General features: G+C 40.7%; 2 protein-coding genes across 2 annotated transcripts; one reads left to right on the top strand and one right to left on the bottom strand.

Annotated features, from left to right (window-relative positions):
* Positions 1–3,349: 3,349 nt before the first annotated feature.
* On the bottom strand, positions 3,350–22,675 carry sim2 (SIM bHLH transcription factor 2). The gene is made up of 11 exons (XM_034226581.1): positions 22,177–22,675; positions 16,267–16,349; positions 12,889–12,978; positions 12,571–12,679; positions 11,311–11,396; positions 9,245–9,444; positions 8,879–8,985; positions 5,930–6,077; positions 5,193–5,382; positions 4,822–5,110; positions 3,350–4,148 (listed from the first exon to the last, which is right to left on the bottom strand). Exons 1-11 carry the CDS (start codon positions 22,415–22,417, stop codon positions 3,583–3,585), a joined length of 2,109 nt encoding a protein of 702 aa, XP_034082472.1. The 5' UTR covers positions 22,418–22,675; the 3' UTR covers positions 3,350–3,582.
* Positions 22,676–29,606: 6,931 nt separating this feature from the next.
* On the top strand, positions 29,607–57,162 carry riox2 (ribosomal oxygenase 2). Its single transcript, XM_034226738.1, has 10 exons — positions 29,607–29,698; positions 32,155–32,598; positions 32,890–33,009; positions 33,314–33,442; positions 34,766–34,869; positions 35,655–35,757; positions 43,957–44,122; positions 48,131–48,219; positions 48,308–48,418; positions 56,670–57,162. Exons 2-10 carry the CDS (start codon positions 32,161–32,163, stop codon positions 56,820–56,822), a joined length of 1,413 nt encoding a protein of 470 aa, XP_034082629.1. The 5' UTR covers positions 29,607–29,698; positions 32,155–32,160; the 3' UTR covers positions 56,823–57,162.
* The last annotated feature ends 14,927 nt before the right edge of the window (positions 57,163–72,089 follow it).

Genomic DNA, 72,089 nt, shown 5'->3' on the forward strand with positions numbered 1-72,089 from the left:
TTGTGTGTCCGTCAAGGAAATCTCGGCCGGCAGCCATCATGGTCTGAAATGACCAATGGACATCGAGAAATCACTAAGGGCCTACCACCAAGTAACAAAAACATAAACCACGTGTCTCCCATCAGTTTACATCTGTGAAGAGAGAGAGAGAGACAGATAAAATGGCTAAAAAAAACTTTACAGTTGCCGACTTCGCTAGAGATTTTTTTCGCTAGCAGCAGTGAAGATAGAGCCTCAGAACCTGAATTCTTCGACTCTTCTGAAGAAGAAGAATACAAAGACAACAACAAGGATCCATTTGGACATGGGTAAGTGTAAATATTACAGTAATAGTGTACTGGCAATGTGTGGGGAATACCACGAAAATGAACAATAGGTTTATTGATATATTTTTTATCGATAGTCATGAACTTTTTATTGGAACAAAATAGACTCACCATTAGCAAACATTTACTCTGTGTTAACGTTATTTTGGTGTGTAAAAGTGAGATTACATGTGTAGATGATTACATTAATCATGTATTCGTCCCACAACGGAGACATTTACAGTGACATGTTTTTGCCATCGATTATTTTATCATACTGTTCTGTACAGATGAGACTTTGTCATAGATTTATTTATATGTGTGCCTGTTATTATTTTACCGTCCTGTACAGATGAGACTTTGTAATCAGATGTAGCCTATGTATATGTGTTTCTGTGATTTTATACTGAATGTAAAGTAACTGGAAATACCTGTGTGTGTGTGTGTGTGTGTGTGTGTGTGTGTGTGTGTGTGTGTGTGTGTGTGTGTGTGTGTGTGTGAGAGAGAGCTCGAGAGAGACTCCTTCTGCAACCTCCCAAACTTTATTTGTATGTGTGCATTGTTATTTTTGCTTGAGCAACATTTTACTTGAACTTTATTTCAATGAAATTAGTTGTAATTATTGTCCTACACAGGCGGCGTTTATCCAGCAGCCACAACATCCATCTGTCAAGATCTACTGTGGCCCAGGTCAAGATCTACTGTGGCTCAAGGGCCTTCACCAGAGCCATCACCACCAAGGACCAGCAGACCAGCATCACTACAGCTGCCTCCACCTCCATCTGCGGCTGCCACCATGTCAAGATACACCTCAGCACAAAGGCTCCACCACAGCCATCACCTTCAACCCAGCCAGAAAGGAGGTCTTGTATAGCACTTGGACACCCCACCTACACAGCAGCCCATGCACCATCACCCCCATCTTCACAGCAGCCAGACCCACTGTCAGACAAAGACCTTGACACTGTCTTGACATTTATAATGAATAGTTGGTTGAAAGTTCTGATGTTCAATATTGTAAATAGTGAGATTTTCCAGTTTCTTATATTTATATAAATAGTTGGTTGAAAAAAAAGGTTGAATGCTCAATTTGTATTTGTACACATCACATGAACCTTGGTATGTAATATGAAGTTATTATTCAGTCCTGATGTGGGCTAGTGGTGGTCTAATGGATAATGAGGTGGGGTGAAGATCGGAAGGTTGTGAGTTCAAATCCACTAGTGTGCCCTTGAGTAAGGCACTTAGCCCTTAGTTACTCCAGGGAGAATGTCCCTGTAATTGGTAATTGTAAGTCGCTTTGGATAAAAGCGTCAGCGAAATGTAATGTAATGTATCTCAGTCCCTGCTGTGGTGAAAGTAGAGTGATAAACACCTATTTTATTCAACATTTGAATTGAATGTTTTTCATTTTAGACATGAATAACACATTTATATACAGTGTAATTCAAATATTTCACTGCTTTTGTGATCCTAAGACTTTGGTAACCAAATCTAAAACACCAAAACAATTCGATCACATGAGTAAATTTGTGTTTTCACAAGAGTTTTGAAGATTTTCCAAATATCGGATTACACATATTAAGCTTTTGAGCTACTTATCTCATCAAACAGTGCTCTAAGGTGAGCAATATGCATATATAGCAAGACCAGAGATTGTCCTGAACATTTTGATATGTAACACATGGGGTGCCATGTTAGAAGAAATACATTTAAAAGGTGATTTAAGAAAACATCTAAAAATCGAGAAAATACCCTTAGACTCCAGAGGGTTAAGAATGGTAAAACTGCGCCCCCTGGGTTGTCATTCCTAAATTATGAATGACAGCTTGTGGAAAGTTTGCTAGACTACTGGTTGCATGGCAACTAGGCATCTTGCGAGTTGCGGTAATTGGTTAGTACAATAAAGAAAGGATTTGTTTTGGAATTATTTTGTGTTCCGTTTTTTCTTGGGCGGCCCTCAATCCAATATTGGGTACCTAAATTGGCCCTCACTCATCAAAACTTTGAGAACCCCTGGTCTAATGTATGCAAATGTGTTAACAGTATTTAGTAGAAGCACATTAGGCAGCAGACAGCCTGTGGATTCATCAGCTTTCTTTAATCCATCTGCACGTTTTTTTTCTTAGCAAAACTGTTCTGTTGTTATTCAATAGTTGTTCAATGAAACCAATATTAAGGAGCTTATTTGTTTTATTTGAATTGTTTTTTAACAAGTTATTGTGCATTGGCCAACCCGAAGTAATGGTAAACCATTTTGTATTGTTGACAGATATCAATGTGTAATGCCTTCAGGCTCACATTATACTACATAAACTAGGCTGCCCATATATTGCACTGTGTTTAGAGTGTGCTTATGCTTGATAGGTAATTTAAGTTATGCAATAAATATTTAATGTTGAATAAATAGTGCCTTCATTATTTTACTGTTCAATAAAAGCTGTAATGGAGGCTTGTTGCTGCTCTGCTGTGGCTGCACATTATCATATGCACCACAAATGCAAGTCCTTTTCTGTTTGCTCAAAGAAGATGACTTGAATTTGTTAAGAACATATCAAGGTTTTGAGAGCTTTTACATTTATTGATTTATGCTTAGCATCAATTTGAAATGTCTTTTTTTAATTCAAATTGATTTATTAACAGTGCTGATAATCAAAGTCTGTGAAAGGTCTTCTTCTTCACGCTGACTCATTACTAATACTTTCTAGATGTTCACCAGTGACCATTTCCATATATGAAAATGTATTCAATTATTTATTAAATAATTTTTTCCTTTTAAGAACAAAATGTTTACAATGTTTGGGCCGTAGGTTTGGGTTGAGTTGACTAATAATCAAATAAAAAATCTTGAAACAAACTGTATTGCATATATATTCTATACTGAGAACACTGAAACATTGACTTTAATTAAATGTATTATGTCAACAGATTTCACATAACTGTATTAGGTAGTTGAAAGCAATAATATGAAGTTGAACCTAATGTTTTTTTATTTAAACTTAATATTATTGCTTTCAACTGACCTAATACAGTTATGAGAAATCTGTTGACATAATACATTTAATTAAAGTCAATGTTTCAGTTTTTTCAGTCTATAGAAAATGTTCAAGTTGATCTTATATATGACAGACAACATTGAAGAAAAAGAGCTGTAATATCCTGTGGTGTGTCAAACTATCCTGCAGGAGTGCAACATGGCTTCTGAAAGGTGACGGACCCTGGCTGCAGTCTGTGAACAGTCAGAGTTATGGCTCCCCGTCCTGAGATCTGTCCTGGGTCACCTCTCGTTGGTGATGATCACCGATGTGCCGATGTAATGTGGGATCTCTCTGTGGCTCTCCGGAGACGAGCCGGCGCTGTGAGGGTCCGTCAGGTGGCTCAGCGTGGTTACAGAGCCGTGTTTACCCAGCACTTTATGGAAGTTCATAGACATGTATGGAGCCTGGGCCCCACCCCCCAACGTCCTCCTGTCCTCCTCTGCAGACCTGTGCTGATGAGGAGCAGCCCCGTCAGCAGGGTGGGGGTATCCTGCAGCTGGGGGGCCGTAAGGGGCCTCCATCATACACAGCCTCCTCCTCTGCTCCAGCCCCACGCCGCTGAGCAGGGGACAGGAGGGGCCCCGCTCACCTGAAGCCCCCTCATGGTGGAGCGCCTGGTTTGAAGCTTTACTGTCTCTGGTGCCATGAAGACGGGGGTGGGAACAAATGTCAGACACCTCTCTGTGGACCAGTGTGTAATGTTCGTAGGGCTCTTCCTTCAGCCTGCTGCTGGAATGTGAGGTGTTGGAACAATCCGGATAGATGTCATCAGAGAACCTGCGCTCAGCTGCCAGCCCCCCGGGGCCTGGGGAGGGAAACACAACTCAGCAGTAGAAACTACACCTGAACTCCTGCAGCAACAGGAGCGGACAGTGTTCAGGAACATACTTTTAATTAAAAAAACAGCAGTGGGTTTATGAGTTAGAAGAGAGAAACCTTTTTTGCCAATCAGGTTTGATAAAAACCTACTGTAGGGTTAAATGAGGAATCATGTATAATACCTATTTAATCTTCTATCTTCGTTTTAATAAAGCCTTTGATACCATAGATATACCTATTTTTCTTTTGTGACTGTTTTGTAGTCCATTGGCTTCATGTATTTATAAAGTCATTGTAATATGACCTTCTCATATCCATGTTTAAAAATAGTGATATAGAAAGGATTTCTATCTCTAGTTGAACACTCATTGTTGCCCTATCTGATGATACCTTACTGTATTTGAAAAGAGATGCAACTCAAGTAAATATTACAATAAGAAATATTGATGATCTGACATAGATGTAGATGTCAGCAGAATGGTCCAAACCAATAAAGAAGGAGCTCATTTAACCAGATGTTGTGATCAATGGTCATGAGCTGAGATGAGAGAGTCCAGGTTAAATATCATTTATAAAGGAAACACGTCTATGAATCTATGATTTTCTTTAAATTAAGTTTAATTGTTGTAACGATGACAACCATTGGATAAACAGTGTACCTGTGTATTTGTTAGATGAGGGGGGGCTGCTGATGTTCCACCCCACAGAGCCTCTGACGTGCTGAGTCAGCTGAGAGGGGGGGGCGGAGCGAGGCAACGGGCTCTGAGGGCTGTAGGGGTAGTGCAGGGTCAGGTTGTAGGGGGGGCCGCAGGGCACCTGGCCGGCCTCAGGGCTCAAGCTGGAGCTCTTCTCCCTGCAGGGGGTCAGGGGATACTGGGATCTCTCCTTCCACACCCCCCTCTGTAAGGAGCAGGTGGAGCGGTCTGGCTGGAAGAGGCTAGCAGCCTCCTGATACCCACAAATACAGTTACACACTGAAGATCTGAATTACATTTCTCTTTTAAGATGGGGCTCAAATCATTTCCCTTACCTTTTGTTTACTCAGCAGGCCGGCAGGAAGTCCCGCCTCAGGATAGGGAGCTGCTCTTACTTTGGGCTTCATCTTGACTGCTTTGGTTCGGAGGTGTTTGCGGGGGTCCTGAGTGGAGGACATACTGACACAGGGCTTACTGGCTCGACTCTGGTCTTCAGATAACAGCAGCTCCTTGCCTTCAACTTCACTGTGTGGAAACAGGCAGTCTTTCAATGGTGGAATATAACTAAATACATTTATCAAAGAACTAAGTAAGATGTTGAGATACTTTTCATGTTATGATACCTTATGCTTTTACTTAACTACATTTTGGAGGATTTTTTTTAACTTACTCTACTACATAACAAACAAATGTATGTATGGAAACAGAAAATAAAATAACAAAAACATCATTATGTATTATTATAGTTTCATTTACCCAGCAGTATATCAAGTAATTTAAATAATCCCCACCAGTACCATATGCAACATTGACATTAATGCAATTAAAAAACATTATAAAAAATGATTTAAAATCTGATATTACTGAAACATTTGTACTTTTACTTTTTGTACTTGAAGTATATTTTGACGCCAATACTTTTGTACTTTAACTACGATTTGAATGCAGGACCTTTACTTGTAACAAAGGATAATTCACACTTGAGTATTACTTCTTACACCTCTGATGTCTTTGTTCTGTTTTAACTGGAGGTTTAATATGGAGAAATAGGAGGTGGAGGACATCTACTCACGTGAGGACGTAGTTCACACTGACGATGCAGTGAGGCCTGGAGGAGCGGCTGTTGTGCACAATGGTGGCGTAGCTCTGCACCCACACCCAGCCTCCATGCTTCGATAACATGCGGTAGTACTTGGTGGTGACCTGACCCTTAACCAGCACTACAGGAAACACAGAGATCAGAATTAAACAGAGACATTGTCAAATCTGACATCAGGGCATTAGAATCATACAGGAAGAGCCTCTTTATAAACTAGCATTGCACAACGCTCATTCAAAAAAAGAATAGAGAAAAAGTTAAACAGAGTGTAACTTTAGACCCCTGTGGACAATAGAAACAAGCTGTGACATAACATTGACATATTATTTGTTTAGTTTACATGGGGAACTCTAGAGATGCACGATTTCAATTTAAAACAAAAATCTGACCTGCAAAATCTGAGTTTTTAGTTATATATATATCCAGTGGCGAGCAGTGACTGTTATACCTAGGCCCTCTGACCCCCACCCCTTCCCTCGACCAAAAAAAAAAAAAGCGTTATTACGTCACAGCGTATACTTATATACGTATACTATCAAAACAACGGCCCGGGTTGCAAAACGCATCAATGAAAGCGACACCCTACCACACAAAACAACACCTGTAAATAACCCAATTTGTGTTCTTTGAAATTGAAAAGGATATTGCATTGTGTTTGTTACTTTCGTTGCAGTTGTATGTCTTAAGTGTAATGCATGCTTTTATTTTAAAGGCGAGTTTAAGCTGTTGACAGGAAGTTATTGTTGCTATGGAAACAAGAAAAGCTTCACAGCGGGCGGAACTTGTCATAAAGTCTGCGATAATAAAACCCACCCATTTAGAGGGAAGATATGATTGGTCAATTGTACTGTCATTTGACATTACTCTCTCGTTCAGTTCGGGCCCTCTGTGAATTTACAGCAGGACTTCCAATCAGCTCCTGTCTTCACAGGAACTCGCAGAGACGGCTAAAGGAGCTTCTTTCATTTAACCCTTCACATTCAAACAGAAACTGAATAGGCAGATTCGAAGGATTTATTTCTTTGGAAATGTTATTTTAAATGCAACTAAATCAAGTTATTCTGGTAAAACTAATGAAAAATATAAGTAAACATTTTTAAATTTTTTTTTAATGTTTTTAAATATTATTTTGTAGAATATCTTAGGCCCTCAGAGAGGGCCTAGAGGGCCCTGACGGCTCACCACTGCCAAGTTCTACAAACACATAATTGCAAACTTGCAAATTTTTTAGTAGAGCCAAAACCCGGCCTTCAAACTGGTCACTAAAGACCTGGAAGATTATGCCCGCTTACTGTTTTTACAGCTTTTAACACACTGCACCCTAACCACATCTCTCTGTTTTGATCAAAGCAGCCCTGAAGCTCCAGGAACTCGTCAGTCTTTTTTCTACTCCTTCCAATCTAAGTGATCCAAGACATCTACACCTACATCATCTCCCAGTCACTGATAGAGCCGGGGACTCTATCAGTGACTGGTCCAAAGAGGGAGAAGGGTCGCCGACCATTCCATTGGGTCCTGAATCATCGCGGCTGAAAGTAAATGTGATTCTTTGTCTCAACAATACCTTCTATAATCGTGTAACTGATGTCTTTACAAATGCACTGACGACCACACTTGGATATGGAGACTTCGATCACATCTAGTAAAGTATCAGCCCTGTCTGCAGGCCTGAAGTTTACCACATCCTTTTACCCAACTTCACTTTATCAATCATTACTGATATCACTGTCAATAACACGTTCCCTTTTCTACTGATCTCTTCTGCTCTCAAGGGGCTGTATTGTCTTTCCATGCTTGACATCGGAAATGCATATCATCTCAGATAGATGCACTGAAAAAACAGAAACGTTGACTTTAAGTGTATTCAGACCCGGCGCCAGAACAAATCTACAGAGAGGGCATATGATTTTCATGGGAGGGCACACAAAACCGTCATGTGCCGCGGCCAATGGCGGCGCCAGAGATTTTCTTTTGGGGGTGCTGTGGGGTAGCTTGACGTTTCATATTCCCATTAATGTACCAGCGCTACAGTGGAATGTTCTACTGCAACACTCCCCACACGCACACAGTACAGCCGCGACTGTTACAATGAAGGCTCGATAATCAGCTCACGGCATATAGGTGTAAGCAGGGGTAAGGTGATATTTCTTTTAAGTGAGGGGGACCTCACCTCCTCTAGGGGGATCCGGGGCATGCTCCCCCGGGAAGATTTTTTTTTTAATGATTGAAGTCAAACGCATCAATCTGGTGCACTTTGAGAGCAACATTAAGAGATCTATGGATACATCTCAACATCCATATGAAACACAACTGTAAGCAGATTTCTTTTTCTTTATGGATATTTTACAAATCACTCCCCTTTTAAACTGTATTCTTGTTTTACTGTCATATAGTATTTCATACCTGTTTTTCATGTATTACTCTTATATTTTGGCCTGGCCCTGCCTGGCTCTCCCACGGCACCGGGTCTGAGTGTTTTATGTCAACAAATTTCACACAAATAATATTAAGTTTAAATTACAAATATTAGGTTAAACTTAATATTAGTACATTTAATTAAAGTACATTTTTCAGTTTTTTTTATGTGTAATGTGGGATTGTTATGAAAAGTAAGACTGCATTTAACACACCCAGTGGACATTATATGTATCTGGTTAAGCACTTTGGCATTATAAGAACACATCCGCCTTTTTCCATTTTTGAATGATATCTTAGGAGACCTGATTGATTAAGGCTATTACTCGACGACTTGCTCTCCTGAGCCACAGCCACCTATGGAACTGTATCTTTTTCCTGTCAGTGATATGGTTTGCTTGCTGTTTTTCTGAGCCATTACATTATTTATTCATTCATTGTTGATTTGTAACTGAACTTGGACTTACCCTCCCACCAAATTCTGACTAAGGATGTTTGAGGACTCACATAAATGGTGAGCGTAGCGCAGATGGAAGACGTCACAGGCGTGGATGTGGTGGTAGAGGGTCTTCTCTATCAGGTCCTGAGGCTCATATCCTGTCAGCTCTGCCACCCTGGCTCCAGCACAGAGGAGAGAGGACACAATCACAGTCAGTTCAACTTAACAATCCAGCAGTCCAAATATTTTAAAACAGATCATTTTATATGCTTAGAACATGTTATATTATGCATGTGTTGTAGGAGGGATTTGTTGTTACCATAGATTCTGATTATATGTGATGGTTCTCATGATCAATACAGAGACCAGCAGGATATCACCATATCATGGCTTTCATCTTTCTCTACAACTGCTCAGCAAAGCTTCTCTCCTACCTTGTGTCCAAGAAAATGAGTTTCAGGTCCAGACTGGCCCGGAACATGAACATGTTGCTGTGGAGTTTGATCTCTGTGATACCACTGGGGGGCAGGGAGTGGCCGACGGCCACCAGACCCACAGTCTGATAGCTGGATTCATACAGGGCCATGTCCATCATGTACTGACGCACTTTCAGGTAGCCACTGCAGTGGATGACCTGGGAACCACAGCAGGACATCAGGGTCATTCAATGGTTCAGAGGGACAGAGAGAGTGCAACTTCTGCTGCCAGTTGACCAAGGAGTTTGAAACTAAAACAATATAATCTAACAATGTTCAGAATTTAAGTGAACAAACTCAACATATTATTTATTTATTCAAGCATTTGTTACTCAAATTCCAAAATGCAACTCATATGTATGGAGGCATTATTGCAGCCACTAACTGTTTACCCAGCTGGCCCTTTCTGCTCCATGTGTTGTGTTCATGTAAAGGCACACACCTCCTTTAGAGGGTGTGCTACCACCCAATTGGTAGTGAATGCATTGATCTGTTTCGGATGCTTGAGATGATAATAGCGTTTTGGAAAGTGTCAGCAAAGAATTCATATTTTTTTAGATGGAACATGATAGACATGTTCTGCAGGTTGTCATGTGACTGATTAAAGCAGAGCTTCCAAAATACCAATTATACATTTAAATACAGCCACATATTTGTACATTTTTTATTAAAATGTTTGTTTCTGATGTGAGCCAGGGCAACTCCGCTACAGCCACATTTTTACAATATAGTGTTAACATAACCCTGTTAAGAGATAAGATAAGTTTAAAAGCGTAACAAAACACCAGCATATATAAATCAATGAGCAAACACATCCTTCATGCATCCACTTCTCTACCAGTTTGACATAAATATGGAATTGAAACAAGCCAACTTTAAAAACTATTTTCTTCAGTGCTGTACCTGTCTGTTTATGTGCTGTTTTCACGAGAATGAAACGGGTTGTATCTCTCGCATATAGCCCGTTCGTTCACACGAGGCCGTAACGGAACCACGGATACGGACCCCGCAAACGATCCCAAGGTGGATAGATCTGCAAACGGAACGCTCTGGGGGCCAAACGGCTCAGTGTGTACGCTCTACACGATCATTTCCTGATAACGATGAAGCCATAGCCCCACCTCTCCCCACCTCTGCTGCTCACTGCTGTAGCATGGTCAGTAGCTACTGCTACTGCTACTGACCATGCTACAGCAGTGAACAACCGTTTGCGTTCTCATTTAGTCTCTGCCTACTCTTTCACCTGTTGTACGGTAAATCACACAGATGTGTTTGTAAGGATTACGAGAGGCCAGAGGTGGGAGAAGTAGTAATCTTGTACTTAATTAAAAGTAGAAGTACCAGAGTGTAGGACTAATCTATTACAAGTAAAAGTCCCTCATTTAAAAGTATTAACATCAACATATACTTAAAGTACCAAAAGTAAAAGTAGTCATTGTGCAGATTGGTCCATTTCAGAATAATATATGTTTTATAATGATTGATCATGAAAGTGTTCTCCAAGCTGGTAAAGGTGCAGCTAGTTTGAATGACTTTGTATACTGCAGGGTAGCTGGTGAATTTACTCCAAGTGGAACTAAAGTCTGATTTAACACTTGATTATATTTCACATCATTCTCCAAATCTGTGAAGTAAAAGGTATTAAATACATGTAGCGGAGTAAAAGTACACAATTTACCTCTGAACTGTAGTGGAGTAGAAGTACAACGTAGCTTAAAATGATAATACTCAAGTAAAGTACCTAAGTATCTAAAAATGGTACTTAAGAACAGTACTTGAGTAAATGTACTTAGTTACTTCCCACCTCTGCAAGAGGCTCTATTTATTGAGGTGATTGGACAAACATCTGACTATTGAAGAGCTTTTATTGACTGAATAATCCTCAACGTCCAAAGTGTTGGCTCAGTCCAATAGGCTGCTGATGACAAATTAATAGTTTTTGAACCAATTTTAAATGAAATCTCTTGCAGTCCCTCAATTAACCAAGAGCTTATAGTGTGTGTGTATACAGTGGCTGCACCTACCTTGTATCCCCCACAGGTCAGTCCTGCATTCCGTTTAGCAAGAACACACTTCATCCTCAAGAAGAAGGAGCGCTCTAATTCATACTCTGTCACACAAACACACAAAACAGAGGCATTACCAATATGTTGTACACCAACAAGTGTATTGTGTTTTTACAAAACAATATCCCAGGGATTTTTGTCACCAGTTATTTCTTTCTCCTAAAATTATCAAAATCTTCACCTATTTCTTTTGACAGACCAATATCATCAAGTGTGCCCCTTACATAACAGCAGTTAGCTCTACCAGGGCAGTAAGTTGCAACCCCAAGCCTAACCCAAATGAATAACTATAAACACCTCCGGAGACACAATCTGAAAACATTTTGTGATGCTGACACATGGAAATGTATTTATTTTGCAGGCGCATTAGTAACAAAATAACTGGTGATTGAGGTACAATGGAAGCCATAAGCACAAATGTGATGCTTTTGAAAATGACTTCCCTTAATGACAGATGAATAAAGTCTGTATTGCTCCTCCTTAGCAAAATAATAATTTCCTAAAATTCTCCAGCATGGAAAAAACCTGACAGGTATCACTTCAAGGTCTGTCTCTAATATATGCCTGTCTCAAATAATGGTTCTCCATGTTGTTGAGATGCATTTGTGTACCAGGGTTTTAGGTAACAGGGGCGCCCTCATACCAAAATGTTAGTGATGCCAGACGTCAAAAACTGTATAATTACCCCAAAAATATGAAAACCATGTCAGACGGCATAGACAGCTTTGTTTTTTTGGAGCTCCGTCGTCGCGTTGTTGTTTACGTCCGCGGCGCCATCGTGTATACGGGCACGATGGCGTGCTCTCGCCAGAATTGATATATCTTATAAACAAGATCAGCGCCACAGTAAAGCCCTCATACTATATCATTCTTGAAAAAAACCAGATTTACAGTACTGTTGCAGTTCCTGTTCTAAACGGGCTCTGGTACTTCTATTCCAAGAACCACCGCAAAGTGTGATCGGATGAATGGTTGCCAAAAAAAGGACTTAAATATGTCCTGTAAATCCCCAGGCTTTCTGTCTTTATCTGTTGTTAATGTGGTATTGTCAAGAAGGTAACCTGAGATTTGGAAAAAATTGGCGAGAAGTAAGACATTGACCTTGAATAGTTAGGGTTAGGGTTAGGGAGGGTCAGCGAGTCCTGTCAGAGTTTCAGACAGACAGGTTGTACCACATGCATATGAACAAGAGCCTGGAGCCGGAGGATGTTTTAGTACCTGGAGAGAAGTGATGGTGGGGGGGCTGGCAGAGACTCAGCACTGCTGTCATCTCATCATGGTCCGATGGGTGGATGTACTCAAATATACTGTTTCCGGTTAGCTCCACCTGCAACACACACATTTCCAGCAAGTGAGCAACTATATGTCTTTATAACTAACTTTCCAAAATCAAGACATAAGATAGAAAAGTATTGAGTCCATGAACAAATAATAGTCAATTCCATTTCTGTCACGTGATGAATGTGTGTGACCAGTACTTGCTATAAGTTACATTCTCTTGTTCTTATACAATTCAGGTCAGGAGGAGAGTGTTACCTGGGAGAGGCCCAGGTGGACTGATGCTGTCTCAGAGATGTACATGATCTTTCCATCAGAGGCCACAACAAACACGAAGCCATCCAGAGTCTGAGGGAGCGGAAACAAGTCATTACTGTTAAACGCAAACATTTTCTTATATCTTTATTTAAAAACACTAACATCTAGGAGTGTATGAGACGAAATACATTTCTGAAAATGGGTTAATATATCTGGTATAAATAAAGGCTATACAAATCATAGCACAAATACAAAAGGTGGGAACATTGCAAATAATCAGCTGCTCATTTCTTCTCACTTTTCTGCACACTGGAACTGGAACTGCAGTAAACAAGCTTTCTGATAAATTCTGTCAAAATATTCAAGTGTATTAACATAATTTCAAATATGTGCTGTGAACTATTTAATTTATAATTGATTTGGGAAATGTAATTTAATGATTGATAAATTATACATTCATTTATAATTAAGCACTTTGTAACTTTATTTTAAAGGTGCTGACCTTATGTAATTAATTATTATTGTTATTATTATTGTACCAAATGCAGCTTTTAAGGGCACGAAATGTGTGCAAGAATTCATTTGAGGGTACAAAAATGAACGAGTGCTGAACTCTAAACTCTTATTCAGCACTTTCTGTTCACAGGAGCACATTCTGTACCTCAGCCTCTGCATCACTTTAGCAGGCCTATTGTGCTCGACACTTATTATTACACGATAAATATATTTATTAGAAAGTGAAAGTACTGAGTAATATGTAACAGAACCCAACTCAAGTTGAACTCAGTTTAGCTGATGTCTCTTTTAAAGCCTGAACATGCTGCAGATATCTATGGTGATCATTGTACTGTGTGCAGTTTTACTTCGCATTTGTAATATTCTTAGTAACCATCTGCAGTTAAATAACACCTCCAGGCCATGAATACAATGAAAGTAGAAAGGAAGATGTGCTAAGAATCACTAAGAATGGGAATAAACAGCAGATCAGGTGGCTTGAAAGCATGTTATGTGATTTTAAAAGACATTTGGATCTGTTGCTTATGAATTGAAGAGAACAAAATCATATGGAGCACGGAATGCATTCTGAGTACACACACACACACACACACACACACACACACACACACACACACACACACACACACGCTCACACACTCACTCTCACACACACACACGCACACACACACGCACACACACATACACACACACACTCACACACACACACACACACACACACACACACACACACACACACCATGTATACATCACTTCAGGGGACATTACATTGACCTACATGCATTTCCTGGAGACTTATCCTAACCTTAACCATAACCAACACATGCCTAACCCTAACCCAAACCTAACCCTTACCCTTAAGGCCCTGTCACACTGTCCCGAAATTGACACCCGATGGACACACGATAAAGGAAATGTTCAAATTCGGCTGTGATCGTAGCAACATCGGGCCATTCGTGAGGGCATCTTAAGCCATCGTATCGGCAGCAACTTCATGAGCGGCAACTTCGTAAGGCACTCGTGAGGACATCTTGTCAAATTGTGTCATCTTCGTGTTATCATCGGTTCCATCGGGCATTCGCCCTCACTCTGATCGGGGCGAATGCCCGATGGCACCGATGATAACACGATGCCCTCACGATGGCATTACGAAGGGCACAATTGACATACGAATTCAACACGAAAATGAACCTTCGCAAGGTCCTTCGGCAATTTTTTGGCATGCCAAAGATTTTGCCACCGCTCACGAAGTTGCTGCTGGAGCCTGAGAAACTCCACCGGCGGTCATACGATGGCTTAAGATGCCCTCACGAATGGCCCGATGTTGCTACGATCACAGCCGAATTTGAACATTTCCTTTATCGTGTGTCCATCGGGTTGTTTTATTGCACAACAAAATCATGTAAATATATTATGTAAATAACCCAATTTGTGTTCTGTGAAACTAAAAAGGATATAATATATTATTTTGAAGGACAGTTGACAGGAAGTTGTTGTTGTTATGGAAACAACATTACGGAGAAAACGTAATATTTTCTACATATAACGACGGATAAAGTAAAGAACAAAGTCTGAAGATATCAGTACAGTATCATAGTACTGTAACATAATTGTTTTTGGTACTTTCGTTGCAGTTGTATGTCTTAAATGTAATGTAAATGTTGCCTTCGTGTGTGGTTCGGGGCCATCATCGTGCGAAATTCACAATTCCATATTCGTGTGTCCATCGGGTGTCAATTTCGGGACAGTGTGACAGGGGCTTAAACCTTACCCTAACCCTAATCCTAAACCTAACCAAGTCTTCACCCTAAAATTAATGATCCCCCTCACACACACACACACACACACACACACACACACACACACACACACACACACACACACACACACACACACACACACACACACACACACACACACACACACACACACACACACACACACACACACACACATACACACACACACTTATAATGACTTCAGGGCAGTGTTCTCACCATGCACTGACACCATAACAGAACGCACAGCGTACATCGTGACTTTTGACATTACCCGCAAAATAATAGAATGTTGCAAGATATAACCAATCACCAATATTTAAATATGTATGAGATTATCAAACACATCTCTTTTCCAGCAGAAACTTGAGGTTTAATAAAACTTACTTTGTGTCCATTACTGTGTACATTTAAAGGGACATTGAAAACGTATAAAATGAATTCAGTAAAACACATTTTAAAAACAACTTAGAGAAACACTCACTGTCTGTAGCCTACTTTATTATGTATATTACATTACATTTAACTGACGCTTTTATCCAAAGTGACTTATAATAAAAACCAATCAACCACAGCGATGCAATCTCAAAAATGGGGCAAGAATCCTGCTGGTTTGAGCAATAGCAAGCCAGACCATCATATATCCTACTGCATAGGCTTTAGATTTGTGAAACCATACTAAGGGCTACAGACTAAGTTTATTTTTTAAATGTATTTTATTTGCCAAGGTGCAGTAGAAATAAGTTGGTTTTCAGACTGCGATAGAAGACTTTCTTATCACCTGAAAGTTTAAATACAGCATTCATTGTTGTATTTATTTTAGATGAATGAAGAAGCCCACCATCTTGATAATTCTTTTCATTTCAAATGTAATTGCAGCTAATATTTTGGCCAGATTTAAGCATCTTTGCTGCTGTTTGTGACCCCCACTCTAATGCATCACCCAGTTAAGCAACATTGTATTAGCATAGCATACACATGCATACAGCAATAGCATCTGGTATAGCAGCAGTTGCATGCAGCATATCACAGCATCCCTCAGCAGGGTAACTGAAGCGGTGCAGCGTGGTGTTCAGGTACTGACTTGTAAAAGGTGAGAGCCCAGCTCTTTAGCCATGCTGTCCAGAGGACTGCACCTTGAGGTCTGACCCCATCCTTCACCCAGACCTACAGAGAGAGACACAGGAGAGACAGTCAGGGAGACAAACACAGACACATATATCATGCACGAGACAAACACACACTCACTGGGATACACAATCAACATGCAAGTTTGACATTGTGCACATTTAGGGTAAAAGAGAGTAGCTCTGTAAGCACTGTCATTTTTTGCAAGGTCATTGGAAAACAGGAATACATTGAACTTTGACCCTTATTATTCCGACTACTCAATAAGACTTCCACCGTCTCAGTGAAATATTTGAGTAAAACAAGACATAACTTAAGAGCATGTGGTACCAGGTTGCAAATGTTATATTGTAATATTTTACATATATTTAATGACATGTTATTTAGCTGACACTTTTATCCAAAGCGACTGACATTCAGTACTGTAGAATGCCTACGGGAGCATTTGGGGTTAAGTATCTCGCCCAAGCACACATGTTGACTGCAGGGGATCGAACCACTGACCCACTGATTGCTAGACGCTTCAGCTGCACATTAAATGATATCATAATAAAAATCAATCAATCCAAGGTCACAGCAACTCCACACAAAGATGCATGGCAACTGGATGAGGTACAATCCAAGCCACACGATTTAATGCAAAAAGGAAGACATGAGAGCAATATGACAGCAGGCCAGAAGGTAAAGTAATCTGCCTGCTGACTATTCTCAGAAGTCAAATTTAACTCAGGGAAATACTCAAACAGGAACATTCTTGCATATCTAACCTGCTATATTTCCCACAAATGTTGCAATTGTAACTCTATGAGTCATGTTATCTTTGCTCTCCCCAGCTCCATGTAGAGACCATAGGTAGAGACTCAGACCTACAAGCACCTCTCCTGTTCCTGTTGGGATGGCCTCTGCAGAGACTGAAGGCTGCCATCTGCTACGTGAGGTCAAGCTATGTGAATCTCAAACTGGTTCAAGTTCCACAAATGAATTTAAATTCACCTCCAGTGTATTGGACTGAGGACGTAACTATGTGCATGCAGAGATACCACTAGAAGTAATTCCGTTTTTTACCTATTTTGGTTGATTTGACCTCTTTATCAGCCACAACAATATTTACTTGGTCAGGCATGCTTGTCAGGCTTACAGTTAGTTGGCTATGAATAAAACGAATACAAACCAGTGAACCATTCTGCCTCTTTCCAGTCAGTGACACTGCTGTCTGCTGCTGGCGTGAAGAAGGATCAGACGGATAAGGATGAATTCATGGCAACTATATGATTCACAAGTTATGTCTTTTTCCCTGTTCAGACAGTGGGCACGCTCTTTATAACTTAATCTGACAATACGGCTGAGAGAACTACAGCTGTTAATGGTAATATGAAGATATATATATATATATATACAGTATAGAGTATACATAGTACTGTATGTACAGTATACATACAGTACTATGTATACTGTATAATGCATTACTTTGAGCATATAGGAACTGAATATTGGCACTGAATATAAAGATGGTGTTCTGATTTTTGCAAATCATCCAATACATATAATTCCAAGTCATGCAGGCTGTGGCACATTTCCATATTAGCAATCAATCTCACACACAGTTTTACAGTGTTTCCTCAAATGTTTTCTCATGGCCCAGAGGGATAGAGGACTCGACGAGGCCCAATTATTCTATAAGTAAGCAGGAGTACATGTCTCACTCATTGGAAGTATGATGTTGCGTTAAGTTATTATTTAAAGAACAACAATATAAAGTGTGGTTGAAGCTAGGTATGTCCATGATAATCACATTTCTACTTCTACCTGGGGAAGAACTCTTCTGAGGAGAGTTCATGGGCACAGAACTGAGACATGCTTTGTGATACAATGGCCTTTAAAAAAGGCAAATATTGTAGAAAACAGTGCTGTCAGCAGGAAGGGCTGAAGAGTTGATGCTTGACACTGTTCATCTGAACTCTTTTGTCAGTATTGAGACAGATGACGGCCAAGCTATTTCTTGCTCATTCTTTACAATGCATACAGTATCGGTCATCATTTTTTTAGGATCTGTAAAAAGTGTTACGCTTTGCTTCTTAGTGTCAATAACATTGAGTTCTGCAGTCATCAGGTGTCAGACTATTCACAAAGTCACAAATACCTATCAGCTTCCCGTAGCAGGTCCTTTACCCAAACATCAAAGCACTGATAACAGTCAGAGTGCTCCAAACTGGGGGATTGAGTATATTGTACAATCGATGATGCATCACATTCTTCTAGGCAAAGGGTGAATTTAAAAGCTAAATAAACACATATGTGCACACTTTTTAATATTGCCCAACTTTGAGTTGAGGAAAGCAAATAATAATAATATTTTAGAAGCCGACGTGGATATAAAGTGTTTTTACTGAATCATTTCCTGCAGAAGGTTGTTCTGAAAGCCTGACAGAATGTTTCTGCTAAAGGTCAGATTGTTGAACGAACTATTCTCTTCACATCAATCGTAAGATCATACTAGAGCTGCTGGAATACTGACACTGATTTCAGGTTGCAAAGAAAAAGGATATGACACCACCAAAGCTAAACATGCATTCATTTTCTATTTTGGGGAAAATGGCCAATTTATTAATTTACAATTTAGCAACAATTCTAAAGTAATAGCATTGAAAAATAGAATTAGCAAAAGGCTACTTATACTTTGACCTATGAAACTGCTTTAAGTGTGTTCCCGTTTTGTTAAGTTGTGTCAGGTTCAGGTCTGACGTCTGACTGATTCATTTGACTGATGGTTTTTTTTTTTTGTATATTAAACGTAAAACCATAAAACGCAAAATATATTTTATATTTTAAGGTTTTACATATTGATATGTTTTTGACTGCAAAAGTAACTAGTATTTACTACAGCTCTACATTGTACTAATAAAGGATTTGAGCAAATACTTTGATATCTGAGAATTACATAATTATGTCTATGGAATTATGACATAATTAAATATTACTTCTTTTTGGTCTTTAGTAAGAAATTCACTTTTTTGAAACCTTACATTGAAAAACGTTTTTTATCCAGAAAAGGAAAAAAACAACATTTTTTTCTATGCTTTCCTTAACAAACGATCATTTCTGAGTAGCTTTGAAAATATTAGATTAATTATGTCGCCTTAATTAAACAAAAAAAATTATGTTAATGTTTGCTTTCTACATCTAATTGGTATATCGTTAGGTGTATTCCTTATGTTAGTCCAACCATAATAAAGCTTTACCAAAATAACAAAAGTCTAAAATATAACCAACATTTATTAATGTAGGCTAATTAAAACAATAATACAATACAATTATATTATATGCCAAAACTAAGCAACAGAATGCCCTTTCAGTCCATATTTCTTATCTGAATATTGCCCGTTTTTTTCAGGGGGTGGGGGTATTTATTCTTGTATTTATTTGTGAAACACTGTTTATCAAAAGCACCGACACGTCCCAGCAGCAGAGTAGGCCTACAGCTCCAGGCAGCCTCTGTGCTCCGGCGGGTCCGCTTCTAGCTTGGTTACAAATATACAAAATAATAAATAGCCTATCCCCTGCTTTTTAAGAAATAACATGCCTGGCTTTGGGATACTGCTGTGCTGTCCCTTGGCTGGTAATGGCCAACTTAATGGAAATGGTCCTTGATTAACAAATGAAAAAGCATTAAATAGGCTAGGCCTACATATTTTTGAAGCTGGTAGGATATGGCTATGTAATATTTGCAGGCTACACTTGGGTGGGCATGTTCTTCTTCTTTAAAACAGATGGCAAAGTAGGCCTAACAACGCACTAAATGAAGTGCGTGTCTGTGTGTTTTACAGCCTGTCCCGGCGCTCTGCATTATGGGGCTTTATTAAGATTACATGGCTCTAAAATAATCCACCGCAAATGGATCCATGCCTTCCTGATCCTTATAGGCTATATCTCCCGTTCGGATCACGGAGCCGGCCGGTGTCTCCGCGGCGACCCGGAAGCAGGTCCTCCTTCCGGCCCCTCTCTGGAGCAGGTCCCGCTGCTGGCCCATCTCGATAGGCGGCCCGGGAACAGGTCCTCCTGCCGGCCCCTCTCTGAGGCGGCCCAGGGAGCAGGGCCTCCTGCCGGCCCCTCTTTGGAGCAGGTCCCAGAGCCGGCCCCTCTCTATAGGCGGCCCGGGAGCAGGTCCTCCTGCCGGCCCCTCTCTGGAGCAGGTCCCACAGCAGGCCCCTCTCTATAGGCGGCCCGGGAGCAGGTCCTCATGCCGGCCCCTCTCTATATGCGGCCCGGGAGGGCCTCCTGCCGGCCCCTCTCTATAGGCGGCCCGGGAACAGGTCCTCCTGCCGGCCCCTCTCTGAGGCGGCCCGGGAGCAGGTCCTCCTGCCGGCCCCTCTCTGGAGCAGGTCCCACAGCAGGCCCCTCTCTATAGGCGGCCCGGGAGCAGGTCCTCATGCCGGCCCCTCTCTATATGCGGCCCGGGAGGGCCTCCTGCCGGCCCCTCTCTGAGGTGGCCCGGCCACAGGGCCCGTGTGTTCACTCAGACTTTATGAGTGATGACAGAGAGGAAGGGCGGTGTTTTCCTGCCCTCCAACCTGCCCCACTGCGGCTCTCTGCGGCCTAATGAAATAATTCACCTTGATGAATGAGTGAGGTGGCTAAAGTAGACACGATGCTTTTAATCAGAGGGGGAAATAAGACCACCACTTCTCTGACACCTCCATTACCAAAGCTGCTGGAACAGCCCGGATTATGATGGAGTGAACGAGCACACGGAGAGCAGACTCATAATAATAATAATAATAATAAAAAAGGGCTACAAATAAAAACATTTAATGGATAATTAAGTCACAAGGACAGATACAGGAAAAGTGTCCTGCCAACTGCAATAACACTTTACAACTCGCCATGGCAGAGAACTGACAGCTCCAGTTTATATTTGTTTGATACTTCACAACTTCATACTGCACATTTGTATCTAATTTAATATGCCATCATCACGGTCAACTTGTATATTTTCTACTCTTTTTCAGTTTAATTTCTATTTTTCAAATGTTTCCATTTAGGGTATAATGTTTATTTGTAATGTATGTACCTTGTATGTATATGCTTCTGTAGCAACAAAACAATAAATCGGATAAATAAAGTAATGTTATCTTTGTATCTAATCCCTCAGACAAAACTCTTAAGGTTCCCCCTTTTTTTAAGCAAGCTCTCTCGGTGAAAACAGTCTGCAAAGGGTTTATATATGAGATTTGTTTTAACGTTTTCAACTTGTATTTAAATGTGATAACATGAGGCACCCGTCACAAAAGGCTTGTTGGATATATAAATGGTTACTAAATCATTTACTTTGGGATCTATTAACAAGAAAAACATCAGGTTTACCACGCTCCTAAAATCCCTTTGCTGTATTAGAAAACAATTAAATTATTGATATAGCAATTGTGTATAAATACCTTTTCTCCTCATTTTTATATTAATGAAGCAATTGTGAGACACCAAGCTTAGATATTAGAGGATAAAAGTCAAACTGAATTCCTTATTTATTTTTCTTATATAAACCATAATGAAAAGTTATATTCTTTATACATAGGCTAGTGAACAATCATAAATGTAGTTATATATTTGCATTTTAGTGTGGTGTAGGCCCTATATCCTATACACAATTAAAACGCAACTAATTCAATAAAGTCCGTCATTTTTGATAGGCCTACTTATTTCAATCGACTACTTTATAGCCTGCATTGAGGGTGTATTATAGGGCAACATGTTTTATCTTATTGCTGTATGGTTTTTGCTTCTTTTCGGTGTCTGAATGCCAATGGGCCCTGCCGATACAGTGATATAATAATTAGTACAATAATAACCCGATCCCTCCGGTGGTCCCTACCGTCGGGGAACACGGCCCGCATCTTGAGGTAGCTGCTGGTCAGCCGGATGATGGAGGCCTTGTCCAGCTGGGAGGTGATGGCTCCGGGCAGAGGCAGCAGCTTGGCCAGCTCGTAGAACTCTCCGTTCTCCTTCTCTCTGCGCGTCTTCGCCGCGTTCTTGCACTTTTCCTTCATCTCCGGAAGTTTCAGATAAAAGATTCTTGCATAAAAGTAAGTCTCCGCGGAGCGGTTTAAACTCATGTAACAAACCAGCCACAGTTGTGTTACTGACGGAGGGAAGAGTGCTCCTCCAGACACAAAACTTCAGCAGGATCCAGAGACTTTGCGTCGCCGCTCAGCGCACTCCGGACATCAGAGAGATGAGGGCACGGGTCGGAACCGTTATTAAAGCTCGGTTCCCAGCCTCACCTGCTCTTAACACAGCAAGGTGCAGAAAGCTGAACGCCACGTCCACTGTGCCGTCACTTCTCCACCGTGTGTTCATCCACCAGATCAATCCGCGGCTCTTCGGACAATGCGCCAACACCGCTGACACAAGAGGAGATGCACTGAACCACCCTCAGACCTCTCTCTCTCTCTCTCTCTCTCTCTCTCTCTCTCTCTCTCTCTCTCTCTCTCTCTCTCTCTCACAGTCACACACACACACACACACACACACACACACACACACACACACACACACCACACACACACACAACAAACAAACACACACACACCCACCACACACAAACACACAAAACACCACCACACACACACACCCAAACACCACACACACACACACACACACACACACACACACACACACACACACACACACACACACACACATTGTAAAAAGTGGTAGAGTAACACATTAAACAACCATTTTAACAATAGGCCTATTATCTAATGTAAAATCAAGGAAATAAGTAAAAAAGAACTGATGGATATCAACCAAATAGAGATTATATGATGATGTTATACAAGACACTTTACAGGCTAAACTTAATTTTAAAAAACACATTAAAATAACACACTTAAAATATGTAAAACACAACATTATGAGTAAAAGCAGTTCTAAAGGTGAGTTTTGATTTGTGATTTGAATGAAGACAGCGATGGAGAAGGCTCTGGCCCCCATCTGGTGCTTTGAACCAGGTGGTTGGCTCTGAGGAGTGGATGGTGGGGGAAGTAGTGGGGATAATACATTCATATCAATGTGTGTGTGTGTGTGTGTGTGTGTGTGTGTGTGTGTGTATGTGTGTGTGTATGTGTGTGTGTGTGTATGTGTGTGTGTGTGTGTGTGTGTGTGTGTGTGTGTGTGTGTGTGTGTGTGTCATTTCCAGCAGCAGGTCCTGCAGCATGTAACCTGGTGTTCACCCAGTGCTTCTACAATGCCCTAATTCTGTACAGCAAGAATAAAAGATATCTTGTCGCCCCATTAATGACGATGCAAACGTTTATTTAATAATTATATTCTGCAATCAGTCACTGTCTGTCTATATCTAACTTACACTTTACAACTTGGTTAATCACGCCTATGGAGCGGAGGGAAAATGTTCCTCGCGCTCCTGAAGGCAGCTTTCATAAGAGAGTAATCAGTCCATTTATTTGCATTGGCTGTAATAGTCTGGCTATCACTTTCTGCAGGCTGTCAGTGTTGATGGATGAACATTGCTCCAGCTGTGGAGGAAACTCTCCCCAGGACACACTGTACACTTCTACACCTCCTGAGTCTCAATAAGGAGGAGTACAACTGTTTCTTCTTGTTGTTTTGGATGTCAGGACTCTACATTCCTGCTATATATTCTGAGGGAGCAATTTAGTGGAACCACCAATTAAAACACCTCTCAATTTAATTCAATTTAACTGGACTACACACAAAATGAAAGGAAGACATGTTGATGTTTGTCGGGGGTCCTTCTGTGTTCTTCCCCTTGCATCTTAATATTTGTTTGACAATTATTTTATGCACTTTGATACCTTACAATAAAAGTACAAAAACACATAACGTTCATGTTGCTGACCTGCTGACACTGAGATGGGTATCTCTGCACCACAGAGTTGAGCCAATGGAGGTTATGAACATTATGAATGTCAGACAGGTGAGATAAGCAATGCTCTACACTGAAATAACTGAAATGTTGACATTAATTAAATGTATTACGTCAACAAATTTCACATACCTTGATTAAGTTAGTTGAAAGCAATAATATTAAGTTGAACCTATTTTGAACATATTTTTGATTTAGACTTATTAACAAATTGCTTTCAACTAACTCAATACAGTTATGTGCTTTTTTAAAGAACTTCAACTTAATTAAAGTCAACGGTTCAGTTTTTTTCAGAAGTCCTGTTAGTGATAAGTGGAATGTCACATTTCTTTTTGTGCTTTCTTCTCTCTTCTTGTTTTAAATATAGTTACAAAAACATTTGGAAGAATGAACTGAATGCACCCCACCACCATGTTCACTAAAGTTTTTCCCCAATGGTGTACAAACGCCTAAATTATGTGGCCAAAAGTTCGATATTTTTATTTATTGGGAAGTTCGAAGTTAGGTATTATTGTTGTTTTCTCTGTATACAGTAATATTCAGTATACAGCTACTGCTTGTTAAGAGTCCTGTAAACAGAACATTAATACCACACCATTCTTTTATTTCATTTTAACTCCATATTTCAAAAATCACCATTTTGCACATAACATTACCATTTATTTGTATTGTCATGGCGCCCTCTGGTGGAGATGTCTGCACATGTCTGTTTTGACAATTACCATTTGCTCCTAGCAGGCCAACACAAACTCATGGAGCTACACTGAAATGTAAGTTCCAATTGAGGGTCTTTATTCATTTGGTTATGGGATGTCGGCGGCATCAACGTCCCCTGTATACCATTGTCCTGAAGTTGTTAACTGCCTGTATATCAGCAGGTCTTCCTCCTGAAGAGGATCTAATTATTACGTTACAATTAGAACTCCAACAGAAGTCTCCTGTTTGATTGATTGGTGTGTTTTGGAGCAACAAGTTTGGGGAAAAGTGAAGCCTAACAAGTGCCATGTCATCATGGCACACAGGATTGCAGGCAAACAGAGTATGTTTGGCTGCTGGCGCATTTGTTACACAGCATTCATGGTAAAAAGCCCATTTCACAGCTACAATTCAACAGAAGGTAATATATTCAACAACTTGTGAAAGCAAACATCCTTTCATACAGGCTATAGTACAAGTTTACTTCTTAATACATCTAAAATATGTCCTTTAACATCTATTATCAAGGAGTTTTCACAAATTCATACTTAAATTGTTGTGCACTTTCACTATTGGTTTACAGAAGAGCCTGTAATCTTTTTCTTTAGGGTTATATGCAACAGGCCCACAGGACAACGTGGATGCCCGAGACTCACTCATACTGCAGGACACCCAACGTTTCCATGATGACAGAAGAAGAAGACCTGACTGTGACTGATCGGAGGAAGACTGGAGACAGAACAAGGTGGTCCACAAAGTAAGTAAAGCCCTGCAGAAATAACATTGTTTTGTTTGCACTGGTAGTCAACAACTGGCTATTTTGCAACAACAACAACGACGATGATGAGGAGCTTCCTAAACCCATCTGTGCAGAGGGAGTTCTTCTTGTGTTGGTGTGTTTGTGAAGCTCCTCACACACCCCGAAGAATCTCCGTGCACAAATTAAGACGGACAAGAAAGACCCTGACAAAGCATGATATTGTGAACTGTACTTTGGGGCTTTAATCAAATGGACTCAATGCAACTTGATCCATGTTATCTGTCAGATACTTGACCCTCAGTACCCTCAGTACCCTCAGGGTTAACATGAAACTTCTTAAACACTGATTCCACTGAAGGTCTCAAATCAAATGCTTCCAGTCCTTTTCTCCACAACAGGTCTGAGTGCTCTGGATAACTTTACATCGGGCCTTTTCACATCAGATCATGTGACAGATTTAAGTTTCAACTGAGTCAGAGTTAGGTTTCTTGTAGTCCATACACATAATTTGCAGTGGTTTATTGATGCACACATTACACAGTAAGAGAAAAATCTATAGAAATACGTTTTATTAAAAATAAGTGTATGAGGAAACTATTATAAAAAGATAAAAAGGGTCAAATAAACATAATTATTCAAAAACAATACAAATATGACAAATGACTGCGAACATACGTATACTGACAGATCAGGGACTGGAACAAATGTCACAATGAAAACTGGAAGCACTTCAGAATGTGCTGTTTACTCACTGCAACAGATGTCTAACAACGCTACAGGTGAATAAAACAAATACAAATAAATATCACCATAAAACCTCGGTTGAACTGTGACTCAATATGAATAGGGGAAACTAACATGCAATGCATACAGTAGGCATCACCACTTTGCATTAGGAACATAGTTTTCCTTTTTGAACCTCTAAGTTGCCAAAGGGATAAGATGAGTTCTTTAATAATTAATAATGGCTAAATATAATACTCAAGCACCTCACAAAAAAGTAGCTTTCTGAAAGAATAGTGCATTTTGCAAATCAGATGTTGAATGCTGCAGAACACAGAGCTGTGCTGTGAGTTTTAACGGTGTGTTCATTGTTAGAAAATTGTACAACAACCACACTGCTGTATCATGTTCATTGTCATCTTAACCATTATGGGATTTTCGCCTAGAACTGTGTGGTACTTCACTGTCAGTACTCCCAACACACTGGCCTTTCTTTTATAACAATATAAAACATTTCCTTTGGTGATGGTGAATAAAGAGTGTTAGAGATGTAGGCTGTCTGGTTATTTGAAACATTCTCCTTGTCCTCTGCTGTTATAGAAGACACCTTTCTCTATACCACTAATACCTGTTGGTGCCCAGACTAGTCAAGCACACTCAGCTAAACACCGCCATCTAGCGGGCAAGTGAAATCATTACATCTTCAAAAAGAGGGATATTCTCCCGGAGTTTAATGCTGAAAGAACAGTTATTATCTCTAATGAAGTAAATAATCATTGAATTATTGTTTGAGAAGCCGCACCATTAAAGTCTGAAAATTACCACTATTGTGGATTAACATTTTTGTCCCTAAAAGTTTTATATCTGATTTTGAGGTGAGATTATTCTATGGATTCTAAAGTCAAGTATATGAATTTTGAACCCATACTTCAAAGCTAACACAGACGAAGTATCCTACATATAAAAATGAAGAGAATAGAAACAAGTTAAAATATCCGTACTCCTCTCTCTGCAGGTTTGATTGGAACCATTTCCTGCTGAAGAAATAGTCCCTCCTCACAAATCCCATGTTTACCTTAGTTTACACTGACTGGACAATGTTATAATGTTGCTTCTTTAATTTGCAACAAAATCGCTTTGATGCAGTTATCATACAGATGTGTATTTTATTATCACATATTTATAAAAAATAAATAAGTACACCATGGTATGATAACACTCACATCATTCAAACAATCCTTCAAAACTCACGATTCATTCTTGCCTTCAACTCCTAATCCAACCCCTCGCCCTTATTCCACCATAGTTTAGCACTTTTTACTTTTGCTGTTATTTTGTTTCTTCTTTACTTGCTTGTAAAGCGCTTTGAGCACTAGGAAAAGCGCTATATAAATAATAATATAATGTATTATTATTATTATTAGCAGCAGAGCAGTAATACTTCCAAAAGACAACTCAAATATCAGCTGTAGGCAAACGTGGGAAAAGGTAAACAAACATATTGTCTTGACAAACAGAGTTAGAGATGCATCATGTGACATATCTCATCAGTGATTTCCATAATGTCACTGTTGAGAGAGACGAATATCATTCATTGAGTATTTTCTTTTATAATATCCAGTTGTGTTTGGAATTTTGCTTGACAGGGAATGGCAAAATGTTAACCATGTTAAACGATTGATAAGTTGGCTCTAAAATGACTTTTTTCCACGAAAGATAGCTGGCTGATAGCTTTCCAAGTTCATTCATATTATTGTGTATTTCAACAAAGCACTTAATTAACAGGTTATATGTCCGGCAGTGGCTCAGTCAGTAGGGGCTGTGAGCCGTAGGGTCGCTGGTTCAAGTCCCCGACCAGACCTAAATATGGAGTGTGGACTGCTACTTGGAGAGGTCCCAGTTCACCTCCTGCCCTGCCGTGGTGCCCTTGAGCAAGGCACCGGACAAAATAGTTTGTACAGCAACCACACTTATATTAACCTGCACTCTCTTCCCGAATACAACTGGACATACAAAAAAGAATTACACAAATTACACAGAAGGAACTACAAAGTAGAATGAGTTGTTTTTTGCTAAAGCACGTAGTGAACCCTATTGTTGCAAACATCAAAATCAAGGTATTTGATTTGAAACAGTGTGATACCTGGCTACACTGACCATGTACTATGTTATCCTCATAATGGTAACATTATTGTTCAATATCCAGGAACAGTTAGTCACAGTTTCTGGTGACTGTGTCAGAAACCATGTTCTTTATTATCTTGAATTTCGCTTCACCTGTACCAAAATGGCAAAAAACAGCAACATAAGAACATTTAGTTTAGTCAACTTATTCAATATAAATACACAGAATGTATACAGACAAGGTATAATAAAACTCCCCTCGTGCAGCGTGAGGGTAGAAAGCATTGTGAGTTATCCAATCACACGGTCCCTGGCCATAGACCTCATATAACTACAGGCTTTATGATAGGCTCTACAAAAACAACATAATGAATCTCAAGGTAGGAATGTCACCCACAGAGGTTGGAACACAATAACAACAAACACAATATTAAATATAAAAAGAATGAAAAAAAGACAGAAGATTAATTTAATTTTTAATGTAGCTAAAAGTAACTTACTTTTACAGAAAACAGTCATATATTTTATATGATATTTTTTAAAGATAAAACAAAAAACGAAAACAAAATAATACAGTGAATCACAAATATTTACCAAAGGCCTCAGAAATCCCTTTATTAATCCTAAAGAGGGGATACAGTTACAGCAAAGGGACAGTAGGCTACTGATAGAGACAAAGATAAAAACAGTATTTAGTAAAGTGAACAGTGTTTAGTAAAGTGAGCACACATATTATACATTAAGATAATTACACATGTCAAGTATAAAAAGGTAAGTACCAGCATTATAACAAATAAGTAAAACAAGCAGAATGTAATGAAGTAGCTGCAGAATGACAGTAGTAAATACTATATTTCCTAGTGTAACGTATATTGCTCAGTTACAACATTGTTGTTCCAGGTGTTGTGTATTGCAAAACGAATAAACTGCCAGAAGTTACATTTAAACATAGTATATAGTTTATGCATCATAAGGCTCACCTAGATAGCTAACCTGCTAGAGCTGGCTGCCCATGATATGTAATAGTATATGCATCATATTACCACTTATTGATAGTACCACCATCCTCTCAGCAGCGCCCCCTGCCGTCACACTGCCCACTGATCCTGAGCTGGAAGCAGTTTCCAGTCGGACATATTTAATGAAACACAGCTCGGTTCACGTGGGCACTGTGCTGCAGAAGAGGTGAGTGTTGTTAAAGACTAACCTCACATTATTCTGTCACTTTCTGCTTATGGAGTAACAGTGTCCGACATGTTTACTTGTTTATAGCGCAACATTATTACCAACAACTCCTTCATTCTCGGCTTCATTAGAGCTGACAGACGAGCGAAAGCTTACATGATGTTTATCTGTTATTACTTTCTCTAGTCTGGCTAGGAACCTACTTTTATAGTTTATTTTGTGTCGTTAGAAAACAATGTTCCCGTATTGGTCTGAGTAGTGTCGCTTGATAATGCCGCACTCTTTAATTGTTGTTATCCAACTGTAATATTGTTAGTGTTTTTTACATAGTGCAGGCAAATGCGTAACAAGCATCACAGTAGCCGCTTTCACACCAAGTACGATCTATCGATTAGATTTATGATTAGAAAATTATAAAAGTAGGGTAGACATGTGGATATTATCCGGCTGAACAAAACGTGATCTATCTCTTCAATTTGTGTCAACCACAGACCTTATTTCGAGCTATTTTCCAAAATCCCATGTCGTGAAACATGGGATTTTGGACGAGGTTAGCTTCCGATTCAGAGCCTCCGATTCGGCAGTTAAGGGGAAAGTTAAGGGACATTAAGGTTTCACAAATCTCAAACTGTGTTATAAAGAATCTTTAGACTCTCTGGGATCATCTCGTCCAAATAAATCGGCTATGCAGCGATTTAAGAGGTACAAACACGGAGGATTGTTCGCTCAGCGCTGTAAATGAAATGTTCCTTAACTTTTCCCTTAACTGCCGAATCGGAGGCTCTGAATCGGAAGCCAACTTCAGCGTCGTGAAATAGCATTGTTTTTTGTCTAAGGAACCCGAAGTGGTAAAATGCTAACTTACTTCCGAGTTTTACGGGGCGTGGTTTGCAATTCGCCCAGCCAATCAGAAATTGGAACTGTTTTCTCCCCAGGAGAGAACCTGCTCTCTAGCAGGGACTGAAAAGAGGAGACAAGTTCTCATGAACTAAGTTCTCTTTTTGGTGTGAACGCATGAAAGCGCCTAGTGTCACACTACTTTCAGTCCAAAGTAGCCCTAAATAACATCTATAGGCTACCATCATAATCCCTGGTTTCCGGAAGTTTAATTGTCATTCATATTCTGAATTCAGGATTTTGATTATTAGCCATAATGTTGTTAGTATTCAAGATAGACCTACCAAATATGTGAGACTGTGAAACAAGCTTATGTGTATGTGCTCCAGTAGTCCTGCCTATAGTATAAAGCTTGCTTTAAGAAAAACACATTTTATTTACAGGTGTTTCATGCACTTTTAAAATATTTATGTACAAAGTCTTGTTTATTTTCCTTTTCTTACTCCGAATCACACGTATTATGGTCACTATTCTATATACTATATCTAGTTAGATTACATTATGTTTTATTAATCCAAAATTAGAAAACTGTTTTGTCAGAGCAGCATGTTGCACCTGAGTTAAAAATAAAATAAAAAATGGTAAAATGAAAACACTAAATGTATACTGTATAATATTAGTGATGGCGAGATGTGTCAAAGTGTGTAAAACAGTTCCCAATGAGTAAAGCCTTAATAACTCTAAACAACAAACATAAAATCATATTTTCATGTTAACAATATTGTATTTATTCCAGTTGAATGATTGTGATTGAAAAGCCTAACGAGGCTGGTAAACATTGCAAAGAGGGATTTGTAAACGTAACCATGTTGTAGCCGGAGAAAGGCTAAACCATATCAAAGAATACATTTATTAACTACATTATCTCATTTAGCTGTAGCTTTTATAAACAAACAAAAATACGTATTGACCAGTCAATGAACCAGGGTCCAGCTGAGCCACAGCACACACACTGAAGCTCCCTGAAAACACTGCAACATATTTATTCATGTTTTTATTCCTACATTTATTTATGCTTGTATCTATTTATACTTATGACATGTTCCGACCTCTATATAAGTGAGGGTCTGAGCTCTCTTGATTCCATCGTGTCACCGGGCCTGGGTACAGGAGGGGTCATATGGTTGTTATTATACATTCATGGGTAATATGAGCGTTGTGGTTCAACCATAGGGTTCAACCGATCTGAATGGCTTCCTGAAGCAGTCACGTGGTATCGACAGGCAGCGAGGCTTCTTTTGTCATCGGTGACGTCACTGGCCCAAAACGATACAAGCCTCGATACAAACTTCACAAAAAAGCTTCGGGGATTACTCGACACACGCTCCGAAGCCTCGGCGCAATACGTAACATCACTACCGTATATATCAACAGTAGAATTTCATATATCTATAGAGTATCTAAAGAAGGCAGAATATAAAAAATACTAAATATTTTATACAATATACATTTTAAAAAGTGTGCAAGTGGTTGCAGTTTTCTAAAATGTTTAAATGAAATAAAAAATGTGGCGGCAGTAAGCTTATCTCACTGATGATATTCTTTGAATCGTGTTTCAGATTAAAATGCCAAAGAGGAGCAAAGAGAAGCCGCTGAAGAGACGGAGCAGCGAGGAGGAGCTGCTCCCTAAACAGAGCAGGGTCGAGCACAGCGCCCCCCACTCCCCCCTGAGCTTCCTCAGCCCCAGCAGCCTGTTTGAGAGCCTCATCCAGCCCATGGGGCCGGAGCAGTTCTTCAGCGAGTACTGGGAGAAGAAGCCCCTCCACCTGCAGAGGTCTGACCCCACCACAGCCTCCTACTACCAGTCTCTGTTCCAGCTCTCCGACCTGCAGAGCCTCTGTTCCCACGACCTCGAATACTACACGGACGTCAACGTGGTTCGCTGCATCAACGGCAAGAAAAAAGATCTCAACAAGCAGGGGAAAGTTAAGAGCAGCGTCCTCAACAAGAGCTTTACTCAGAATAAGGCCACCATCCAGTTCCACCAGCCGCAGAGGTTCAAGGTGAGCAGCTTCCAGCAGAGAGGAAGGCATGGCTTTATGTCGTGTGCAGACTTTAATGATGCTACTGCTAATGTTAGTCCATCAATAAGGAACCCATTTCTTAAAGCTGCATGAAACAACCAACTGTTATCACTTCCGATGGATTGAGACGACCACAGCAGCAACTTCTTGTGGAATATTAGAGATGTGTTTGGGGTTTATCCCAGATGTAGATGTGAAGTGTCAGATCAGACAGTTGAGTGATGGTCTGTCAGCAGCGGCCCTCATCTTGTTGTTCCTGTGTGTTGTCAGGATGAGCTGTGGAAGATTCAGGAGAAGCTGGAGTGTTTCTTCGGAGGCTTGGTGGGATCAAACGTCTACATCACACCTCAGGAGTCCCAGGGCCTCCCAGCTCACTATGATGACGTCGAGGTACAAACTCTGAATTCAGCAGCAGAAAGCCAGCTTGTGTAAAAAGCAAACTTTATTCCCCAAAGTATAGAGGGCGGGGGGGGCAGGGTGCTAGCGGACTAAACGGCGTATAAACTGTGGCACACTTACACTAATTGCGCCGCATAAGCGCATAATAGTGCTTCAGATGAGGAGGTGAGGCCCCCCTGCTCTATACTAACCTAAGCAATTGATGATATGATTGAATGTGTGAATAGGAACAGAATGCACCGTCTCAGTAACTACATTTCCCTCTACACAACCTGATGGGCTGCTCTTTGTCCAGGTGTTCATCCTGCAGCTGGAGGGACAGAAGAACTGGCTCCTCTACAACCCCACCGTTCCTCTGGCAGCAGAGTACTGCGTGGAGTCAGAGGAGAGGATCGGCAGCCCCTCACATGAAATTACACTGAAGGTAAAGATATATACATCTATATTTTCTAGGGATGCACGATATTGGTTTCTTGAAACCGATACCTTCCTGCTTCTCAAGACCGATACCGATACCCGATAATAAAAAAAAATGTACGCCACTAATTATTTTAACGCGATTAACGCATGTGTATTTTTTTTCCTCGGCCGCCCCGTAGTTTCAGAGCGCATCGAGTTTAAAATACCATCTACAAGCTGATGCTGACAGCCCCGCTCCTGCTGCCCGCTTGTGGCAGACCACACTTCCACGCTCACCGGCAGGCACCGACTGGCCATCTGGAGGACCGGGAGGGTGTGTGTATGTGTGGCCCGAGCGAGAGAGAGAGACCTTACGTGCATTGTTGTTGTTAGCATCTGGTGCTAGCTAGCTGCGCTAACGGATATGGAGCTGTTTAAATGAAAACAGAGGAGCGACATTTCGCCACAACTGCGCCGAGCACTTGACTTTATGCAGGAAGCCAGACAGTGGGACGTTGTACGAAAAGTCAGCACACTCAGCACGGATAGTGCGCAACATGATTGCAGCGTCCAGGCAGCTCCGGTTCGAGCATATGCCTTGAGTTGCACATAGCTCCAACGCCCATACCACCGACGACATGTTTGTTTACTGTCCTGGCTTCACGAGTTAGGGAGCGCTGGATTTGTGAAGAACTCCCCTCTTCCTAAACCACTAATACCACAGTACTGGCAAAACGGGAGGAGCCGAGTGAAAAACAAGCGCCCCTCATCCCAATCCACCCACACCGCAGTATTATTTCTTTTTTTTACCCAAAAAATATATTGTATATTATCGGGGCTATTAATACTGGTATCGGGTTTATCGGGATGACGTCATAATTCCTAATATCGGACCGATAATTATCGGGCCGATAATTATCGTGCATCCCTAATATTTTCTTATTTGAAAAGGTACGGTGAACATTTATTAACATGAGAGCTTGATGTAAATGTGCCACATTTAGCCATGGAGGCACATGTTCATCTGCAGTCCCTTGGTTCCCTTTGTGACATCAAAATAATCCATACAAGAGCACATAAGCACACATATGAACGCATATACTGTATGCACAATAGAAGCAAATCAACACAGACCCATACACACAACAAAGACACACAAGCACGATTAAAAGCTAATAGATACAGACATTAAGAAAAACAATGATATAACAGCAATGAATGAGTTGAAAGAGGTTACGTTCCTTCTATATTTACAATATATGTATTCTAACACAAAATATGAACAAAATAATGTGTTGCTGTAAAAACAGAGTCACATGTGTGACTGAGTCGTCTCATCCCTCCCCAGGCAGGAGATCTTCTGTACTTCCCCAGAGGAACCATCCATCAGGCCAGCACACCAGCGGGGGGGGAGCACTCCACCCACCTGACCCTCAGCACCTATCAGAGAATGTATGAGCGCTCCTACTCTTTTACATCGGGTCAAACAGAGGTGGAAGTAGTACTAAAAGTAGTATTACTACAGCGTTAAAATACGGTATTACTTGTAAAAGTCCAACATTCAGAATCATAATCCAGTAAAAGTACAAAAGGATTAGCATCAAAATATACTTAAGAGTACTCATTATGTAGTTGGCCGATTTCAGTTGAATCCATATTGAACTATTGTTTCTCTTCATTAATGTGTATGATTCATGTGTACATCCTTTTAATGATTTAATACAGCTTGTAAAGTCAGAGCTCATATTAATAACTTCATGTACTGCCGGGTAGTTTAATGTTAAATACTATCTCATTACTTATTAGTTTATTCATATTCTGATTAATTCGATAAATAAGAATAGAAGTTAGTAAATAATGCTGTAACTAATACTGTAAAATAAATGAAGTGGAGGTAAAAGTACAACATTGAGTAGCCTACAGTTATGTGAAAATACTTAAGTACCTCAAAGTTTTACACAAGTACAGTACTTGAGTAAATGTCCTTGGTTTACATTCCACCACTGATGTCGGCACAGTTGATGTGTGTTTGTCAGCGTTTAGAAACCAACACGCATTACTGTAGTTACACACGTAAAACACAAGGAAAGCGTACAAATGTGCAATTGGTCAACCTGTGCACATAAAACATGTTTGGCATCTCAGTTAAGAACAACTCGCTGTGTATTTCTCCCTCTTTGATGTGGCTGAAAACACTGTCTCTCACCTTTCTTCTCCCCCCGCTGTCCTCTCCTCAGGTCGTGGGGAGATCTGCTGCTGGACGTGTTTCCCAGCGTGCTGTCGGACCGCAGCAAGAGGGAAGTCAGCCTGAGAGGAGGCATGCCCAGAAGGTTCTTACTGGTAAAACTGATGGTTTGGATTACTGTGACACAACAATTAAGTATCATTTATTAAGCTGACAGGGTCTACCTAATGTCAGTTCGCCACAGATTAACGGACTCAAAACTAAGACTTGTAGATTATTTCAAATGGATTGAAAGATAATGTTATGTATGATCTAACACTGGAAAACACACCTGTTGTTGTTCTTTATTGTAATTAGGGCTGCAGGTGTGGTAAATAAATGCATGATAAATGCTAGGTGAATTCAGAGGGTTTTTTACTTTATTATAACATCAATTCTGAATTATTAAGCGTCTGAAGTTTCTATCCTGTTGATAACACCATACAGCTTGGCCAGCGCTGTGTTGTTGTCAGAGTGCAGGAGAACATACACTGCTGTCAGCACAACCAATGTCACAACGCTCGGCAGATAGAAAGGCCGGCATTCGATCATGATAGTGATGGGAATTCCGGCTCTTTTTGGCGAGCCGGATCATTTGGCTCGGCTCACCAAGAAGAGCTCTTTCGGCTCCCAAACAGCTCTTCATTTGACCACATATACCATTTATAATTCAGTCAAATGTAACCCTGTTTTGACTCATGATTTACATGTGTACACCAGGGTTTCCGCTAGGATTTTCTCTTGCCGGTCAAATGTCCGGAAATCATTTATTTTACCGGACAAATTTGAAACTTACCGGTCATGTTTCAATAATAACAATACAAATTGTGTAGCAGAGTTTCCGTTAGCAGGTAATTACCGGACTAGGACCGGATATGCTGATTAATGGGGCTCATTTTTATATTGCTTCAGTTTATAATCGTTACATATCGAAAAGTTCAGATTCATTTTTCAATAAATGATTCCACAAACAACAAATAACATAATTATTACATTCAAAGAAACTACTTGTAGTAGATGAAGTACATTATTCAAAAGTTTACATTAACTTTGAACAATAACACGGGAAGAAACGGATCCTCTCTTTTCCCCTCTCCCTCCCTCTCTCCTGACAGCCCGTCAGTTTCTCATGCAGCGCGCTAAACAGTGGGCGGGGCTTCAGGTCAGACTCAGCAGCTGCCAGAGCTGTGTGTCTTTGTCAGACTCAGCAGCTGATCTGATCTCTCTCTCGGGTCCGGTTATACTTCACTCGCGTTTATGTCCATATCGATCAGATCCAGCTCTCCTGATCAGCCTTTATAGAGAGCACCGATCAAACTATTAAGAGTGAATATCGGCCGATAATGACCTGCGGCCGATCGATCGGAGCATCCCTAGTTCTTACCGGACATTTTGACCGGCAGGTTTTGAATTTACCGGGTTTTAATAAATGTTACCAGCTAAAAAACGGTAATTACCAGCTAACGGAAACCCTGGTGTACACATATATCACTTATTCAATACATCCTTTGTACTGAAGTATTCAAAAGTTAAAATTACATGTTTAATATAAATGATTTGCTGTGGCCAAATGTTTTCATTGCATTTACAGACCCGTGTAACTCTCTGATACCACCCAATGAATGCACTGCCTTGCTTGTAGAACCACGCTACACAAAGCAGATAGCAACACCTATAAAAACTTAAGCATAGACATTTAAAAAAAGGGGCTACTGTATCGACATTTAAAATTGTATTTAATGAAAAAGCCCTGACAAAACAGCAGGGCTCTATTTCAGTAACTATTAATTATAGAAAAAAAGACAGCAACAGCTGACATCAAATCTTTGCTGAGCCTAAAGATAATCATACATAAATAACATAGTGAAAATAAATATATTGCAATGTTTAAAACAGCAGCATCCAACCGTCTCTAATCATAAAAAATGATGAGCCGGCTCGTTCGCGACACATCACTAGATCATGAGCTGCATGCGGAGAACAGTCCGAGCTCCAGTTATTGTTCACCATAAAGCACACACCTCCTCCCTTACTTCTCCCTGAGTTGACAGTCCGGTTCTGGCGAAAAATAGAGAATCCTTTGGGGACAATGGCAGAGTCCGGGATCATCGCGCCATCTTCGAATTTGAATCTTTGAGCACCTGATAAAGTGCTTGTTAAGTCCGACAATTTCCCGCGGTTAGCTAAAGCATGGACAAAGCCGCTGTCACTGCTGGGACTCCCCTCTGCATGATGTGTTCCACACCGTGTGTTATCTGTGCTGCTGTCACACTGCAGCTCTATCTGCTCCTGCAGTGGAGACCCTGTCTGCTATCTCACGCTCTTTACTCCACACCTGTCATGGATCAGCTGTGCCGTAACACTGAGTTTCCACTCAGTGCAGAACATGTAGAACTACATCTTTGCCTTTTCGCATGGTCAAAATCCTCACTAGTATTACGGGAGAAACTTCGGGACAAATGTAGTGTTGTGATTGATTTGTGTTTCCAGATGAAATGCGAGCATTAGCGTTGACAGCCCTATTTGAATACATTATGATGTTTTGTGGAATACAGCAATAAAATGAATTCCCTGGTAATGACTCTGGTCTGTGTTCAGGGGAGTGCTGACAACTGCTGGCACTGCAGAGTAACGTTCTGATTAGGGCTGCAACAAACGACTAATTTGATAATCGATTAATCTATCGATTAATGAAACGATTAATCGACTATTCGGACTATTACTGTATGCCTTGCACAATTTCTCAAACGCTCTTATATAGCCACACTTTTAGATGTAGCTTGAGGTTGTTTTAGGCATGTGGAAACTAACAATGAAGACAATAAAGATGAATACTTGATTCAAAAATACATATATTATTAAATTAACTAAACAAATTGTGAACAAAACTAACATTGCTTTTTATTTAAATTAAATAAATAATATTTCACATCAAAAGAAACAACAATGTTTTAACAAATCGTATTAAATAATGTGATGACAGAACTGTAAACAGAATAGCTGAAACTTTTACTAAATAAATACCTCAGTTACCTCTAATCATTAACCCATGTTTGTATAATGTAGTTAACTCCGTGTGTTGCTGCTAGCATACATAACACCTGACGTGGAAACGTTACTCGTGGATGGGGCTACAGAGCTACTAGAAAACGGTGCATTCCTCCGTGTGAATGTGGAGCACTTTTGCTAAATGTTTAGACAAACTGCTCGTGTTACCGCCCTTACATGCTAAACTCTTATTGCACTTTTGGCAACGAGCATTTTCCACATCAAGACGGGTAAAATGTAACCACACCTCGGAGCACGTTCTCTCAGCCATCTCCGCAGTGTGTTGCTGCATGTAGCAGCTGCGTGTGTGTAAACTGCCCCGCCCCCTCGCACAGACGGGGAGAGAAAGATCTCTCTTCTCGATTGGAAAGATCGAAAATACATCATAGACGCATTTTTTTGTCTTTTTGCATATTAGAAACGAGTTGGCGACACTAAGACTGCGATATAATGCTTATGTAGCAATAATACATGACATGTATTTTTTAAATGTCTCCGGTACCGATAAAAACACCAATAACGTTGGAGCTTAACGGCGCGTAAAACACACGTGATGACGTCACCAACGAATCGACGACTGAATTAGTTGGCAACTAATTTGGTAATCGATTTTAATCGATTAAGTCGATTAGTTGTTGCACCCCTAGTTCTGATAGGCGGTGCTTGTATTTTTACTATCTGTGTTATCATGCCAACACAAATACAATGATACATTCGTAAATAACAGTCCCAATGATTTTATAGTGGGACGCCTGTCCATTTGTTGGGCCTTCCCCTGTGTGTTGATATCCTGGCTCTAACAAGCCCTCTCTCATGGAGTTATAGCCGTAGGATCGGAGCAGCTTGGTGTGAAGTAAAAACTTCTTTGCAGCAATGTTGAGCGCATCATCAAATGAGGGAAACTGGATTCGCCTGTCAATACACTGATATTTATTGAGAGACAGACAATTACATACGGCCGGGAGATCATCCTAGTTTCACACTGTCCTTGTGCTCCACCAAGGTAATCTCTGCCCCAAAAGACCCAAAACATCTAACCAACACGAGGAGAGGCGGGCTCCCAGAAAGCCCGCGTATAATCAATAGCCGATGCGAGACAATGGTCTGCTTGTCTCAAAGAGATGCTGCCAGGTCAACCCCCCACGGACATAGGAGAAGCGTTTGACCTGTGACCTCAACCTATAGAGGAGTCTCTGACTGACTACAAGCAGATGTTTGCAGTATCACAGATTCTATAAAACAATAAGAAACTCTATAAACAGATCAGATGAAAATATTCTCTTACAGATTCACTCTTTTTATCAATCTATTGATAACCAATTAACATTAGTCTAAGAATATTTCAGTCAATACTTAAAATCAATAGGCGTCCTCAGAGTTGGGTGGGCTCAGATACATTCATTACATTAAAAATAGAACAAGATTGAAAAACATTTCAATCACCCTGATTGAACACAGTCAATCATAATAAAAATCATCTCTCTTCAGTGCTTGGCATCTTTTGTCAAAAGGCACAATAATAAACACATGAAATACAACAATATTATAGCAAAATATATGTTTCAAAAATAAGATATTTTATCATTTATCACTCAGTTAATCTCATTCATCAAACACAAATTCTAAATCATCTTACATCTCAAAGATTTACTTCAAGGCAATTACTTATTAAAACACAATTAGAATTTAGGATTTATAATAAATCCAATTGAGGTATAAAATCAGAATCATGAGAGATCCAGCTAAGGTTCCTAGTTAAGGTATAAATTCACAGTGATGAATCGATCAATCTGTAATCTGTAAAGTTACAGTGTCCTCAATCTTTAACATTACTTTACGTTTACTTCATTACGCTTTATTCAAGAGTAAGGCATGATATTTAATTAATTACATTACTTCAACTATCAATCATTATGTCATTTCAAAATCTGAAGGGAAAACTAAACAATTCTCAAAATGTTTAACAATCTGAAAAGGAAGAATCAGACATTTTATTGTATAACAACCTGAAAAAGAAAAATCAAAACATCTGTTCTTTATTCAGAGCATCAACTGTAATCAATATCAAAACATCTGTTTTACCTGGTAATGATTAAGGATAGTAACATTGTCTGTTATAATATTAGAAATATCTTATTGTTCAATACCTTATAAATCTGAAAATATCAATTAATTAGTTTAGTGTGAAAGTGTAATCTGATAAAATATATTTATCACCACTATTTAACACATATCTGTTCATTGGGAATACAAAAACAATCATTAATTGTATATCTGTAATCATCTGGTCATTCAATTCAAATGTTATCTTTGTACGAGAGCTAGAAGACATGTTTTCCTCCTCTCTTTATGACACAGAATGTCTGGTGTGTAAAGGCATCCTGATACTGTAGATTAGCACTGAGGTGCTGATTGGCTCAAAACTCTTCTTCATCAGAGCGCCATATCTCAATCATCTGTAGATTAGCACTGAGGTGCTGATTGGCTCAAAACTCTTCTTCATCAGAGCGCCATATCTCAATCCCCCCCAATTGCTCTGCTTTTGTGGCTCAAATCAGTGAGCACTTTATGATCTCCCAGTGAAACAGAGGCTCATCTGCCTGTATTCCTTCTGCTATCTGCTTGAGAGCAGTGCACCTGCCTATTCCAAGTGGCACATCCAGATGCCCCCCCCGTGATGGGAGAGGTTATGAAAACATCTGCTCCTCCAATGAAACATGGAAACCTTGTATGAAGCCTCTGAAGCCATCGCTCGTCCTGCGAGCGAAAATGAAGAAGCATCCCATCTCATCAGAAAGTTGAAGATTAGAATCCTCTCATCTCGAACGACCTCCTTGCCCGTGGATAAGTTGCTCTCTGCAGCCGCAGAGTGTGATCCTCTCTCTCTGACCCTTGGCCTTCAGAGCTGTCCTAGTTATTGGGTTAACACTTGATAGGGATGTTTTCCTGAGTGCAGACAACTCAAGGTAATGGATTAGCACATTATCATTCAATTACAAAAATAGGATAGGCCCCCTCAGAATGATTTGGGAGCCTTCCTGAGACATGCACATTATAAATGTAAGGTTTGTGTTAGTCATTTAACATGCAAGAATCATATACTCATCAGTCCAAAGCAGATAAATGTTATTTTAAGTTAAATGTGAGCTAGTCCCTGTGGAATAACCCTTTCTCAATGATTATAAATGTTATATTAATTCACCATTTACCGTTTGATGAAGGATTAGTTTATCAGAAGTACATTTCCTCTTCCATAAAACATAGGTTTGAGAAATGAATGTTCCAATATGAAATCAATTGCTCAATTTCTCAATATAATTTGACTCTTCCCCTCTTTTCTTACATATTGTCACATATGAAATAATAACTTAGGAGTCTATTTAAGCATGGTATTGTCTATATAAGCTATTAATCGAGAAAACTCAGAGTGAGTATGCAACTCGCAAATATCTCTCCTCCTTCCTATCCCTCTTTACTCACTTTCCCATCTCTTTCTCTCTTATTTCTGTTAGATATGAAGGAAAAAACATACAAGTCCATGTAAGCATCTGAGTTACCACCGTTACCAAACGGTGTGCCGTGAGGCAAGTCCGGGTGTGCCGTGGGATTTTGTGACAACCATACGTTATTTTTTTTCAATATACAACTACACAAAAATAATCATTTATTTTTCAATTTACTATATCAGTACTTATTTTTACTTATTGTTTTTTTTAAATTATTTTAATTTTTAATTTTTTTTAAACAAAATCCAATTCAATAATCCGTACGTTTATTAAACACAGTGTGAATGTAATATTCTGCCACCACCCTTCCCATTTAATAGCTCAATTTAGTTCTTGAGCTTATGGTGTGATTAACAGAAAATACAAGTCTGTGTTGTTAAACATTAATTCAGTTGATGAGCAATAAACTACCTTATTCTCAATCAAAACCACTATGCAAATGTAGTGGTAAAACTGCTCAACCGACCGAGAGCGGAGATATTAATTAATTAAATTAATTCTAAGAACGGAATCTGCTGAAGAGTAATAACCACATTATTCTCAATCAACAACCACTATGCTAATTTAGTGGTGCTCTGCCCTCCCCGATCCGGAGAGCAGAGACTTTTAATGAATTCAGTACCCTTTATTTTAACAACAGCCAAATTCAACAACCCCTCAGTTTATGAAACACAGCGTGACGTAATATTTCGTATCACGTTTCCCGTTAATAAGAGTTCTGTTTAGTTCCAAAACTCATAATGGTGCGATTTAAGAAGATACGACACTGTGCTTTGTTTATCCCCGTGTGTGCTGCTCCCCACAGGGGGGGGGGGAGGGGAATTACCCACACCCTGCACCCGCAGCAGCAACAGGAACATTTCGAGGCGAGTTGATTTAACTAGTTAAACCGTTGAAATCTCCAGAATTCGGCGATTCGTTTCAGTACAAATCTTTACATTGCTTTTAAACCGAAGTTCCACATTACTGATGCCCTCTTTAAGGTCTCTCCGAATATTTGCCGTGCACACACACAGAGGAAACCAAAAATATTGCATCTATCTGTTCCACAGGTAATTTTATACCGTCAATCACAGAGTCTGGCGAGGCAATGTCAACATATAGATTTGAAATTACACTCACCAGCTCGACGATTTGTTGGTAACTGTTCGTGACGCCAATTGTGAAGTAAAAACTTCTTTGCAGCAATGTTGAGCGCATCATCAAATGAGGGAAACTGGATTCGCCTGTCAATACACTGATATTTATTGAGAGACAGACAATTACATACGGCCGGGAGATCATCCTAGTTTCACACTGTCCTTGTGCTCCACCAAGGTAATCTCTGCCCCAAAAGACCCAAAACATCTAACCAACACGAGGAGAGGCGGGCTCCCAGAAAGCCCGCGTATAATCAATAGCCGATGCGAGACAATGGTCTGCTTGTCTCAAAGAGATGCTGCCAGGTCAACCCCCCACGGACATAGGAGAAGCGTTTGACCTGTGACCTCAACCTATAGAGGAGTCTCTGACTGACTACAAGCAGATGTTTGCAGTATCACAGATTCTATAAAACAATAAGAAACTCTATAAACAGATCAGATGAAAATATTCTCTTACACTTGGTATGCAAATCAAGGCAACGTGTTGTGATTGGGGGAGTCGTGTCGTCATGAAATAGTGCCTTCTTTGCAAACATCAGCCATTTTCATGGCTTTTAATGGTGATAGACCTGTCTAAAACTACAACATATGAAGATGTATTGATATCTTCTGTCTGCAGGGTGATGGGGCAGGACAGGACACCAGCAGGCAGATGGCCTCTCTGCTCAGATCTCTGGCTGAGGAAATAGAAACGGGGAAGCAGGAGGTCCGCTCCACCCACATGAAGAGAGACTTCATCACCAACAGACTGCCCCCCCACAGCCAGGAGGACCTGCTGACACCATGTGAGCTCATGTTCAATCTAGTGTTGTCAATGGATTTATTCTAGAAATGTATGAGATTAATTACATCATACACTGAATCAAATCAATTATTAAATGAATTAAGTTAATGGTTTAACATGCAGCAACATACAGTTATTATAATATTTATAATTCACAATAATTAAAAGACACTTAACATTGACAATTTAGAAGATAACTTTATTACAAACTTTAAGCAGTGTTCTTGGACAGCCCTTAAAGAGGCCCTATTATGCTTTTTGGGGTTTTCCCTCTTCCTGCATGTGAATGGTCTGCAAAGGCTAAAATCCCAAATGTCCTTCCTAATGCAGTTTCTCTTCCACTCCCCCCACCCCCTCTCTGCCTGAAACGCCTCCCTTGGACTCCTTTCAGAATCAGAATCAGAATACCTTTATTAGTCCCACAGAGGGAACATTTACATTGTTACAGCAGAAAAGTACGGTGGCCCTGAAGTGCAAGACACCACAGCATTTCAGAAAACACCACAGCATTTCACAAAACGCCACAGCATTTCAGAAAACACCACAGCATTTCACAAAACACCACAGCATTTCACAAAACACAACAGCATTTCAGAAAACACAACAGCATTTCAGAAAACACCACAGCATTTCAGAAAACACCACAGCATTTCAGAAAACACCACAGCATTTCACAAAACACCACAGCATTTCAGAAAACACCACAGCATTTCACAAAACACCACAGCATTTCAGAAAACACCACAGCATTTCACAAAACACCACAGCATTTCACAAAACACCACAGCATTTCACAAAACACCACAGCATTTCACAAAACACCACAGCATTTCACAATACACCACAGCATTTCACAATACACCACAGCATTTCACAAAACACCACAGCATTTCACAAAACACCACAGCATTTCACAAAACACCACAGCATTTCACAAAACACCACAGTATTTCAGAAAACACCACAGCATTTCACAAAACACCACAGCATTTCACAAAACACCACAGCATTTCAGAAAACACCACAGCATTTCACAATACACCACAGCATTTCACAAAACACCACAGCATTTCACAAAACACCACAGCATTTCACAATACACCACAGCATTTCACAAAACACCACAGCATTTCAGAAAACGCCACAGCATTTCACAAAACACAACAGCATTTCAGAAAACACCACAGCATTTCAGAAAACGCCACAGCATTTCACAAAACACAACAGCATTTCAGAAAACACAACAGCATTTCAGAAAACACCACAGCATTTCAGAAAACGCCACAGCATTTCACAAAACACCACAGCATTTCAGAAAACACAACAGCATTTCAGAAAACACAACAGCATTTCAGAAAACACAACAGCATTTCAGAAAACACCACAGCATTTCAGAAAACACCACAGCATTTCAGAAAACACCACAGCATTTCAGAAAACACAACAGCATTTCACAAAACACAACAGCATTTCAGAAAACACCACAGCATTTCACAAAACACCACAGCATTTCACAAAACACCACAGCATTTCACAAAACACAACAGCATTTCACAAAACACAACAGCATTTCAGAAAACGCCACAGCATTTCAGAAAACGCCACAGCATTTCACATTGGACGGAAAGGGTATTCCTTTAGGGAGAACACTTCTTGTTTGTGATTGGACAGAGCCAGCCAGAGAAGCACTGCTGTGATTGGTTGTTTTTGCTGCCAGTCAAGAAATGACGCTTCGTGATTGGTCAGCACCCGACAGCGAAATATGTCCCAACGGTTTTGATTGATTGATTGAAAAGTGTATTAACAGCTTGTATATTGGGTACAGTACAGTACAGCTCAAAACATACAATTGTTAAGGGGATGCAGACCAGAGAAAGACTTTCGTCTTGTTTACATCAGGGTCCCCCATTTCCAATTCATCATATCATTTAAGACATAAAAGACATATTTGACATACAGATGGCTTATTTACAATTTACATACATGTGGTTTTTTACATACAGATTGCTTATTTACAATTTTCATTTTAGATTTCGTTCTAATACATCCCAACACATCAGCCGTTAGCACACACTCAGAGCTCACAGCTCCTCATATCTGTTCAGAAACTGGACACAAGTTAAACATGTACAAACCACAGACTGTCTATGTCATGGCGAATACAGTCGCTGCTTTATTTATGTCTGTATGACGTTGTTGTGAGTGTGGACGGAGCAGCAACACGTTAGTTTAGCCTGATGGGTCCGATTCCATTCAGAAAACACGCATTTTAAAAGCTTTTCGCCTGCCGTCTTGTTTGCAGACTTGTCAAAGCGTTAATTCATGGTTTTTACTAACCGTTATCAGTATGTAGTTGCTTCGGCATCACTTTGAAACGTGTATTGCAATTAAATTACGGTCAAATATGTTCATTTTGTTGTAGTTGGTATCTCCCATAGGATTTACATGGAGATACGCCCCGCCCCCTCTCCAGCGAGTCTTGTTTGAATGACAGGAGCAAACACAGCTGACAGCCGCGGTGAAACTCGAGCGATTAGAGCGATACGAATATTGGGTAGTCTACCATAGTATTTACATGGAGATAAGCCCCTTAAAAACCATGAATGAATAAAGCATTAATTCTGTGTTTACTCCTGTCATTCAAACAAGACGCTGGAGAGGGGGCGGGCCGTATCTCCATGTAAATCCTATCGAAATCGGATCGACCAGGCTAAACTAACCTGTAGCTGCTCCGTCCACACTCACAACAACGTCATACAGAGATAAATAAAGCAGTGACTGTATTCACCATGACATAGACAGTCTGTGTTTTGTATATGTTTAACTTTTGTCCAGTTTCTGAACAGATATGAGGAGCTGTGAGCTCTGAGTGTTGAGCCAATCACGAAGTGTCATTTCTTGACTGGCAGCAAAAACAACCAATCACAGCAGTGCTTCTCTTGCTGGCTCTGTCCAATCACAAACAATAAGTGTTCTACCTAAAGGAATACCCTTTCCGTACAATGTGAAATGCTGTGGTGTTTTGTGAAATGCTCTGGCGTTTTCTGAAATGCTGTGGCGTTTTCTGAAATGCTGTGGCGTTTTCTGAAATGCTGTGGCGTTTTCTGAAATACTGCGGCGTTTTCTGAAATGCTGTAGTGTTTTCTGAAATGCTGTAGTGTTTTCTGAAATGCTGTGGTGTCTTGCACTTCAGGGCCACCGTAGAAAAGAGCCAAAGACAGCTTAATGTTACCTAAAGCATGCATACACAAGTATTAAACATACAAAAAAATGGTTTTGCTTTGTTTACTTCTGTGACATCAGTATGTACAAATCAGGCTTCTATTGGCTAGCGCTCAAACACATTGTGCATAATAGGCTAAGGGGCGGGACCTCTGAGCAGTTAACCAATTACAACAAAGCCAGCCAGCTAACCAATCAGAGCAGACTGGGCTCTGGTTTCAGACAGAGGGTGAAAAGAGGTGCTGCAGCACAGGCAGTATGAGAAGAATAAAGAGCTTTTTGAACATTAAAGCATGGAGACATGTCCCAGTAGAGGCACTAATGAACCTGAAAATGAGCAGAATAGGGCCCCTTTAAGCTGGCAGTTCGAGATTACATTTGATGGATTTTAGGAGTATACCAGGGAACACTAACATAGGTCAATTGATTTAATAAAATAAACATTACCTGATGTGTTATGCGATTATTTGCATTACATTTTAAAGTGTTATTTTGTAAATCATTAATTAATTGCAATGAAGTAATTCATTTGACAGCTGTAATAGACAGTGGACTGTATACTGTGTGCGCTTTTATAGAATTGCTGTTTTGTTAATGTGTGTGTGTGTGTGTGTGTGTGTGTGTGTGTGTGTGTGTGTGTGTGTGTGTGTGTGTGTGTGTGTGTGTGTGTGTGTGTGTGTGTGTGTGTGTGTGTGTGTGTGTGTGTGTGTGTGTGTGTGTGTGTGTGTGTGTGTGTGTGTGTGTGTGTGTGTGTGTGTGTGTGTGTGTGTGTGTGTGTGTGTGTCAGCTGGAAGGATTCCTGCCCTGGAGGATACAGTATGTCTGATGCACAAAGACCACATGGTGATAACAGTGGAGCCCAGCCAGGAGAGAACGGTAAGTCCACCAGCAGTCTGACATCCTGATAACAACAGATTGGATTCAGTGACATGCTCAGGTGTGTGTGTGTGTGTGTGTGTTTCAGGATGAGGCCTCAGAGATGGTAGTCTTTGTCTTACATTCTTTGAAGAACCAGAGGGAGAACCACATGATGGGTGAAAGTGGTGATGAAGAAGAGGAAGAGGACATTTCCAGGGTAAGCTGTGACTCAGCTGTTCTGTCCTTCACTTCTTTAAAGGATAGCTGCATGCTCTCTGTACTTCTCATGTGATACAACATTTCAGAGGGACTGATCACTTCTTGCAGCTTCTCTTTTACCGTTGCAATCTTGTGATGGAAGTCTTTCTCTCCAAAAGTGTTAAAATAAATGTTTATGCCACTCACTGTTGTAGTTAAATGTTCGCTTTGACTGCATCCCTGTTGCTAAGGTTACTCTTATCTTAGATACAGGCTAATATTATGTAAAAACAAAAACACCTTTCAGTGTATTTAGAAAGGTATGTATGTATGCATATATATATTTTTCTTTGTATATATTTTAGGGGTGTAACGGTTCACAGAAGTCACGGTTCGGTTCATACCTCGGTTTGGGTGTCATGGTTCGGTACGGGTTCGGTACAACAAGGAAAAGAAAAAAAAAGTCCCAAATGCATAATTTTTTTTGCTGTTATTTATTTTTAACAGTAGTGCAAGTTTTGGTATGAAAATAAGGAACTCTAACATTTGGAATCATTAACTGTATTACACAGTTAAAAACAAACCACAAACAGTAACACACACACTAGGGCTGTGCGATTATGGCAAAAATCATAAACACGATTATTTGGGTCAATAATTGATATCACGATTATTTTGACGATTATTCATTGACCATTTATTGAACTTTAAAACAAATAATATTTTACCAATAAACAAGATCAACAAATATGTTGGAGCACACTTCCAAAACCATACTAAACATAAATTATTAATATGATAAATAAAAATAAATTAGACCAAAATAAATGAATTCAAACATGTTGCAGTGCACTGTCACAACCTACTGAAAACTCTTTAACATATAGCCAACATTTTGGTAAAACATATTCAACATATTCCACTCAGTTCAACGTTGAAGGCTGGCCAACCGTCATGGTCCAAAAGTAACAGGAAATAAATGTTGAACTACAATTTAAGACCAAATAAAAATGTCTAGGCCACCATGGCAAATGCTGGTAGGGCTGCTCATGTCATCTCTTAAAGATTTTTTGCAAGAAACACCAGGCTGTTTACATGGTCTGGTTTCAGAGATGAGCGCAGGCAGGTGACAATATTGCCACCTGTACTGAAGACCCTCAGCCACGCCCCGACACAGGGGTGACGCCGGCCAATCACAAAGCTTTGATGCGTTAAAGTGCATTATTCTGGCACAGGAAGATTATGTTACAGGACATTAACGATAAAACAGAATATTGTTGTTCTATTTTTAGACACATCTCGCGATCGACTGGTTGGGCACCCCTGGGCTAGACCATAGGTCCGTTGTGGTGGCAAAGTAGTCAGCTGAAGCCACATCTCTCTCAACTTCCCCACGGCATTTGTCACATAATACCTGCTGAAATAATACCGAGATGGCATCGCGTAACGCTTGTCCAACGTGTTGACAAGTTGCTTAAAGCCCTGGTTGCTAACAGTGCTAACTGGGCACATATCTTTAGCGATGTGAAATGTAATGGCACCTGTAATATCTCTGTGTCTCTGCGAGCTCGTCGCGTAGGCCGTTGCTCTGTACAATGCGTCCTGAATCGATGACTGTGATGATGTGGTGGATGAAGTCGAGCGGCATCTGCTTTTTGGTCTGCTTTTTGTTGTATTATTGCCCGGTCGTATTGCACTTTGTGGTTGTATTTCAGATGATTAAAGAGATTGGTTGTGTTAGCGTGTGGTGCCAACACAACCTGGTAACAAATCCTGCACTGTACTTTGTTTTGCTCCACGTCGGACTCCTGAAAGCCACTTCCAAATAGTGGAAATAGTTGTACCCTTCTTTTTAACGAGTTGCTGCTCTTGTTCTGACATCTTCGCTTGCGCTGAACACTCACAACACATGTCACTCCCACGTGGCCGAGTGGGCTTTTAGGGTGGGGCAAAGCGCACCCAGTTAAATAATCGTATTTTGTCAATTATGCTGTTTTCATAATCATCGCAAGCCATAATCGTAATCGCGATTAAAATACGATTAATTGCACAGCCCTAACACACACTCAGATGGCCATATTATTTATAATGGCTGATGTCAAACAAAAAGGTTAAATAAGCTGTACAACTAAAAAGAATGTCTTGAAAATCCATCCATCCATCCATCTTCTCCCGCTTATCCGTGGTCGGGTCGCGGGGGTAGCAGTTCCAGCAGAGAGCCCCAAACTTTCTTTTCCCTGGCGACATCAACCAGCTCTGACTGGGGGATCCCAAGGCGCTCCCAGGCCAGCGAAGAGATATAATCCCTACACCTGGTCCTAGGTCTACCCCTTGGTCTCTTCCCAGCTGGACGTGCCTGGAACACCTCCCTAGCCTCGCCCAGGTGGCATCCTAACTAGGTGCCCGAACCACCTCAACTGGCTCCTTTCGACGCGAAGGAGGAGCGGCTCAACTCCGAGTCCCTCCCTGATGACCGAACTTCTCACCTTATCCCTAAGGGAGACACCAGCCACCCTGCGGAGAAAACCCATCTCGGCCGCTTGTATCCGCGATCTCGTTCTTTCGGTCATGACCCATCCTTTATGACCATAGGTGAGGGTAGGAATGAAAATGGCCCGGTAGACAGATAGCTTTGCCTTCTGGCTCAGCTCCCTTTTCGTCACAACGGTGCGGTAAAGCGACTACAGTACCGCTCCCGCTGCTCCGATTCTCCGGCCCATCTCACGCTCCATTGTTCCCTTACTCGAGAACAAGACCCCGAGATACTTGAACTCCTTCACTTGGGGTAAGGACTCATTCCCTACATGGAGTGGACAGTCCATCGGTTTCCTGCTGAGAACCATGGCCTCAAATTTGGAGGTGCTGATCCTCATCCCAGCCGCTTCACACTCGGTTGCGAACCGATTCAGTGAGTGCTGAAGGTCGCAGACCGATGAAGCCATTAGAACCACATCATCTGCAAAAAGCAGTGGTGCAATCCTTAGTCCACCGAACTGCAGACCCCCTCCCCCATGACTACGCCTCGAAATCCGATCCATGTATATTACAAACAGGATTGGTGACAAAGCGCAGCCCTGGCGGAGGCCAACCCTCACCGGAAATGGGTCCGACTTACTGCCGAGGACCCGGACACAGCTCTCGCTTTGGGAGTACAGAAATTGGATGGCCATGAGTAGAGACCCCCTCACCCCATACTCCCGCAGCACCTCCCACAGTAACTCCCTGGGAACTCGGTCATACGCCTTCTCCAAGTCTACAAAACACATGTAGACCGGATAAGCGTACTCCCAGGCCCCCTCCAGGATCCTTGCGAGAGTAAAAAGCTGATCCGTCGTTCCACGACCAGGACGGAATCCGCATTGTTCCTCCTCAATCTGAGGTTCGACAATCGGCCTGACCCTCCTTTCGAGTACCTTAGAGTAAACTTTCCCGGGGAGGCTGAGTAGTGTGATGCCTCTGTAATTGGCACACACCCTCTGATCCCCCTTTTTAAAAAGGGGAACCACCACCCCGGTCTGCCACTCCTTCGGTACTGTTTCCGACTTCCACGCAACGTTGATGAGACGTGTCAACCATGACAGTCCCTCAACACCCAGAGCCTTCAGCATTTCCGGGCGGATCTCATCCACCCCCGGGGCTTTGCCACTGTGGAGTTGTTTGACGACCTCAGTGACCTCCCCCCGGGAGATTGGTTTTGATCCCCCGTCATACTCCAGCTCTGCCTCTAACATAGAGGGCGGAGTTGTCGGGTTCAGGAGTTCCTCAAAGTGTTCCTTCCAACGCCCTAACACTCCATCAGTTGAGGTCAACAACGTCCCATCTTTACTGTACACAGCTTGGATGGTTCCCTGCTTCCCCCTCCTGAGGTGTCGGACAGTTTTCCAGAACAACTTTGGTGCCGCCCGAAAGTCCTTCTCCATGTCTTCTCCGAACTTCTCCCACACCCGCTGCTTTGCCTCGGCCACGGATGAGGCTGCTGCCCTTCGGGCCTGTCGGTACCTTGCAACTGCTTCGGGAGTCCCCCGGGATAACAAATCCCTGAAGGCCTCCTTCTTCAGTCAGACGGCTTCCCTGACCACCGGTGTCCACCAGGAGGTTCGAGGGTTACCGCCCCTTGAGGCACCTAGGACCTTGAGACCACAGCTCCCCGCCGCGGCTTCGGCAATAGAGGCTTTGAACACCGACCACTCTGGTTCAATGTCCCCAACCTCCACAGGAATGCCCGAAAAGCTCAGCCGGAGGTGTGAGTTGAAGGCCTCCTGAACTTGGGCCTCCTCCAGACGTTCCCAGTTCACCCGAACTACACGTTTGGGCTTACCAGGTCTATCCAGAGGCTTCCCCCGCCACTCGACCCAACTCACCACCAGATGGTGATCAGTTGACAACTCCGCCCCTCTCTTTACCCGAGTGTCCAAAACATACGGCCTCAGGTCCGATGATACGATAACGAAATCGATCATGGACCTTCTGCCTAGGGTGCTCTGGTACCACGTACACTTATGAGCATCCTTATGTTCGAACATGGTGTTTGTTATGGCCAATCCATGACTAGCACAGAAGTCCAGTAACAAAGCACCACTCCGGTTCAGATCAGGGGGGCCGTTCCTCCCAATCACGCCCCTCCAAGTGTCTCCATCATTGCCCACATGTGCGTTGAAGTCTCCCAGCAAGATTAAAGAGTCCCCTTCAGGAGCCCCATACAGGACTCTTTCCAGGGTCTCCAAGAAGGCCGTATACTCTGAACTGCTGTTGGGTGCATAAGCACACACAACAGTCAGAGTTTTCCCCCCCATAACCCGCAGGCATAGGGAGGCGACCCTCTCGTCCACTGGGGTAAACTCCAACAACGAAGCACCTAACCGGGGACTTGTGAGTATCCCCACACCCGCCCGGCGCCTCACACCTTGAGCAACTCCGGAGAAGAATAGAGTCCAACCCCTATCCAGAAGTAAGGTTCCAGAGCCGACGCTGTGCGTAGAGGTGAGCCCAACCAGATGCAACTGGTAACGCTCCACCTCCCGCACAAGCTCCGGCTCCTTCCCCCCCCAGAGAGGTGACGTTCCACGTCCCCAAAGCCAGCTTCTGTCGCCCGGGTCTGGTCCGTCGAGACCCTCCGCTTTCACTGCCACCCTTCTGGCAGCGCACCCGACCCCATCGCTGTTTCCCGTAGGTGGTGGGCCCGCGGGGCGGAGAAGCGGAGGTGTTGCCCACGTTGCCTTTTCGGGCTGGGCCCGGCCGGGCTCCGTGGCAAGCCCGGCCACCAGACGCTCGCGGACGAGTCCTCCTTCTGGGCCTGGCTCCAGAAGGGGACCCCGGGCTTCCTCCGGGCCGGGTATCCTCACTTCTTGTATCGTCTTTCATGAGGTCTTTTGAACCAATCTTAGTCTGGCCCCTTGCCTGAGACCAATTTGCCATGGGAGACCCTACCAGGAACACAAGGTTCCAGACAACACAGCCCCCAGGTTCATCAGGGCACACAAACCTCTCTACCACGGTAAGGTGCTGGTTCTTCAGAGAGGTCTTGAAAATATTAAAAAGAAATAATAAGAAAGTGTTTCAATCACAATCAATAAGGCAATACAGAACTGTATAACATCTCCTGATGTCAAAATATAAAATAAATACAATGATAAATATAAAAACAAAATAAAATCTGTACCTTTAGGAGTAATGTCTAACATGTGTAATTAACTTGTGAGTGTGTGAGGCCATTATGCCTAAATAAAGGTACTCAAGCTTTACTCTATTTTCAAGTTTTTCTTCAAAAAGATGAGTTTGTCTACGTTGTCCAGGGGCGGACTGGCCATCGGGACTTTCGGGACGAATCCCGATGGGCCGGTATTGAAGTGGGCCGGTCGGACGATGTGGGCCGGCCGGTAACTGGCAGGGCTCGACATTAAATGGCCCGCTGGCCCAGAAGCACTATTTAGACACCCCGGGCCAGCATAACGTACTTTCCACTTGTCCGCTCGGGCCACTAAAAATATTGCTTTAAAAAAATGTCCTGTGGTATTGGTATTTTGACTAGCAATTTAGTTAAATTGTTTCGTTTATCAACGCTACAACATAGCGTTCCGTGAGTCGGTTGTCGTTGTTGGGTGAAAAGCGGCTGTTTCCTGCGCAGCGCGAGCAGGCTCCCGTGAGCGGGACCGCGCTCCTTCACTACGGAGTATCGCGCCACCTAACCATTCGCCAAAATGTTTTTAATACCAGCGGTAACCGGCCAAGCGCCAGGCAAAAAACAATCTTCAAATAAAAGAAAGTCACCGGAGGAGTTAAAGGAGAGTGACGGGGAGCATGAGAAGAAGAGGGAGAGAAAGTTTCAGCCAGCTTGATCGATGGAGTTGGTTTCTAGTGGTGCAGTGACGCATCCTAAAACCCTTTCGTAATCTATCGATTAGATTTATGATTTGAAAATTATAAAAGTAGGGTAGACATGTGGAGATTATCCGGCTGAACAAAACGTGCATTTATCAAACAGGTTTGTTTTCCACAGACCTCATTTCCAGCTATTTTCCAAAACCCTGTGGAGAAATCCCATTGCTTTTTGTCGAGGGAACCAGCAGCTTACTTCCTGGTTTTAGGATGCGTCACTGGCTGCACTGCTCTCAATATGATGCCAGTATAAACAAGGTCTTCTGTCGGATCTGTACATCAATGCCGACCTATGCTGACAAGTAAGTGAAGAGTAGAAAATATAAAGGTATTGGCGAAATGTCCCAGCAGTTTAGGATAATGAAGGTTCTAATCAAATCAATGTGTGCTCATAGATGCAGCACCCTGTCTTTAAAGGGATAGTGGAAATGGAACCTCAAATAGTTTCGTTTTAACTTATATACAAGCATAATTACGTACCAAAACAATCACACCTGATTTAAAAAAATATAATAATTGCCTTACGCATGTTAGAAGCACTTTATTGCAGCTTCCCCGAAGTTTTTTAGAAACTAAATGTTTCTCAGCCTAACCGGAAGTGACGAAAACTCAGGAAGACGATACGATAACAAACCATGGCGTCTATGCAGAATGAACGTGGAAGGGCAAATATACCAGACAAAGAAGAAGGATTGTACGAGGTATCCAGTGATGATAGCGAGTCAGAAACATCCTCTCGGCTTTCCTACGAAAATGTCGTTTTAGGAACTGAATCTGAATCCGGTTCAGTAAGCGACGATGGTGACAATATTGAGCCAGACGATGGACCATTACGTCCTTATTTGTTCGAGCCCGAGCCCGAGGTGATGGTTCACTGCATGGGCAATGGTGAGGATGACCAGGACCAGATGATGCACCCCTACGCACAAATAATCTTGACTGGTAGGTCCCTAAGCATAGCTCACGCATCTTAAGATCACCTGTAGCCTTTACAAATATTAATCATTGTTAACCAGTTAAGGCCGAAGGTCCCCCCCAGTGGACCCCTCCCACCGTTTTTTTTCTCTCACATGTCTCATGGCTTCTTAACATTTATGAAACTATTAATGTTTCATACCCTTTTAAAGGTAAGAAACTCCGCTAACTGACAATAAGAACAATTGTTAGCTAGAAAAAACACAAGAGTAATACCAAGCCTTTGAATTAGCATTGAGCGAAACAATGCTAACTAATGCTAACGCTTTTTTACACACAACACACGGTGGAAATGCCCTTATTACTATCTTAACTGCACAAACAAGATATACGATTTAAAGCTGAGACTCCACAGATTCCACACATGTAATGTCATCACTGTAAGACCTCGAATTCCTGGAGCTATCAGCCAGAAAAGAGAAAGTAAAGCACATCCGGTTCCAAAAATATTACAATAATTACGTCTTACCTTTTTTGATTTGTGATCAAAAGTTGTGTTCAACGGAATAAAAACGCATCTCAAGGTTAATCCAATGTCGTTGTGTCACGTAGAATTTTTCTGTCGCACTACAGCCATACAAAACACATCTATTCACCATAATAAAGGTCGGCTATTCACATGCAAATGCTATTGAATGTCCGCCATTGTTTGTGCCCGTCTTCCTGAGCTCTCGTCATCACCCGAAGATTCCCGACGATTCCCGAAGTATTTCGTTTCATTGAGAGGGCGCAGTAAAATTGAAAATAAAATGAAACTAGGCGGATGAAATTAAAAAAAATTGTTTAATATGCTTCTTTTTAATAAAAATACATAAGTTAAACCCAAAATTCGCGGATTTCCACTATCCCTTTAAGCTATAGTTCTGTACTGGCAATGCACCGTCCTTGATGAGTGTGACTTTTGTGTTGTGTGTGTGCAGGGCCTGCAGTTCCCCCTGTCCCACCTGCAGGCGCTGCTGCAGCTGCAGAAGGCGGAGCAGCTGACTGTGGATCAGCTGCAGCTGCCCACAGCAGAGGAGAAGTGCAGTCTGGTGCTGGCTCTGTGGAGCGAGAGCCTGCTGGAGGTGCTATAGCAAACCACATTAAATCCACATCTGTTGATCTTTATAAATAATAAATATTTCTCTTTGTCTTATTAATGGCTCGTCCTGAATAAAGATGTCACACCTCCAGGAGTGGAAAGTCATTTTTATTCCTAATAGCAATACTAAGCAATTAGTTCAACAGCTCCTCCATTTAGATCCAAATCTTCAGTACATCTTTGTTTCTGCAATTGAGAGCACAAGTTTTGATGTCAGGTCCGTTCTAGTCTCTTTTCCTCCGTTGCACAACATCTTGTAACTCTATACAAACTCTTGTTCAGCATTCCTAAATATAATGTACTGTGTGCCTGGATTAAAAAAAGTATCTGCATCTACAGCTCTTTCTATCAAGTATAATATATACATTGTGATCTCTGACTGAAAACTGTTCATCCCTTGACATACACAGAAACATGTATTAATTGAATTCTTTATTTGTTTATTTGTTTAGGCACAGAGTAAAAAAATCACTGTTAAAAATGCAAAATGTGAATATGCCAGTTAGCAAAAATGTATACACCGCTAGTCCCTTGGCAGGTAAAATGTAACATAAACAAAGATATGTAAAACGTCATCAACTAATCTCGGTTAACTGAAATATAAACTCATAGAGACAACAGACAAGAGTTAAATACTATAAAAGATACCTTTTAATGACAGAACAGGTTTCACTTTCCTACATTTAGATGTGTGCATTTTCAGCTGTTCAATGATAAATCACTTTTCATGTCCTCCAAGGTGATACCAAACACCATTTCTTCTCTAACAAGAGGAGCCAGTTGGTAGATTTTGGTTACGGTCGACTGAGTCTTCAAACCCAGATTACAAGTTGTTGACGGGTCCAAAAACTGGGTTTTTGTTGGGGACTTAAATGTTAAATGTTGTTGCAGTTGGCATCACTGTTAATTGTATTGAGTCATTATTCGCACTCCACACTTTCCTCGTTTTACCAACATTTCTCGGCAGTGTATTTTTTAAGAAGAGCTGAGTTTGTAGTTTAAAAAGTGAATAAAGTTCAGGAAAATGTCTCGATACAGACACGTGACTGTAACACTCAATAACAACTGTGTAAAAGCATGTTTTGAGTGGCTGTGAGGAAATAAAAGAATCCCACACTTACAAAATAAAGACAATTGAATTAGGGTAAGGGTTGTGTTGCATCATATTATATTACATGTAAGCTTTATGTGTATTAATAGAGATAAATGAGTCAATATTAGTAGCCCACTATAACAAGGCCTTTCATTTTCTCAGCTGACTGCACTGAGAAAAGGGGGGTCAGAAGTTTGATCCCCAGCCCCTGCAGTCTACATGTCTCAGTGTCCTTAGGCAACATACTAAACCTCATTTCCGGGAGCTGTTGATAAAACTATACTTTATTAATTTTGTTTCTAAGAGTAACAATTTTATCGTTAAAAAAGCACATCAAATCATTGCTACTGAGTGCTATGGGAATAGAAGGCTCAATCGAGCTGTGGCTCTCTGTCAGCCTGGCTACAGTGCTGAAAAGAAATCTTGCCTTATTCTTATTCTCATCTATTAATGAAGAGTAGTAGGCTGCTCTCGCTTTACGCAGTGCTTTCTTATATTCATTGAGAGTAATATGCCAAATTAAACGAGATTCTTCAAGTTTAGTGGAACGCCATATCCTTTCAAGTTGTCTCGACTTTTGCTTTATTTTGTGGGTTTCGGCATTATGCCATGGAGCTAATCTATGTTTTATTTTCTTCTTTTTCAAAGGAGCAACAGAGTCTAATTGTATTCGCAGCGCATCTGTAGCACTATCAACAACATGATCAATTTGGGGTGGTGTACATTTTGTATAAGTTTCCTCCCTTACATGCAGACATGCTATCGAGTTAAGTATTGGTGGAATCTCTTCCTTAAATTTGGCTATAGCACTAACAGATTAATGCTAATGCTTTGTAGTCTAGTAACAGTACTACACAAGTTACTAAGAAATGGTCGGATAAAGCAGGATTATGCGGTTCGACTAATAGTTGCCCAATTTCAATACCATAAGTCAGAACAAGGTCGAGAGTGTGATTATAGCAGTGGGTTGGTTTATTTACACTTTGACGGAAACCAACAGAATAAAATACAGAGTTAAATGCAACAGTAACGGAGCGTCCACACTACAGCTTCAAAAAAAGCTTGGAGCTGGGCGTGTCTGAAGCTTGGGGATGTTATAGAGAGGCGAAGTCCCTCCCCTTCCGAAAGCCTCCATGGGACCCCGGAAGCGGAAAATTATACATTGAAGTCAATGGAGAGAGAAAGGTTATCTTTTGATCCCGTTTGAATTGTGCCACGAATGACACATATGATGTTTGTCAATTTAAAAGAACATTTTGCAAGTCAAAAAAATAAAAATGTGTCGTAAAACTGTGAAGTTACACATTTTTTCGTGTGAAACCGCTCAGTGAACTACAGGTCTCTCGTCTCGCACAATACGCGTCACCAACATAAAGATGGCCGTCACGTTAGCACATTTCACCACATTCTTTCAGAATGAGAATAAAAGTATTTTACGAGGTGACAATCACTACAAGTCTGGGCACGTTGAGAGCTGTACCTATCTGAAAGGGGAGTTAGTCGGTTCTGTAAGAGCAGCGGGACCGGCTTTACAAGGTTTCGGTGAGTAATATGAGTGCAATGTGTAACGTTAATGTCAGCTAGCTAACATTAGCTAACAAGGTACACTAACGTGTTTTGTTTTAACAACTAGTTTTCTCCTTAAGAACTTCGTGGTCTCTGTGTATGCTGTGGATAACATTAGTGTTCACAAGAACAAGGTACACTCCCGTGTTTTGTTTTAGTTGCTCTTCAGATTGAAGCGGCCAGTTTTATATCGACTATACTGTATGTGTGATCTCCTTTTTGTCGTTGTGTCATTTGAGTTGATTTGCTGTGTCGATTCAAGGATTTTGGTTATCTAGGCACAGCTGTGTGTGACTCCCTCTGGTACACCGGTATGTGTTTTCCTAATGTAGAGAGCATTGATTAATTAATAAACTACACACTGAGTCTAGATCCTGACCAAATCCTTTTTTATTGTTGATCAAATGTTTTTTAAAAATGTATTCATACACATTTAGAAAAATACAATGTACAATCACAACCAATACAACACAAATTACAAAAAATACAGAAAAAACAAACAATAACAACAGACAAGAGGACAAAACTATCGAAAAATAAACCCTCCCACCCCCAGATCCGGACCATCCTTGTATTATTGCTCATTCAATCTATTATAGCATGCTAACAAATGGTACTTACTTTATTTTTACAGATCTGCATGGGAGACGATGGCGCGATGCAGAGCGCTGTCTGTGATTGTGCACAGGAGATGTACAAATGCAGCCACGCTGCAGCATTGGCAATATTTGCCATGTGGCAGATCAGCTCCACAGATGTTGAGTGCCAGTGGAGGAAGCCTGGCACTTCCAAAGTAGTCCAGCCGGTGTCTCAACTTTACCAACAGCGAGAGGAGACATACAACCCACTGGCCAGAGACATCGCCAACTGTCAACTGGGGGGTTGTAAACGAGGCCGAAGGGGTGAAGGCTTTTGTGGAGGCATCAAGTGACAGTGTTCGAATCGAGTCTGGTCTCTTTGTGAGTGAGTCGGGTGTTTTGGGAGCATCACCCGATGGACTTGTGCAGCCATCTGCCCTGCTGGAGGTGAAGTGTCCACACAGCCAGAGGAACATGACCATCGCGGAGGCAGTCCAGTTACCATCCTTCTGTCTCCGTGAGGAGGGTGGGTCATATATTCTCAAGGAGAATCACCCATACTGGCACCAGGTCCAAGGGCAGCTGCATATCACAGACCGGAGTCTCTGCTACTTTGTTGTGTGGACCACGAAGGAGGCGATCATCATCCCCATCCCCAAAGACCCTGCATGGCATGGAAATCTCCTCCTCCTGGAACAATTCTACACCCAGCATATGCTCCCTGTGTTGGCCAGTAGAGAGGAGGACATTTAAATAAACATACTCTTAACACCCTCGGACTCTGCGTTGTGTTTTGTATGTGTGATGGGGTGTTATGCAGAGGGGAGGAAAACAGGACACAGCAGATTGGGATTGTGGTGGAGATGCTGAGCAGTTATTTAATTGTTGCATGTAATTATTATTATACTGCGTGCTTCTTAGTTATTCCATCTTTTGCTGTAACATGGATCTGTATGTAACTCTATATTTACTTGTTATCTACCACACTTCCTTCTACATCATACACCATCATTATACATGATGGTGTATATAGGATATATATATATTTGTATACATATCTGTAAATTGTATAATTTTATTTAAACGTCTTTTTGATCTCTCAAACTGAGTAAGATTGACAATAAAGTTGACTTTGAAAAATATATATATTCTTTATGAAAATAGTTGACTGTTGTCAAATGAATCCAAATGAAACGTTGGACTGAACTACAACTACGCCTTTAAATCTCTACGGACTGTTTTTCAGTGGGATGGCAAGTTCCTATCTTTAAACATTTATTAGTTTTTTCTCAGAACAGATTTGATTTTATAAAGTTAATTTAACTTTGCCGACCATGTAAGGTCATCATTAAAAGGTACAATCAATTTGTTTAGGGTTGACTAAAATAATGAAAAACATTTCATTTGGATAATTTACTGACAGAATAAGAAACTCAATGATGCTCTACTCACCTGTTCCCTTTTTATAAAGTGAAACAGTTGAAACGATAGATTTTAGTAAACTTAAAAACAACCTTCTCCAAAAGCTATCAAGGAATATACCGAATACTTGTTTTAGAACTTTATTACATATTTTTATATAAATAGTTTGAATGATCCATAATTGACAGAAGCTTGTGTTTACACTGACCTGTTACTCATATATTAATGTCTTTGTAACTTCAGTAAACCACTACCTCACTAATTTCTTTCATTCATCACGGTTCAGTAAACTAAGTGATACATGAAACAGTTTAATCATTATAATAACGTAGGATTGCAACTCTTTGAAAATGTAGGTGGCTCTTAAAAGAGCTGTTGTGTTTGGGTGTGCTGGTCTCAGGTCAGTCTAAGCCCTCTCTCCGCGGATGCGGCGGGCCAGCTGGATGTCCTTGGGCATGATGGTGACCCTCTTTGCTTGGTTCATCTTACTGGGGGGCAGCTACATGGATGTCGGTGCAGTCCACAATCATTGCGCAGTTGAAGGCAGAATGAATTTATTATTGACTCCGAATGAAGCACAACTTCATGTCATACAATACAATGACTTTATTTGTAATTGTGTAAAAAAATATGAGCATTGATTAGCAAGCAGGACCTGCAGGAACAGAGAATGGTGATGGATGGAGCTGGGAAGAGAGAAGAATAAAGAAAACAGATCAACTTTATTATCGGATATTAAAAATTCAATTTCAAAACAAGTTGCCGCTCCTACAGTTTTCTAGTATGTAAAGATGATTTCACATGACCTATGCAAAATATCACACTCAATACATGTGTGTCTCTGGGGGGTGCATTGTGCCTTTGATGTATATAAATAATATACCATAACCAAATACTATTACGTACAGTGGAAATCAGGTTGCCAGAGCAGGTCAGTGTGCATGTTCCTCAACGTCTCAGCAGTTACAGGTGAGGTAAAGAAAATAAAAGAGAAAAAGGTCAGTAACAACACTTTAAAGTAACAACACTTTTAATAATTATCTCTTCTAACAATTTTCTCTCAATAAGCACACAACGACTGTCTTTCCAACAAACAGATTGTCATCACAATGAAACACGTCCAGAAGAATGACATGCAAAGCTCCCTGCCTGCCTTCGACTCTCCCTGAACTGCTTCCTTAGCACCCGGTGGAGGGCGCAGTAGGCTACTCTTCAAATGTTTCACGAAATACTTACCATCATGTTTGGTTACTGTTTAACATTTTGGTTTACTTCATGTAATAAAATAATAACTTCATGGTAAGGCTACTAAAAATGACAAGGCTAAGTAATGTAATGCTAACTAACGTGCTCGCTACTCGTCGCTACTAGCTAGGTAGCTAACTTGACTATGTTCCATGCACAACATGTATATTACCTATGATATTACCTGATATGTCTGATCCAGCGACTCCTGGTCCTTTCATCAGACGGGAATCGATAGAAGGAGCAAGTGGTATGATCACTTTTATGACTACAACCTGGTACAAAGCACACAGGCATCTTGTAAAAGTGAATTTATTTTTAGCGATCTATCATTTATTGGAGGGAATAAATCAGTTATGAGATCTTCTTCTTCTTCGCTTTAATTACGAGTCTTATTATAAATCACCGAGCATGCCTGTGACATCACTTACGCGACCCAGAATGGGATTTGGGATTTGTAGTCTTTGTAGTAGCGTATTTTTCATAGTATTATATTTCAGCAGTTTTACGACAAAATGTGACTTTTTTGACATGGAAATGATTGTTCAAGATTGACAAACATCATATGTGTAGTTCGTGGCACAATTCAAACGGGATCAAAAGATACGTGTTCTCTCTCCATTGAATTCAATGTAAATTTTTCGCTTCCGGGGTCCCATGGTCCGGAAGTAGATGGGCGTGACTTCGCCTCTCCATTCAAGCAACACGACCAACAACCAATCACATGAATCTCCCGCCCCCGACATACAAAGCAAAAACCCCCGGGGATTTTATGGGAGCAATATATATAGAAACTCCCCAAACAGGCGAAAACCTACCAGTTTCACCCACTGTCTCTGCCACCTCCCTCCATGACTGGTTCCTCCGGTTTGTATCCCGGTAGGTGAAGAGGGTCTGGTCATACAAAACCGGGTGATTCGCTACGGCGATAATTAGTTTCTCCTCCATCTTTTTTTGAAATATAGAAATGAACGGCGGGATATCTCTCCCAGCTTAGACGCGGTTTGATTGGCTACGGCTTGAGCTGTCAGATTTTCCGAAACGGGATTTGATTGGCTGGCGCTGGCTACTCCGACGTCAGAAGTTGAACATTGTTCAACTTGAGACGCCGGAGACGGACCGCTCTGCTACCCACAATTCAGTTCGGCGAAAAAAAGCGGCAACGTGACGTCACCCCATTCACAGTGAATGGGCAGATTGAAGCTGTCGACGCTGCAGACGCTGTAGTGTGGACGGGCCGTAAGGCTATTTTTATCATGGTCAACATGAATATTAAAGTCACCTACGATAATTACTTTATCTGTTTTAAGTACCAAAGTTGATAAAAACTCAGAGAATTCTCATAGGAATTCTGAATAAGGACCTGGTGCACGGTACACTGTAATAAATAAGATTGGCTGCAAAGTTTTCCAGGTCGGATGCGTAAGACTAAAAACGAGGCTTTCAAAGGAGGTATAATTTAATGTTGGTTTTGATAAGTAAACTTGAGTCTTGAAAAGTACAAGTCCCTCAAAATTGTAATTAAGTAGGCTACGCTACAGTACTTGAGTAACTCTACTTAGTTACTTTACACCACTGCTTGTATGGCTGCCTCTGTATGAATGGGTTTCTGTGGATGCAGACTAGGAAAGTGCTATATTAATGCAGTCAATTTAAAGAAATAAAATCATATTCAAGCATTCTTTTGTTCAGGTTTTTTTTGTTTTTGTTACCCTGATTTGTTCTTCCAATCGATTCTTCATCCATCTAACCACTGACAACTGTCGATCGACACTTCTCACACGTCCATTTAAGAGAGTGTCCTGAACGTATTGGGCTCATTTCTCCTGTGTATAGTGTGATGCTCCCTCGGTCAGAGGGCAGCCTGTAACTGCTGAGGGTTGTGTGGGAACTAGCCTACAGACAGTTAACCTTGACCACATGTTCCAACACTCCAAATGGAGCCTGTAATGATAACCCAGTGTAATGACTGACTCCCTCTCAGAGGAATGCACTATGGATTTACGCCGCTGTCGTTTTGTTTTTAGGGGGTATCTTTTTGGTGAAATTAACTTCAACATGATCATATGTTTTAATTGTAGAGTTTAATACCACTGCAATACACTCACTCCTATTTAGCAATGACTTCAGTCTGCAGGTCCTACTGTTAATACTATCTTGTAAAAACAAGTGATTCATACCATAATGCGAGTATAGGGAGGCGAGGAAGCATACTGACATTCCTCTGTGGAGGAAACTGTTAGACATGTCATGACATCAGTACTGACAGATTTGCATGGTTTTGTAACAAGGTATAAATCACCAAGAAGGGAGGTTTTGGTAATGGCTAAATTAGAGAGTGCAGGATTTTTACTGACCCAAACTTTAGACATGTTTTTCTTTACATAGTAACCACCTTCCTTTATGACCTGACTGAAACAAAAATGTCTCATTAATCAATCTGCAGAGGTGGAAGAGGTACTTAGATATTTTACTTAGTAAACAAATGCATTGTATAAATACCTTTAATAAAGGTAAAGTACTGCATTTTTTGTAAATATAAAAACAGTCCAAAAGTATAAGCATAAAAAATATACTTGAAGTACAAAAACTAGTTATGCAGAATGGCCATTTTTGGAATAATATATATTTTATCTGTGATTTAATTAATTATCAAACATTTTAATTTTGCAGCTAGGTATATTTGACTTGAATGACTTTTTGTGCTGCCATGTATTTAAATCCACTCTAAAACACAGTGTTGGAAGAAATACTCAGAACCTTTACTTATGTAAAAGTACAAATACTATGGTTTGAAAATATTCCACTACAAGTGAAAGTCCTGATTTTAAATGTTTTACTTGAGTAAAAGTGCAAAAGTATCAGCATCAAAATATACTTAAAGTACAAAAAGTAAAAGTACTTATTCTGCACAATGACCCATTTCAGAATAATATAAAGTATAGAAGTATTATCACCCAAATGTACTTCAAGTATGAAAGTAAATGTACTTGTTATGCAGAATCTTTTTTTCACAGTTTTTTATTATTATGGTTATTATATTATCCTGTTTTCATTACTAACAAATACATGTAAGAGCATTTTAGCATTGATACTCAAAATACTGTGTTGACTGCATTATAACATATCAGCATATCATGTGTTTAAGTGAGTTGTGGAGTTACAAAGATTTAAAAAAAGGTACTTAAGTACAATACTTGAGTAGATGTACTTAATTACTGATGATTTATATTGTTGTATTACTATAATTAACCTGCAAAGTAACTAGTAATTAATGTTGTGAAATGAATGAAGGGGAGTCAAAATAATACAAATTGCTTTTTGTAGTAGAAGTACAAAGTAGTATCAACTGGAAATACTCAAGTATGGTACAAGTATCTTACTGTACTTCACTAGGTACTTCGGCAGGGAAATAATTTAAAGGTCCCGTGTCATGGCCATTTCTACTGATCATAATTCCATTGTTGAGGTCTACTAGAATAGATTTATATTGTTCAATGTTCCAAACACACATTGGTTTCTCAAACAGCATCTCTGTATAGTATGTGTATTCACTCTCTGTCCTAAACGGCTTGTTGGAGCTCCTGCCCCCCCCCCCCCCCCCCATGAGCCCAGTGTGCTCTGATTGGTCGGGACGTTGCGAGGCTTGTTGCTGCTCGCCGCTGCTGCTCGCCGCTGCTGCTCGCCGCGGACAGGTTTCCGGGTCGGAGATACAGCGAGAACAAGCTAAACTCATTCTGAGCACACACAAACACTCACAGCCGAAGTAAAAACAATAAGTGTGGCTTGATATTGAGTAAGAAAAAGGTTTATAACGCTGTGAGTCAATGGGTCTGCGGAGAGCATTTCTCCGCCATCCCAACTCGTCTATTACCAGCGTTCAGGGAGCTCTATGCAAGTCAATTGGGACTCCCTGTTAGTTAGCCAAGGGATACTGGTGTGTGAGGTGCTCCGCGGATTGGTCCATTTGGGCCAATCCGGTCATTTGTTGTTGATTTGGGTGTTCACACGTCACAGAACCCAGGAAGCAAACAATGGAACATGAGAAATCTCCCATGAGGCGTTCTGGGGCAGCAAAGACAGGTCTTTTCTGTGTTAGAGTTTTACTCGCTACAGGGTGTACTTTGAGGGTTTGTGACTCTGCAGACCGTTTACATGCAGAAACACCTTCATAACACACAAGGGTAAGGGTAATAACCGGAAAAGCATGACATGGAATCTTTAATAATATTGCTTTCAACTAAACTGATACAGTTATGTGGAATTTGTGGACATAAAACTATACATTTAATTAAAGTCAACCGTTTTAGTTTTTTCAGTGAAGGTAATGAAGTGAAAGTAGCTGTAACAGAAAATGAAAATAATTTAGTGCTCTTACTTTCTTCCCCTCGAACCAGCATATATTCTCTGTATTTGTATGCTTTCTGAGGCCTTTACAAATCTCACTTGACACGTGACTGTTTTCTTTGGTGTGCTGCCCAGCAGATATCTGTCCACACTCTTATCTTTACTGCTTGTTGTACAATTTGTGAGTAAGACATGAAGCATTTAACAATCATTTGAACATTATCACACACAAAAAAGTGTCAGTTTGATCTGAGGAGTATTCAGGTTTAGTAAGAGCTGTTATCATCTGTCAACATGTACCGCAGAGACAAGTGAGAGAGTGTCTACATCTCAGATTCTGTCCAACAGGTTAGAAACAAATCAAAACAGCCAGGCTACTGACACAACAATTGTGAATCATTCTGTCTGAAATTACTGGCAATTACGTGTCGTTGGCTGCTGTAATCCCTTTCTGCGTGCATGGCAGCTATAAAACTCAGTTGTTGGGTTGCAACAGTGCCCCAGGTATTTGAGCACGCACTGCTCAGCACTGAACGTTTTATTCACAGACTATCTGTCACAGCCACGGTCATTAATCATAGAGGTGTGCTGAAGTTTGTTCTGCAGCAGAGATGTTTCCAGGAGTTTGATTTAGGGGAACAACTTGTAAAGTTGTCGGTTGCTCATAACAAAAATGATATTGTGATCAAGGCAAATTCAGTTAATGACACCAAGATACAGTGATCAGTGATCTCTGTATTTATTCATCTGTATCATTTGTCATATTGTTTGTTAAAGGTCCCATGTCATGGTTTTCCGGTTGTTACCGTCCCCTTGTGTGTTATGAAGGTGTTTCTGCATGTAAACGGTCTGCAGAGTCACAAACCCTCAAAGTGCACCCTGTAGCGAGTAAAACTCTAACACAGAGAAGACCTGTCTATGCTGCCCCAGAACGCCTCGTTGGACATTTCTCTTTTTCCATTGTTTTCTTCCTGGGTACAGTGACGTGCCCATACCCAAATGGACCCATTGGTCCAAATGGACCAATCCATGGAGCCGTTACGTTACGTCCGCGGAGCCGTTAGGTTTCCTCACACACACACACTCAATCTTTTCTCAGCTGCAGCGCTGCCGATTTCTCCTCCCTGAGACGGCGGGACGAGGCTGTGAGTCGGGGTGTGAGCACACACACAAACTCCCAGCCAGGATGCGGGTGTGTGTGTGTGTGTCGGGATGGTTTCGGGCTGGGTTTTTCTGTGTCTCGCTGTCTCGCAGGCGGCCACTGGGCTCATAGGGAGGGGGGGGGAGGGGGCAGGAGCTCTAACAAGGCGTTTAGGACAGAGAGTGAATACACAGACTTTACAGAGATGCTGTATGAGAAACCAATGTGAGTTTGGAAAATTGCACAATGTAAATCTATTCTAGTAGACCTCAACAATGGAATTATGATCAGTAGAAATGGCCATGCCATGGGACCTTTAAGTTGGACCTATTTAAAAGTAATAGTATTGCTTTCAACTAACTTAATACAGTTGTGTGAAATCTGTTGACATAATACATTTAATTCAAGTCAATGTTTCAGTGTTCTAGAGACAAATATTTTTTTTTTTACTATATTTATTAAATGGAAACAGTTAAGTCAATTTATAAAATAAAGTGCATTGTTAAAAGCTACCACGCTATATAGACAATTATTCAAATGAGCAATTAAAGCTGTGACATTAAAATGCTGCTCACGTGTTAATGTGTCTGCAATAATTGAATATAAGACAACACTCTGAAAGTATAGTGGGTATATGTCTGTTATGCATTTTCTGATATAAATATGGACTTTTACTTCAGAAAACATTTGAATTAAGGAGTTGTTCCTCTCTTCATTTCACATTTATTGAATTCTCTTTGCATTTAAATCATTACTAGATCATTATCTTCTAGCAAGTAAACATTAGTAGCAATTATTTAACAAATACATTTAAAGGATGGGGTCATACTGGTATTTCTGGCACTGTAAATAAACATATTTCAATTTCATTAAAAATAAAAGTTAAAATTCCTTTTTTGACGAAGAAAGCAACAGTTATTTATTTGCAATAAAAGAGATTTGAGTATCGCAAATAAAATAACCGCCATGAATGACCACAGATTGGTAGTGTGCTTGATAACACTGATTTATACTGACATTAACTTTCTAAGGGATTGTGCTGGGACAAATAGTGGAGCTGCAGGGATAACCACAAGCCTTTTGTTTTTTCTGACTGCAGGCTTTTTATTGAGGTGAGAAAATTCCATGTCAGACACCAAAAACATGCATTAACATACCACTGCAAAGCCAAGGTTAGCAGACCTGGACCTTACTCACTTATTACCCCTAACTACCCCTTTGGAAATATACATCTATAACGTTTGGCGCACAGACCTCTAATAACAAGCGGCTAACAACCAGTCATTATGGGGGCTTGAGCAGGAGATTTACAAATCCTAGGTTCAGCGGCGGTGGACGAGTTCCCTTTGCTTGAAAATGGTTATTCCACCAAGGGCATGGCGAGCTGCGTGATAAAATCTAGTGATTTATTCCCGGCGGCTGATAATTACTGGTGTCTTGTCACCTGTCAGAAATGAATGGACGGGGAGAGTCCGAGGTTGTAGTCTTCATGCTCTTTACACCGCAGCAGTAAATCTGACATGTTTGTGAAGCCGTAAATCACGGCCTGTGATAAAGCCTACACTCTCCTCGGAGCATCAGGGGCTGAACATTTCAAACAGTTTTAGCTATAAAGGTATGCAAAAGATCAGCAGGGTTATTCAAGAGGCGGGGTCAGATTCCCGGATTTGAAACAAAAACAAAGACAAAAAATGAATGTAATGCTTAAAACATTGTCGTGTGGCTTTAGTGGCACTCTGTTTGAGTGAGCACAATTTGTTTTTCTACAAAATGATTTTGAGCTCTGTCTAAAATCTACACAATGTTTTTTTTTAAGCAAGTATTTTATTTTAGATTGTATTGTGTCATTAGGGCTAGATTGTGTCAGTGAGAAACATTTGTACCTTATACTGTTGATATGTCATTTATTCAGGTTTGTGTGAACATTTCTACCATTTAAAGTGAAAGTGACTTCTCTTTCAACCAATAATGGCCAATTTTAGTGTAATTAACTGTTTAAATGAGACTTGCATCTAGAAGACATGAGTGTGGAATGCAAGGTCAACCTGAATGGCTTTAGGGTGTAGGTCTTCAAGTTTCAAACAAAAACAAAATATGCACTTTTTAATAAGCAATACAAATGTAATAGAAAAAACTCAAAAACAATAGAACATATTGTATTATGCAACAATTCTGCAACAAAGAACATTTAGCTAATACATTTTCACTGTGATCGTCAATACTGTATGTATGTGACTACCTATGTTGCAAATGTATTATCTTTTCAATTTACACACGGCATCTATTGCACGTCTGTCCGTCCTGGGAGAGGGATCCCTCCTCTGTTGCTCTCCCTGAGGTTTCTCCCATTTTTCCCTTTAAACTGTGGGTTTTCTCCGGAAGTTTTTCCTTGTACGATGTGAGGGTCTAAGGACAGAGGGTGTCGTATTGTCATACTGATATTCTGTACAAACTGTGAAGTCCACTGAGACAAATGTAACATTTGTGATATTGGGCTATATAAATAAACATTGATTGATTGATTGATTGAAGGTACATCAATTATTATTATCTCTTAATTTTTTTGCAAAAGGTGAGTAATCCAAGTCCAATCTGTGCTGATCTCTCGTACACATCAGTAGAATGGCTGGAGAACATTCCCACCTCAGATCAGTTAGGCTTTTAGAGCGTCAGCTCTGGGCTGTAAAGCTGGTGTCTCAGAGCTGATGCACGTACAATAAAAAGAAGAGGGCAGGAAGGAAGCAATGCTTCTCAACGACCCACAGTTCAGTGTCTCAGGGCCTACCCTTTAGTTACCGGACCTGTTGCACTTGGCCATAAGCAGAGGAAAACTGCTGTTAGACATGTCATGACATCAGTAGTGAACAAAACAAAAATAATCTGTTTATTTTCTGTGTCTAGTAGTTTAGTCCTAAATTAAGAAAATTATATCCAACCCATGATTTAGGATTCAGATTCAGATTTCTCTATTGTCTAGTACAGCCTTTCCCAAACTCAAATAAAAAAATCCCGTTTTAATTGGGTCACCAGCATTGCTACACACACACACAGCGTCAGAGCTGATGGCTGCGTTGCAAATACAATTTTTTCATTATAATTTTTTGAATTTTTTGAAATGAAATCATGCAATATAGCATTGTACTGTATATTGAATGATTTAATTGTCTAAATAAAAATAAACTAAAAATAAAAGATTGTATTTACAACGCAGCCATCAGCTCTATTATTACGCTATTATAATAAAAAAATATATATATTTATTTTATTTTTTATTTGTATTCTGCCTAATTTTCTGCCCTTGATGTAATACATTTACATTAATAATTGAATAAAGTAAACACCCTTAGCTCCCCGGGCCGGCAACATTTTGCATTTGCCCTGTACGATGGGTGCTGTAAGTGATGAAAGCGATCAGTGTTAATAAAGATACTTAAACTACAATAAAAGAGGAGTCCCAGAAAACAGGTGATGATTTAACAAACATATTTTATGTTTCGGGACATTCATTTTTAGATGTCATTGTTATTATATCATGTATTCAATATATGATATAATACCCCTTCTAGCATGTCCGATCAGAAAATATTGTAAATAAGTCAGTAAAGTTAATCAGTTGCCAAGTGTTGGAGTTTATTTGTCTCTCAGAGTGTTTTACAATGGCTTTGTTCATTTAAAAGTGTTTAAAACATGTACATAGTTTTTAATATAGTGACAAACTTAATGTTGCACTTTTGATCATTTAAATGTGGTTTCACCTGTGATGTACTGTATATACTTGACTGCACTTCCCATGTTTTGTCATTGCTTTGATCCTTATTTTTTCTGGGCAAGCTCTAGGGGAAGGTTGTTAGGCGTGGGCGCAGTGGA

The sequence above is a fragment of the Gymnodraco acuticeps genome, unplaced genomic scaffold (genome assembly GCF_902827175.1).
Source record: "Gymnodraco acuticeps unplaced genomic scaffold, fGymAcu1.1, whole genome shotgun sequence".
In the NCBI taxonomy this organism is placed as follows: Eukaryota; Metazoa; Chordata; class Actinopteri; order Perciformes; family Bathydraconidae; genus Gymnodraco; species Gymnodraco acuticeps.

Bases quoted from the DNA above. Each gene is read 5' to 3' on its own strand.
- sim2 (XM_034226581.1), bottom strand. From the start codon at position 22,417: ATGAGTTTAAACCGCTCCGCGGAGACTTACTTTTATGCAAGAATCTTT. The intron at 11,397-12,570 runs GTACTAAAACAT...TTTGTGTGACAG, and splicing joins CCACCATCACTTCTCTCCAG to AGTATGAATTAGAGCGCTCC. The intron at 5,383-5,929 runs GTGAGTAGATGT...GTTTCCACACAG, and splicing joins AGTGTGAACTACGTCCTCAC to TGAAGTTGAAGGCAAGGAGC.
- riox2 (XM_034226738.1), top strand. From the start codon at position 32,161: ATGCCAAAGAGGAGCAAAGAGAAGCCGCTGAAGAGACGGAGCAGCGAG. The intron at 33,010-33,313 runs GTACAAACTCTG...CTCTTTGTCCAG, and splicing joins CTCACTATGATGACGTCGAG to GTGTTCATCCTGCAGCTGGA. The intron at 35,758-43,956 runs GTAAAACTGATG...TTCTGTCTGCAG, and splicing joins TGCCCAGAAGGTTCTTACTG to GGTGATGGGGCAGGACAGGA.